General features: G+C 40.7%; 2 protein-coding genes across 2 annotated transcripts; one reads left to right on the top strand and one right to left on the bottom strand.

Annotated features, from left to right (window-relative positions):
• Nucleotides 1-21,885: 21,885 nt before the first annotated feature.
• On the bottom strand, nt 21,886-22,614 carry LOC105984713. Its single transcript, XM_013014991.1, has one exon. It carries the CDS (start codon nt 22,612-22,614, stop codon nt 21,886-21,888), a length of 729 nt encoding a protein of 242 aa, XP_012870445.1.
• Nucleotides 22,615-23,392: 778 nt separating this feature from the next.
• Nucleotides 23,393-61,280, top strand: Dusp10 (dual specificity phosphatase 10). The gene is made up of 4 exons (XM_013015116.1): nt 23,393-23,507; nt 25,840-26,691; nt 55,463-55,834; nt 60,070-61,280. The coding sequence occupies exons 2-4, from the start codon at nt 25,881-25,883 to the stop codon at nt 60,333-60,335; spliced, it is 1,449 nt and encodes a 482-aa protein (XP_012870570.1). The 5' UTR covers nt 23,393-23,507; nt 25,840-25,880; the 3' UTR covers nt 60,336-61,280.
• Nucleotides 61,281-72,089: the final 10,809 nt, after the last annotated feature.

Below are 72,089 nucleotides of genomic sequence, written 5' to 3'. Positions count from 1 at the left end.
ATGGCGGCACCAAGAAACACCCTGAGGCACCTGTTTAATTGATGGTTGTCCTCTTCATCTGACCCTCCATGCGCCAGTGAGTCTGAACCTAATGGAGTCTGAACCTAATGCTGGCTCTCCTCACCCTTCCTAAGGGAGCAGGAGCCACTGGCCCCCGCTTTGGAGCTTGTCAAACTTCCTATTTCTTTTCCTGTCTCAGTGATATCCCAGATAACAACAAAGTCTTGATAGAAAAACTATTACAGTTAACTCTTTATTTATATTATCTTTAAGTAGTCATACAAAGGGGTTTCAAGTCAACAGGTCGATCTGTGAGTACACTGCATTTCGATCAATGTCACCCCAATCTCTCCCCCATCTTTCCCAACACCATCCATTCCTCCTCAATTTCCCTGTTCCCATTTGCACATATGCACATTAATATTATGTCTGTATTGGTTCACCTTTCCTCACTCCATTCATTTGCTCCCCTCCCCTTGACTTCAAACTCTCCCTTGCCCATAACACATGTTCTAGTGTCCTGATATTCACTTTGTTAATCTGTAAATTGGTTGTTCAAAGGAGTCACACCACTGGAATCCTCCCCTGCAAAGCTCTATGACTGATGAATAGCTGAGCCAGCAGGATTGTCACTGATAAAGTCAAGTGAGCATTTCTGTCAAGACTGTAGTAAGGAGGTTTAAAAACAACTTTGACCTTAATTAATTCTATCTCACACTTACTGTATAAAATCTCTCCTCCAGCAGGGGAGACAAGCATACCTCATGCAATATACATGCATGTGTATGTGCTAGGTAAATTATTTCCAAGGTTCATTTGATGGATAGAGGCTATAAATCTACAATCAGGATGATGAACTCTTAATAATTACATCTACAGTACTGATAGTCACAAAGTGACTTGCAGTTATTTATTATGGAGTTCTTTTACATTGAATTATATTCTCCCTGGAGAAGGCAGAGCAGGGCATGAAGAATGGGCTGTGACAAAGCTGTGGAAAGATGTCTTTGCCACCTTCTATGTCATAGGCCCATGGAGATGCCCAGATCTCTTCTCTGGAAAAGCAGACCAGCAGCTCCCTTCTTGGTATCTCTGGTCAAGCATCTATGTATAAGCTAGAACGGATGAATTTGAAGTTATTGGGTTTTCTTAATCAATAAAGTCCCTTTTTGTTGTTGTTTAGGTAGTAATGGGGTTTCAACTTAGGATCTCACATTTGCTAGGCAAGTACTCTACCATTTGATCCATATCACCAACCCTTTTTGCTTTAATTACTGTTTTCAGATAGGATCTTAAGTTTTTAAGCTATGGCCCACCTTAGGCATAGCTGGGATTATAGGCCTGAACCACCCTCCAGCTCAAGGCCTTTTTTTTGGGAGGGGGATCAGGGGGCTTGAACTGAGGGCCTAGGCACTGTACCTGGACTCTTCTGCTCAAGGCTGGTGCTCTACCACTTTGAGCCACAGCCTCACTTCTAGTTTTCTGGTGGCTAATTGGATATGAGAGTTTCACAGACTTTTCTGCTCAGGAAGGCTTGAACCACTATCCTCAGATCTCAGCCTCCTTAGTAACTAGGATTACAGGCATGAGCCACCAGCATCCAGTCAAGGCCTATTTTTGACATAAAGCTCTAACTACTCTTTAGCCAACCCCCTCCCTGCCCTGCTTTTTTTCTTTTTTTGGTGGGGGGGTCCAGTTGTAGGGCCTGAACTCTGGGCTTGGGTGCTCCCTCAGCTCTTCAGTGCAAGGCTAGCGCTCTACCACTTGAGCCACAGCACCACTTCTGGCTTTTTTCTTTTTGCTTATGTGGTGCTGAGGAATCGAACCCAGGGCCTCTTGCATGCAAGGCAAGCGCTCTACCACTGAGCCACCTTCCCAGCCCCCCTGCTTTTTTCCTCTCTAAAGGCATTCTTAATGTGTGGGCAGTAGGACACAAGTAATAAAGGTTCTTCAATGAGACCTGGGTTTAGGTTTTACTCATTTACTGTATGATCATAGTGAAGCCATGTCACTATTCTTAGTCTCTGAGTGCTTTAGATATCATACAAGAGTAACAATATGTAATGTATGAGGTATAAATAAGTTTATTGTGAGAATAAAAGATTGGGTGCAAAGCACTCTGAAGATATGGGAAATGCCATAAACCAGTTCTATTGTTACTATTTCTCATACAAACAGACTCCTATCCAGTCTGAAAATTGAAATACCTTGGTCAGCACCCACAAACTACATTTTAACTATGATTTTTTCCATGCCTCTAATTTATTTATAGTTGTGCAACATTTTTTTTTTTTGCTGAGAGGCAAGATATCATAGTGAATGAGATCACTAATTCTGGGTTCAGATGAGCAAAGATTTAAGGCCTGACTTAATAAAACACCTACCTCTGGCTGTGATATAGCAATGATAACTGTACTCATCTTCCTGTCACTATATCTATTATATATAGTATATAATTCTATACAATATAGACATATGTATTATCTATATATACATATAGTATCTATATCTCTGTATAACATAAAACATAACTATAATAATGGATAATATATAGAGATATAGATAGATAATATATAGAGATATAGATAGATAATATATAGAGATATAGTTCAACTGAGACCTTTTTACACAACATTTGTGTACATGTTTGACATATTATTTTCTAAGGCTGGAATGTAATATAGTAGAACACTGATCTACCACTTATCTACTATGTACAAGGCACAGGGATGGGATATATATATATACATATATATATACATATATATACATATATATAATGTATACATATATTCCTTTATTTATTTATATATCTATATAGATATATGTCTATTTATCTATCTAAATAGATATCTAGATAGAGATATATGTATATACATCTCTATCTATATATAGATAGATGTATAGATGTATAAATATATAGTGACATATATCTATACCATATATAATAAAGATATCTATCTATATCTATCTACATATGTGACAGGAAGATTATGTATAATATTTATTATATATTATTATATATTATATATAACTGTACAATATGCAATATCTTTTCAGCTATTGAGCATTGCATAACCCTAGACTATAATCGGTGAGATAAAGGAAACCCATAAAATGAAAACTTCATCTGCTTCAGCTCTCTCCTTGTGGAAAATTTCTCTACTGTACAGAGAACTGGAGTAAACGCAGTGCACACAGATTTCTTTTAGCTGAATACTAACACTTGGGTCTGTGAAAGGGACTAGAATCTGTTGGGAAGCACTTAGGAGAAAAGGTAGCGTGAAGAGAGGCCATAACTCTATTGGGAGTTCCCTGTGTCCTTGAGTAAGGGCCAGGCTAGATGTGCACAGAGAAAGACAAAGGAGGCACATGGGATGGTGGTTACTGTAGAGTTGTAAACTTAAAAGATGCTTGAAGTCTCACAATGCAGGAGATGGAGCATCCATGTAAGTTTTAGGCCTAACTTAAGCCATACACTAGAAGTAAGTGGCAGTCCCTAAAGTAAGGTCTATTTTTCTATTCTCACAATCCCAAGCTATAAAACCAAGCCTAGGCAAGATCTGCAAAGATACAGTGATCAACTGCTGGAAACTTTACCAATAGAAACATTTTTGGCAACACTTAGGCTTTTTCACAAATCTTTACTATTATATTAAAATTAAGTTTAAATACCTTCCAAGGGTTCCAGGAAATAAACAGCCTGATAGGATTAAGTCCAATAGTCCAGAAAATATCAGAATCCAGTCTTTGTAATACATAATTGACAATGCCCAGTATACAATTAAGAAATACCCACCCCCCCACACACACCTCCAACACATTGAAAAAAATGTGACACGTGAACAAGAAAAAAAAAGTCAATATAATCTGACTTCTGGTCCTAATCTTGGATTTGGCAAAAAAATTATTTAAAACATCTACCTAAAATATATCTGATAATAAAAGGAACAATAATTAAAGGAACAAAAATTATTTAAAGCATCTACTTGACATATATCCAATAATTAAAGGAACAAATATATGTGTGTATATTCAAATATCTATATATACCTATATATATATATATCTCAATATCTATCTATCTATCTATCTATCTATCTATCTATCTATCTGTCTGTCTGTCTGTCTGTCTGTCTATATATTTATATATCAAATATCTCCCATCCTAGTGCCTTGTGCATGGTGGATAAGTTGTAGATCAGTGTTCTACTACATTACATCCCAGCCCTAGAAAATATTGTGTAAAACATATATATATATATAGTATAAAAAGTTTCAGTTTATCAGTTTATAAGTACAAAGTATCTTAATTAATGTGACCTCTTTCATCATTCTCTATCATATTTCCCAAACTTACCCATATCCTCAAGTTATATGGTTCCATTTTCACACATGTATATAGAATATTACAAGTCAGGATGCAGTAAATACAAACAGAAGAGTGAAGATAGAAAATCTTAGCAGAGGAGGATCTGGGAAGGTGGCTCAGTGGTAGAGTGCTTGCTTTGCATGCATGAGGCCCTGGGTTTGATTCCTCCGCACCACATAAGCAGAAAAAGCCAGAAGTGGTGCTGTGGCTCAAGTGGTAGGGCGCTAGCCTTGAGCTGAAGAGCTCAGGGACAGCGCCCAGGCCCAGAATTCAGGCCTCACAACCAACAACAACAAAAAAAAAAAAAAAGAGAAGAAAATCTTAGCAGAGGAGAAAAAAACTGTAAAATAGAATCAAATGAGTATCTTATAGTTAAGAGTAAAAATAATTAAAATGAATATTTTTATGAGGAGGCCTAAACAGGATATTAGAGATAACAGAATACAGAGATAACAAATTTGAAGGATTAGAGATAAATTACTTAATCAACAGAACAAAGTCTGTAAGGAAGAGGTAAAAGATAAAGAAACAGAGCCTCAGGACCTCGTCTATGGCAGCACTAAATAGATTAAAATGCATGTAATTGGAGTTGTAGAATGGGCTGGGGGGGATGGCCTGGTCTGTGCAAGGCCCCCTAAGTTTAATCCATAGTTATAAAACAAAAAGGAAAAATAAATTAAGAAATAGTAGCTGAAAAATTCTCATATTTGAAGGAAAACATAAATTTAAGAAATTTTGGGGATCCTGAGCAAAGTCAATACAAAGAAAACCACACCCAGTCACAAGAGTCCAATTGTGAACGCCAAAAAACTAAAGGGGAAAAATCTTTAAAACAAACAGGAAAAAGAATAAAATAACTCTGCAAACATCTGGAAGAATGTTAACTGTATATCGCTTAGGGTAAGTACACAATCCACAAAGACTACATGCTATATGATTCCAAATGTAGAACATTCAGAGAAAGGACAAAACTGTAAATAGTAGCAGACAGCAATGATTAGCAGGTGACTGAGGGGATGGTGGGGGGGAAGATGAGGATGACTTGGCAAAATCATACAGTTTTAGGACAATAAAACTATTCTGTATGATATTTAATGAGAAAGGCATAACTTAGGGTATTTAGAGCTGCACAGCACAAGCTCCTAGAAAAGCAAGACCTACTAAACCTCAAACTTGCAGACGGAAAAGAAATAACGATTAGAGTAGAAATCAATGAAATATAGAGTAAAATGCACATACTGAGAACCAATGAGACAAAAATGTTAGTTCTTAGAACAAGTAAATAAAGAGGCTGAGATCTGAGAATTGTAATTTGAAGCCAGCTAGGGCAGAAAAGTCTTGGGGAAAAAAAAGGTCAGATGATATGAAACAAATCCTTTTTAGTAGTTGATCAAATATGTACATGAAAATTCAGTAATTATGGAGAAGATGTGGAAAATACCAATTAATCAGTCACTATGACAAAATTGACCTTTTAAGATGCTTTGGCCAACATCATCAAAATGCACATTCTTTTCAAGTCCACACGGAACAATTACCAAGGTAGACAATGTGCTAGATGATTTTTTTTTTAAAGTCTGTAGATTTGATAGACTAAATTCTGGTTTAACTATTGCTGACCATATGACCTTGGACAAGTTAATAACCTCCTGTAATTCAGTTTCCCTCATGCAAAAATGAAAATAGTAATAGACTCTGGTTATCATGTTATTATGAGGATTCACTGAGTTAATTTACAAAGAATTACTTACAAAGTGCCTACTCAATTTTCTGTAAAGAACAAGATGATGATGATAATGGTGATGATAGTGATGATGGTAATGATGATGATGGTGGAGGTGGGGGAAGAGAATGAATAGGTGAAGGTAGAAGAAGGGAAAGGAGGATCCTAAATTTGAGATACATAGGTACTAGGAGGTGGAGAAAGAACAGCCCACATTAAACTTCAGTAGAGCACACTTACTACAGTTCATGACTCCATGTCAATATATGTTTAACTAAAGTGTGAATTTTACTAGGCTTGCTTAGATCTTATCGCACCATCCTCCATGGTCATGTCTCCTAAATTATTCTTGAGTACGATACTTTTCCAGATTCCCCTTGATTCTGAGGGCCAGCTTTGGGTAAAACTGGTCAGGTATTTATACCAGGTCCTTCGATTGTACTTTGTCTGACTTTTTTTTTTCTTATGAATCAGGTAGGATTCTGGACTTTGGGTAAGAAAACCACAGACCTGAAGTACCATTCTTATCATATCTTATCATCAGCACTTTTATCATCAACATGACTCATCACAGGTGCTATTGACCTCCTCAGTCAAACAACTCTGACGAATTGTTTGGTCAAGTTTCTCCACAGGGGAGATTATTCTGTCTGCCATGCTGTCATCTTTGGAAAGAGGTCATGTGTACAGCCTACACTAAAGAGGGGGCTTATATATGATCGATCTATCTTCTGAAGATCTATCTTGTACATAAGTGACTTGGACATTCAGCATAGCTTTGTCTTTTCTCTACTTAGTAACATACGCTGTCACTTACTGGTAGCATTATGAGCTTACAGATATGTATTTTATGCTTTGGGCTTTACTTTTTATTCTGCTGCTCAGATATTTCCTGCTATTCTTTTGGGGAGCTATTTCCTATTGGCTCCCATGTTCCTTTGGCACAGCTCTATGGCTGTAACATTAAAAACAATATTTCCTTACCCTCTGATAACACCAGATGCTCAAGTTCAACGCATATGTCCCAATCCCAGTCATTTATCCAAGAAGTTCTGTTCCTTTTATTGAAGGATGATTTTGTAAACTAAGGTGTTATACTAAATACATACATTGTGTCATGGTTTTTAGGCTGTTGCACTAGAAAACTAGAACTACAGCTGTGTGTGCGAACCAGTGTGTGTACACATGTACACACACATCAGTTTTAGAAACTGCTTTTCCTTAAAAAACTGAGTATTTGAGTCTTCAAATGTCTAGTAGGTATCTAGAAACAGAAGTTAGACATCTCTATGTCATTGTCTTCTTTGCTTTGAGTCATTCTTTCTTGTGCAGTCACATTGGATTCCAGGGACTGACAGACAAACCGGCTATCACAAGAGTCAAAAATGCCTCATGCCCTAGGCAGCAATGACTTCTCTAGAGTGACAAAGCTTCACCTAACTGATCCCAGGATAGTGACCCCCTGGACCACACCTCTGACCACCACACCTTTGACTGGGACTGCTAAAGTATGCATACCTCTCCCCCTGTAATCCAATTATTCCTCCAGCCAAACCTAAAACTCTGGTGTGTATCCTAAATATGGGATGAAATATTTATTCCCTCTTCCCACATGTGGTCAGCCAAGGCGTTCATAAATTTACATTTTGCTGACCTTTTCTACTACAGGTCTCTTCGGTTGTTTTTTGGTTGGGCGGTCGTGGGGCTTGAACCCTAGGCCTGGGTGGTGTCCCTCAGCTCTTTAGCTCAAGGCTAGCACTCTACCACTTGAACCACAGTACTACTTCTGGCCTTTTCTGCTTATGTGGTGCTGAGGAATCGAACCCAGGGCCCCATGCATGCAAGGCAAGCACTCTACCACTGAGCCACCTTCCCAGCCCCCACTACAGGTCTCTTTAAATGGTCTATTGGCCTGGGTAGCCACACATAGCTTGGGTTCCTGGCATAGGATTTTAATTGCATATCTATGACTGTATATACTTGTAATGTATAATATCATTACCACATACAGTCTAAAGATTTCTAAATAAAACCATCTATTTCCATATTAAAGCAACAAGGATGGGACACAGAGAGCCATAGCAAGAGGATTCTGCTCCTTTGGCTAGTGGGATAATTGCCTGGAGTCCAGGAGTAGGAGATGGCGGCAGTGGCTGTGGGTGCCAGGCCCGCTGGAAAGGGATCATCTGCAGTTGTTTAATCATAATCTTCACAGGAAGCAGTCTCAGGCAGAGAAATGTCTCTGAAGCTGGACTCTGGCAGCCGAAATGAGCCAGGGCCAGGAATTCCTTTCCTGAAAATCAATTAATGTATGTAGTCAACAAACACATATTGTGTATGTCCTACTTTAATGATCAGATATTCAGGTTTGGACAAAATAGATAACTATCATTGCCTTTGTGAAGGGTTCTGTGTGTGTACCTATCCTTGCAAAATAATTAATCAGCAACCAAAACAAGCCGATGACTATGCAATCTGAGTATGCCAGCTCCAAGATAAGCACAGTCAGAGCTGTCAAAAGAATTAATCAGGCAGTAAATAGTCTCTGTAACAAGCTTCTTTGCTTCACAATAAAAAGTTTATTCTGGAGTTCTTTCACAGATGCACCGGAGATTCCCCGAGTGCGTGTGAATTGCAATCTAAATAATCAAAAGTGTCTCATGCCTAACTTGTCAGAAATAGAGCAGGATGTTCTAGAGAGCAGGTACTAAGAAGCTGGCCTCATTTCTATGTCTGACACTATAATACCTGGTGGAGTTACTAGTTCCGCAAGTCCTTTGATCAGAAGGTTATTCCAAACTAATAATCACACAGAATAAGAAAGGTCTGGTAACAATAGTTAGAGACTAGTCTCTAGTATTTATTTTATCACTAAACTTTCTTGTCACCTTAAACAAGTTATTTAAAAAAGTTCCCCTTTCTTTTCTTGGAAAAAAAAGAGGGGTGCCTGAAAGAATTCTGTTGAAATAAAATCTTTCTGGAAGGTTCAATGGCAGAAATTTCTCTAGGATTGGAATGGATGAAAAATGGCTCAACACAAGTCAGATAACACAGGAATGGCCACTGAATTAATGAGTCCTCACTTTTTGTAAAGTCTGGATCTAAGCATCTATCTCTATATCACATTGGACAAACTGTACAGACTCTGGGTGTCATTCATGGTAGAGAGAATTTTCCTCCTTGTGGTCCATTCATGTGCTTGTTTATACGTAATGACTTGGGGTGTTTTGCAAGAAGATACATCTGTACTTGGGTCCAGGTATCCTAGAACATAGTGTCCCGCACAAGTGAATGCTAAGAAAATCCAAGTTTGTTTTGGTCAACATTAGCACTCCTTTCAAACAACTTGCTATGTATGTTACTCAGAGCCAGCAGGAGAGCACCCTTGGCTGCTCCATGCTGTACTACAGTAATAGCTGTGGATTGTTTAGAATGTCGATGTGACCCCCAGATAACTGGTCTCTTCTGTGTCCACGTGCTTGTTTGTGTGTTTCTCTCTGATCAACTCTTTGCTTATTTTGTTTTGTGTTTATTTTACTTGTCCTAGATGGGATTAGAAGACAATGCCACGTAGTGCCTGAGTTTGGGAGAATTTGTTTCACTGAATGAGTCTTGAAAAAGTTTTTTTAATTGTTGGAGTGATAGGGCGACAAGGATGAGTTTTTAAATCTGACAATACTCAAGATGAGTTTTATCTGCGTTTATACTCAGGTTTTATACCTGGGTGTAAAGCCTTGCACTTAGAAAGCAAGAATTAAATTATGAAATAAACAACTATTTTAATGAATCTGCCTTTTTAAAAAAAAATAGAGAGGCTATGGGTGCTATCGGATAAGCTCTGAAGGGGAACCAGATATTGACAAATCAGGACAAGGTCTTACACCATGAAATGTGAGATGGCTTTCCTTCTTCAACTTCATGCTCCCTTATCTGCAAGATGAGAATAGAGTCATGCACTATAGAGTTGTTGAGAGGCTCCATTGAGATAAAAGTGTCTGAAAGCATTTTGCAAAACAATTGTGACACAGCATTGCGTCATAGTTATTTGTGAGCAGATCTCATCCTTTAAATTACAACTCATTTAGGCTTTATCTGCTGTCAGACTGTACCCTAGTCTATTCAAAGCAGAAACTCACTCTTAATAGCCAGAAGGTCTAACGTAGTGTTTACAGCATCCCTGCTACTGCAGTGCCTTACACGTAAAGAATACTCACTGAGTGAATATAAATCACTATCTGTTTTGGGAAGTCTTAGTCTATACACAATGTTTTTGGTGGAACTTCCAATGTAAAATAATCTCAATCTCTCTTTCTTTCTCCTTCTCTCTTTCACTGTTCCTCTCTCCTGCTCTCCCTCTCTCCCTCCTCACGATTTCTTAGGGGCATGTGATCCAGCCCTGTCCTACTTGACTCCCCAGTAGAATATCTTTTTCCAAGCATAGTTCCAGGAACTAGTCCCTAAACACTTGAAGCCTCTTTTTTTTTCTACCCAAGTTACAGATTCATTAACCCAGACTTTTTAGAAATGTTATTATTAGAACTTTAATCACCCATGTCCTCCTTTTAAGTTCTTCCTAAAATTACTTTCTGGCAATAATAATTATGTCAGTCAAGGGCCAGCCAAATATATCTGTGGCCCCTGGGCTAAATGGAGTTGGGAGTTTCCAGCCATCATCTGGTATTTGGCCCCAAAGGATTATGCCAGTTTCCCCCATCTCCACTCCCTTTCTTGTCCTATAGCGAGGGGGCTCCTAAAGAGCACACAGGATGCTACAATCACATCTAATTTGTCATTTTCATTGTGTTGGCTTCTGTGGCCAGATTCTATGTTTGGTATCTTAGGGGTATGCAAAAGCAAAAAATGAGATGGTGAGGAAATTGGATCAAAATCAAGAAGAGAAGGCAAAAGAGAGGTGGCTTGACAGAGACGCTGGGAAGATGGTAATGTTACCATTGAAAGTGAGAAAAAGCAATGAAGCTTAAGAATGAAGAGTAGCTGACAAGGTGTACAAAAGGCAGGCAGGATCTTATTTGGAAAGATGATCCCAGTCATGGCTCTTTGTGATATGATCCAAGAGAAGTTGGATAAATGTCCTAGATACTATCCACAAGTGAAGTCAAGCATGATGATTGTATAGCTAGTTGGGAGGCTGTGAATGGGAGGACTGCAGTTTGAAGACATCCTAGATTCCCCCTCCCCCAAAATATCCAACTTCCCATCTCATTCAATTAAAAGCTAAGCATTGAGTCCTGTGTCTATCACCACAACTATTCAGGAAGCAAAAATAGCAAGATTATAGTCTATGTTGTCCTGGACAAAAAAAAATAACTAAAGCAAAAAGGATAGAGGCATGGCTCAAGTTGTAGAGTACCTGCCTGGCAAGCGAGAGGTCCTGAGTTCAAACTCCAGTACCTTAAAACAAAGTCGTAAGTGATGGAGTCAGTTCAATAATGGTCTGTATATCTTCTAGCTTCCATAAGCTCCTCCTCTATTGCTGGAGTTCTGTGATTCCATCTACAGGAGTAATCTAGCTCTAAGGTTCTGACCTGACTTCTTTGTCGTCAGCATTTTAGTAGTTCCACTTTTCTTAGCTCTGGTCAATATGAAGTTAACTGAATTGTCTTTTTCTGCCTTGACTTCATTTATGAATCCAATAAATGTATAATGGGGTTTGCCCACTGTTTTCCAACTACTATGATGGGTGTTGGGATAACCACTATTTTAGTGTTAAGAATAAAGAACCGAGGCAATCAAATTGTAAAGTAAAACTTACATGTGAAGGGAGTCATGAAAATGCAAAGGAATCAAGGAGAGGGCAAAGCTGAGTAAAATCCCTAATGCAGGCTTGTGGGAGGTGGAATGCAAGCCCTCCCCGGTGATTACAGCAACCGTGAGAGGCCTTGAACAGGGTTGTCAAATACTCATTTGATTTGGACTTTCAACAGTTCACTGGGCCAGCAGTGTGGAACTTGTCTTGCCTGTGGCCTGTGGAAATATCCAGGTAAGATCTCAAAGTAGCTTAGATTAAAATGGTAAAATGAGGATAGAGAAAAGAAGGGGGGCTTGAGGCTAGATGGAGATGAGTATCAACCCTGATGGGAAGCAATTGGTAAAGACAGGTGAAGGAGAAAATATAGGACAAATTCTCCTCCTCCACATTTCTGGCTTGTTGCTGAAGTGGGAAGGGGCAAGAAATCATCTAAGAAGAAGTGAAGAAGCAGAAGCCCGTGGGCAGTAAGAGAATGAGCTCAGGTTAGTAAGGAAGATCTACAGGATATTGAGGTAGATATGACAACAAGAAATGGTATAGATTAGTGTTACCCCCAAAAGTACCTGCTCTGAATACTGTGACAGAAGGTAAATTGATGTTCTACTTGTCTCAGAAAGGAACAAACTCAGCTGAATGAAAAGCATGCATTCAAACACAATCTATGGTCCTACATGGATCCTAGGACTGCAACGGAAGGACCTTGAGTCTTGGTTAGAAATCCAGAGATTTGAGACCAGAATTACCGATAGCTACTCAACACATGGCACTCTTCTAGATGGTCTTGCTTCCTTCTTCATTTCTTCAACTGCCTTTCTTTCCTCAGCATGTAATTGAATGCATACCCACCTTTCCTTTCCATCTTGAAGTGAAAGCAATCTCTCTTTCCAAGGCTAATACACCCCACAGTCCTGTTATGCATCTGTTTAGCCTCTCCCTTCCTTTGGGTATTTCCTCTCACCTCACTTCGACTAGCTCCTTGACACCCTCCAATAAGCTCAAGACTTGGATTCTGAAACAACACCGAACACACAAAAGATCTCGTGGGCTCTTCTCTATCGAACTCTCTTCATCATCATCACACCACCTCTTGAAGGAAGAATCTGTCACTCGGTTTCTATGTCTTCACTGCTTGTTTCTGTGTGGCTGCCTCCTTCCTGCCACTTTCCAGCTTGCTCTGGGCAAGATTCCCACGTGCCATTCTTAAGTCTTTCATTACTTATCATCCAACTACAATTCTCTTAACCAATGGACACTTCCTTAGTCAAATATCTAGCACTCTGTCTTCTAGTAGATTGCCCAGTCTTTTCCCCACAGTCCTCCTCATGTTTCTCTGAACCACAAATTCTTCTTCCACAAGTACCTGGTAGACATGGCAAGGGTGTATCTTTTCTGGAACTATCATTAAAACTATGTTCCTGGGTAAAGCACTTCAGCAAATCTTTTCTTTGGAAAAATGATGAGGCTTGTTTTAGGCCCCTTCCAAATTCTATTCCAGATATGGTCTGATTAAAAGAATAGAATGGATAGAATGCTTTATAGGTGCTAAAAGTAGTGCTAGGAAATGTAGGCAAGGTCTGAATTACATAACAATTAAAGAGATAATAACCTAAAGGGCCACTGTAAACACTTGGTAGAGTGAGGCAGTATGTAAATAGCCACACAAATATCATTAGGGTTCTTTTTTCTTATTAAACATATAGAAATTATATGTTTCATTTTTCTACTAGATTTTATTTCATTAGCTACAACATTGGTGCTTGATTGGCCACAGGTGGCTGCTGACTACCTAACTGAACAGTATAGATTTAGATAGGCCAAGTGTGGTATATAGATCAGCTGCATCAAAATGTAAAATCTTTGGTTCATTCACCCTTGCACCTACTTGGTCGATCCTCAGATGATCTGTGTGTTTACAATGGAGAAACGCCAGTCCAGGTAGCAGGCAAGGAGTTTCCACTTTACCAGAAGCAAGGAAGAAGTATAACAGAGAGTTGTATTTTCCTAGTTAAGCATATCACTTCTTTTTAACAGAGAGGCAGAGAAACCAAAGACATCATCTACAAAAGTGGAATGAATTCATGTTTTATCTTTCTAATCTTCAGACTGCTTTAAACTCCCCAAAGCCAGAAAACTCACTTTGGTTTTCTACTTTCCCCTAATAAATGGAAGAGGAAAATTTGGTTTTCTTTTGCACTAGCAATCCTGTTTTAAGTTTATTAAATGTGTTTTCATCACTAGGGTAGTTTTAAAATTCCTAGAAATTAAGATACTTAGAAATGATGATAAACTCATCTTTATGAATGCAGGGCCAGGATGTAGGACACTCAGAACAACACTATCCTTCAGGGCTTTGCTTTGTTCTGCCCCACAAAGGGGAAGAAGTACAAATTCATCAGTCTTGTCCAGAGAAAAGAGCAATGCTGCTGTTGATGTTCAAAGGTCATCCAACAGAATTTCTTCTTGGTAAGGATCTTAAGTTTGTTTGGTTCAGACATTCAGCTGAGAGGGGGAAACCCGCCACTTTAGGGAGACCATCACTCTATTCAAAGTGCTCAAATATGAAAGTTAATCTTATCTCCCAAACATTCACAGACTCAACCAGAATAATCTCATATCAAGGTCCTGCAGTTCATCAAGTGACTCATGAGATTGACCTTCCCAGGTGAAGATTGCACCGCCTTAGGGATGATTTAGGGATGAGATAGGCACTCTCCCTTCCAGTTACAAATTCTGAGGAGTTTGACCTTGGAGTTGTCCGGGAGTTGAACCTGTGCTTGAACGAGGCCAAACGTCACCCCACTGAGTTTTGCTAAAGGGCTGGGTTTGGTTTCTTTAAACTTTGAAGCCCTCAGGACTGCCTACTAGAGCTGTATTTCTCTGAGTCTGAGCAACTCTCCTTACCAGCTCATCAAGAATGACAGCCCTGTCCCTTCCTTCCTATCCTGGGGGCAGGGTCTAGTTCTGCTAAGGATAATCAGACTGAGCTTCTGAAACCACAGTTTCTGACAGCAAAGTATTTAACAATCCCTTTCTGAGCACGGACCTGGTTCTAGTCTATTAGCTTATGAAATTAGAAATTTCTAGATTTGGCAACATTTCCTCTATTTGTTTATTCCATGCCTGTTCTCTGTTCAAACATACTCTATCCCAGCCCCAATGTCAAAAATAGAAACAGAAACGAAATAACAGCAACAACTCTGTGATTGTTCACTTTCTACAGCTGTGACAGAATACCTATCCACATAAAGTTGAAGGAGAAAAAGGATATTGGGTTCCTAGTTTTGAAGGTTTCTATCCATGGCCAGTTGGCTCCAGTATTTCCAGAGCCCTGTGATGTGGTAAATGATGGTGGTGTTAGCAAAATGAGTTCCCTTCCCATAGCTTAGTAAACTCATTCCCCTCTCCACACCTTAGCATGCTCCCTTCCTAGGCAACACTAGGCCCACTTAGCAAAGGCAGTAAATAATCAGCCTCCAACCCCCTCTACTTTTGGATGGCACTTCTCTGGGGTAGCTACCACCATATAAGGCAACAAGAGCCCCTTGGAGTGATCTTCAGGTCTGGGCAGCTGCAGGACCCCTTATCTACTATTTCGACAGCAGCCATAAATCCTAATCTGCCATGATGAAGCCCCTGGTCCTCACGTCCACACCAGGGTCTCCGCCTCCTTAGCCCCTTCTAGCCCTTCCTAAACCTCCTAGATTATATAGGTCACCCCAGACAATAGCCGGGCTTCTCACTTCTCCCATGTGAGAAGGGGTCTTGCCGGCCCCTTTCTTGGCAATAAACCTTTCTTTGTTCTCTGTACCTGGATGTCTGTGTGGTTCTCTGGCAAAGTCCAATTTATACCCTATCAGATGGGGAAGAAAGCTTCTTAACTCGTGGTGACCAGGGAGCAAAAATAGGTAGAGGAAGAGGGTATAATTAGACACTATCTCTTAAGATGTCCATTACCTCCCCAATTGCCCATTAATCTACAAATCAATAAGTGAACTAATCTATTCATAAGGTCACAGCCTGCATGATTCATCATCTTCCAAAGGCTCAACCTCTGAATTCTTCTTCCTTGGGGACCGAGCTTTCACCGCGTGAGCCTTTAGGAGACATTTAAGATCCAAAGCAAAACAGCTTCAGTCATCCCAATTGTCCCTTTGCTTTCCTGCTTCCTGTCTTTCAGCTTTTGCTTTCTTTAACAATTGTGATGGTTGGAAAGAGGGACAGAAGAAGTGTAAAGTTAAAGGACAGTAATCCCACCTGGTAGAAAAGCTAGAAGAAGTCCTCAGTGGAAATGCTTACTGACCTCGACAATAAAGTGTCCAAGTCCCTAATTCTCCTAGTCCATAAGCTGGAGGACTCAGTTATTTCATAAGAGTAGAAACTGCATTGAAATGGAAGCCCAAATCCATTGGCATTTCTCTTCTGCACATAAAGCAGAGGAAGTCACTTCAATGGACTAGTTATTGCTAGGAATCTAATTTCAAGTTCAGAATAGCAGCTCCCAGAGGTGCATCCATTTTTCTTTTATATCCCCCTCTCCACCCACAGTGCATAGGTTTAAGACCTAAGGATGATGGTAATTTATTATTAAAAGATGGGCTCTTTGGGGGGTGATCAACTCATAAGAGCAGAGCCCTCATGAATGGAAAGAGGGCTCGTAGAAAAGAAGCCTGCGAGTGGGTCTGGAACCTTCCTTCACATAAAGACGCAAGAAGTTGTCAGTCCACAACTAGGAAAAGGTCCCTCAGCAAAACTCCAACATGTTGGCATCTGCATCTTGGATTTCCAGTCTCCAGAACTGTGAAAAATACAAATACAAAGTGCATTTATGATTTATATGCATACTATACACAGAGCATGAAGGTAACTGTGTACCACGTCTTTGACTGTGACCTTTCACATCAGGACAGATATGGAATTTTCCACTGTGACATCATTTTGGTCTACAAGGAACTTTGGATTTTGGAATGTTTTGGACTCTTAGATTAAGAATACTTGATTTTCTTAGTCCTGAATCAGGATTTGAAGGGGTCTGGGAATATTTAAAGTACATGTTTGCTTTCCTTGACACATTTAGGCAACCCATTAGATTCAGAGGGTTCAAAGACTATAGTTCTGATGATTTTCATGATGATAACAAATAATGGCTTAGCTAAATATGATAACAGTAAAATATTAAAAAAACCTTCTTATGTGGTAATCCATACTAAATGATAATAGGCCATCCATCATGTAGAAGAATGTTGCTACAAACCCATGGCCAGTAAGTTAGTTATAACCATAAGATAAATAGGCTTGTCAATGGTCTACATATGAGTTGTGCCAGACCCTTCTCTTGACAAAAGCTAGCAGGTATTTGTGAGGTCACAAATGGGTGGTCAGTGGAGAAGGGAAAAAAAACTGCTCAGGAAAGGGATCTGCCAACATAAGCAAAGACAAGCAATTCATTAATTCCTTATCCAGGCAGTTACCTCTAGATAGCTGGTGGAGGCTAGGCCAGACTTCAAAAATGACTGTGAGGGCCAAGTTCTGAAGTTATGCATGGTTTTGCCTGTGTCAGCTCTGTTCTCTGGGCTGCAAACTGCCTTATAGCTCAAATGATTGACAATGACCATAAAATGAAGCAGAACAGGAAGAATAATCAAAATCCTTCCTTCAAAAAAAAAGCCACTCCAGAGTCTCATGAATACACCATCATGTCTATATATCTGCATGTCTCCATACATACATCAAATATGAAGGAAAGGGGAGGGGTGTAGACACAGAGTTCTACCAGAATAGCCCTGCTGTGTTGTTTCCTGCTCTCAGTATCCATGATGACTGAAGGTGTAGTGGGCATGCCTCCTAGCAAGTTCAGGGCCCTGAGTTCAAGCCCCAGCACCAAAAAAAAAAAAAAGAGGAAGCTTTATTTTTTATTTATTTATTTTTTTTTGTCGGTCATGGGGCTTGAACTCTGGGCTTGGGCACTGTCCCTCAGCAATTCAGCTCAAGGCGAGCGCTCTACCACTTGAGCCACAGCGCCACTTTCGGTTTTCTGGTGGTTTATTGGAGATAGGAGTCTCACGGTCTTTCCTGCCCGGACTGGCTTTGAACCGCGATCCTCAGATCTCAGCCTCCTGAGTAGCTAGGATTACAGGCGTGAGCCACCAGCGCCTGGCAAGAGGAAGCTTTATAATAGCCCAATACTAAGTAAACAGAAAACATAAACATCCCACTTATGAACTTATAATGAAGCTATTTTATATTTTTCCATGATGTTTTCTAAATCTGGTGTACAACACATTTCATGTCAGGCTAGCCACCTTGTAAGTGTACAATAGCCATATGTGGTATGTGACCGCCTTACTGAAACATACAGGCATAGAAACTTAAATGGCCCAGAGCCCTTTACTGAGTCACAAATGCTTCTCCTCATTCAATCCCCAGGGAAGAACTTCAGACACCTTGTGTCCAGACTTGTAGACAATGATAGAAACACATGACTGCTTATTTCCATTTCTGAAAAGTAGTCATCTAAGCCCATTCATAATGCTATCACCAAATATGTAAGCCTGGGTAATCTACAAAGAATAGAAATCTATTTCCCATATTTCCCAGAGGCTGAAAACTCCAACACAAAGACATTGGCTGTTTTCTCTACTGTGGAAGATTTGAATGTTGAGTCCTCACATGGCAGAAGGAACAGAGGGGAAGCAATCTACTTTCCAGCTTCATCCATGCAAGCTCTATCTTAATGACTCAATTATCTCAGAAAGGTTCTACTTTTTTTCATTGTTATGTTTTTGAGAGATTCTTACATTGTGGCCTACGCTGGCCTCAAATTTGTTTTTTGTTTTTTTATTATCTTTAAGTAGTTGTACAAAGAAGTTCTCATTTTACAGTATATGAGTACAAAGTGTCTGACATTTCTCCTAACCCATCCCTTCTCTCTGGCCTCAAATTTGTAATCTTCCTGTCTTAGCCTCTGAGTGCTGGAATTATAGGCACGCGCTACCACCCATGCACCACAACATTGGATTATCCATCCACTTCCTTCAGGGAACCCTCCTCTTGAGTCCTGACTGAGGCCTGGAAGTTGCTATGGGATGTTTTCCCAGGTGGGTCTCATTGACCTCAGTTGCTCACCACCTCACTTCTCTATTCTTCCACTTATCTTCACATCTATCTTCATTCTGGGATTTATTATTACTAAAATTCTACTAAACCTTCTTCTGTCTCCATTCTAGATTTCCCCCAAATATTCCTTGAACTTGGATTAGTTTGAAGACCTCACATTCTGCCAAAACTTAACCAGTTGAGTGAATATAAACAATTTTATCACTACTTAAAAGTATTCCATTTTTAGGGCTGGGAAGGTGGCTCAGTGGTAGAGTGCTTGCCTTGAGTGCCTGAGGCCCTGGGTTCGATTCTTCAGCACCACATAAGCAGAAAAAGCCGGAAGTGGGGCTGAGGCTCAAGTGGTAGAGCACTAGCTTTCAGCTAAAGAGCTGAGGGATAGCTCCCAGGCCCAGAGTTCAGGCCTCATGACTGACAAAAAGAGGGGAAAAAAAGAAAGAAAAAAAGATTTCATTTTAAAGGTATTAAGTATTTTCAAATCTTTTGTTTCAACAAAATAAAACAAGGAAAACTCTTGGATCTATATGTCTTTAAACACTATCCATATGCTATCTTATATCTTGGCTTATGCTATCCTCAACTTTTTTGGCTTTACCACATAGAATTTTGCACTGAAAGATACATTTTCTTACAGTGCTTGTCAGAACAATGCCAGGACATTTGTAAGGATAATGCCAGGACTTGGTACAATCACATTTGAATATCCCTAAACAATGAAGATGCTTCTCCTTCTCTCTCTGAGAATTAAAGTTCTGCTGGTTCTTTGTATACAGATTAAATTCATAGCTATTGGCTGATGAATTTTACAAATTCAAGTTAGGTACTATGTCCACTTAACAACTCAGAAACAGGAACAAAATCATCTCTTCTGGTGCAAAAGAAGAAGTATAGTGACTGGAAAAAGAACCTAAAAAACTCTTGCCTGATTTTTGCTTTCTACGACTCAGTAATCTGAGTAGAAGATATACACCTCACAGATGTTTAATTCAAAAATTACATCTTTGTATATGCTAACAATCTGGTACTTATTCGGTGTTTTGGGGCTGGTAAACGATGAAGAATGTTGCCATCATTCCCAATTTTTCAGCCTGGATGACTTAGATGCTTAGTCGACTGAATTATAATAATTCATGAGTATAAAGCTATAATAAAATAATCATCTTGTTAAGTGAGTTACATTTCTTTTTTTTTTCTTCTCCCAGTTACTTTCCCCACTGGAGCTTTGTGAGAAGAACAGGTCTCTTCTGCAATTGCATTAAATTCCTACTGTGTCTGTGCTTAGGTATTGAGGTGTTAGTGTAAAGGCTCTCCATTCCTGAAGCAAGGACAATGATTTCTTACTGAAGGTCTTATTCTCAACAGAGATTCCCCCCATTTCCCTACCATCTGCTCCCTTCCCTCCATCACTTGCATAATCCTTTTTCCTTTGTCCTTCTGAACTGGGGTATTAGCATTTTACAGATACATAGTGTAAGGTCTGCACAGGGACACCTCCCCTACCTCTTGGCTAAGTTTCCGCCCAATATCTGTGACCTAGGTAACTGGCAGACATGACAGCATTCACCTTCCCCTCCTGCTAGGTCACTCCCTGGTACCACCTCTGGTCACATGCCTCCCATCTGACCTTAGGAGGGTCCTAGACCCTGAGGTCACATCCAGATCCAGTGTGGCCACACCTTTCCCCCCATCGGGCCACATCTCTTCCTGTCCCTGGCCTAGAGAAGTCCTGGCCCAGGAGTGGGTCGCTCCCCCCCCCACCTTTCCTTTTCAGCCATGCTTCTCCACCATGCATGGTTGGGGGGCAGCAGTTCGGTAAATAAACTTCTTCTCCTGCCTGAATAGCGTGTGGTGTTTTCTTCACCTACCTATTTAATATACCTTACACATAGATATACTCAATGTATATTGATGACTCTGGCTGTACAGATGGATAGACTAAGAATCAAAACTCTCAAACCCTGAGTGAAAAAAAACAAAACAAACAGAAAAACCTGAAACAGTTCAACCCACCCCTAACAATTTTCTGTACATAGGGAAAGGCTTGTAACTTTTCAGCTCCAAATAGATGTGGAATAAACCCTCCAAGAACTTCTTTCCTGATTTATAATGACGTGTCCTAGAACCTGATTTTACTGGCCATGACTTGCTTTGATTATTAAAGGTGTAAGGACAAAATATTGTGTTCAGAATATTATTAGTTGTCATTAAGGGGGCAAATGTATGTGAAAGGTATGTGAGTGAAATGGAGAGGGTTACACAAAATTTTAAGACACTATGTGCGTCTGAGGTGTGATCAAATATGGATGTGAATATGTATGTATTGAGAGATTTCTTACTTTTTTTCTTTGTGTCCATCCTGATACTTAAACGCAGGGCCTAGTATCTGTTCCTTAGATTTTCCCCTCAAAGTGGGGGCTTTTCCTACTGAGCTCCAGCTCTACTTCTAGCTTTTTGGTGGTTAACTGAAGAGTCTCATGGACTTTCCTGCATCTGCTGGTGAAAACGGTGATCTTTAGATCTCAGCCTCCTGGGTAGCTAAAGATTAATGGTGTGAGCCATCAGAACAAGACTTAGGATTTCTTTCAACAGTTTAATTGCAAGGAGTTGGCCAGCTATCTTTTGGCCCCTTTGGATTTTGGATCTACACTTGAAAGTAATTACATGAAGATATCTCTGTCACTTAGTGTATTTATTAGGCCTTGGTCCTATCCGATAAGAAAAAAAAATAGCCAAGCATACCATAATACTGATTTAATCCATTGTAATTACTTCATATTTTCCCTTCCTCTCTGAGGTGGGAGTTTATGGGAGTATAAAATGCTCTATTTATTTTATTGTTATTATGTTGGAATTCTCTCATGTTGACTCTCCACCGTTCTTCTGGGGTTTTCCACTCCTTTGTGTATTCTAATTTTTTGTAGAGTAATTTTCTTTATATTTGTCTTTTGAGCCACTGGGCAGCTTGACCAACTTCCTGCACTTCTTCCTAGGACTTGTGCAGTGGCCAGAGAACCCTCTACTGGCCAGATGCAGAGGGACTGGGGTAGGGGTCGCCCTGCGCCCGTTGCTCCTACAGGTCCATTCAATCCGGCTATTTTGCCTGGGCTGTGGCTCTCTTCCGCCCGAGGAGACTGTTTTAGAAAGGACTGGCTGGCGTTCCTCGACTTGCCTGTGGCCCAGCGGGACGGAGGGGCGCCGGCTGAGCAGCGCAGGACCCATGGGCTGCGGGATGCGGGCGGTGCACTGGGACACGGCGCGCGGGGCCGAGCCCGCGATGGCGGGCGGGATGCGGGCGGTGCATTGGGACACTGCGCGCGGGGCCAAGCCCGCGATGGCGGGCGGGCATCCGGGAGGCCCGGCCCGGGGCCAGGAGCTGGGGACGTAGCAGGTTCCCGAAGGCCTCGCGGGCGCCCAGCCTTGGACAGTGGTGCGGGCGCTGCAGCTCAGGTCGCGCCTCAGGGCACCGACCCAAGTCTCTTCCCCCACCTCCTCCTCCAAGCAGCCCTCGGAGGAGTCTCGTTTGTGCCTGGCGTCTGAGATTGCAACTGGGGATGATGGAGGCGTGACCGGGGCACGGAGGACCTCGCGCACCCGCGGCGCGGGAGAGCTGTTGGGAAGCCAGAGGGGCAGCGACATCTGCGGGCGAAGGCGGCGCCGTCGACCGACCGGGGCCGGGGGTGAAGGCGGGTGGGGGAGTGCTGCAGGGTCGCGGGGGCCGAGGCTGGAGGTCCGCAGCTGGGCTGAAGGGCCTAGAGGCCGGGGGACTGCCGGCCGGAGGATCAGTGACGCCCCTTGCTTGCACACTCACGTCCGGCCTAGCGCTAGAGACCCGGCAAGATCCGCGAACCTTGGGTTCGGATTCATCCAAGTCACCTGGAGCATATTCGGAGGGACGGGGATTTTCTGGTCGTCCCTAGTATTTATAAAGTTAGCCCAATGCTTTTGATCATCTATCCTGAGTAAGAAGGAAAAATAAAAGTCACAGTGTAGTCAGTCCCACGGGGCGTTGTGGAGGAGAATAGCAGAGGAAAACCCAGAGTTAGCCCGCCGGCGAGCGCAGCCCATTGACAATTCAGCCCCGGAAAGGGTTAAGTGCATCCTGCTGGCTCGGTTTACAAGTAAATAGAGAGCAGCTGCTCCGCGCGGGCTCCGGCTGGCTCTTTTAAGTTTTTGATTGGTTGCCAATGACATCACCGCCCGTGTTATAACACTGAGAGCCCAAAGCCGCGTCAGATAGACCCTCCTTTAAAGAGACGAGACCACGCCTTCGGCTCCGCCCTCCAAGCCGCTGATTGGCTGCGGGCCTCTGTGAGGTAGCGGTCTTCTTCCTTCGCATTTTTATTGGTCTCAAGAGCCGTCGGTCGTCATGTGCCCCGCCCCCTCAGAACCTTACATTTACAGTGTAGCAAAAGAGAAAGTAACTATGTTGCTGCTGGAGATCAATGAAGCTAAGTGAATGGGGGCTGGACGTGGCGAGTTCAAAGCTGAAGCGGAGCTCCGGGTGGTGGAAGATTACACTTCTTCATGAAGTAAGTGGAAGTCCTCACGGCTACTCCTAAGAGCCCAGGAGTGTGGTGCGCGCGCGCGCGCGCGCGTGTGTGTTGTGTGTGTGTGTGTGTGTGTGTGAGAGAGAGAGAGAGAGAGAGAGAGAGATAGGGAGAGATGAGAGAGGAGAGTGAGGAGACGGGGGAAAGAGGAAGAGGGAAAGAGGAGAAGGGGAAAGAGGGAGAGAGAAGAAACGAACGGTGAGAGGGGAAGAGTGAGAGGAGAGAGGGAGAGAGGGGGGGAGAGAGAGAGAGAGAGAGAGGAGAGAGAGAAAGAGAGAGATGCTGACGGAAGAGCTACAGCAGGTAAGGTTATAAGGTTCCTCCCGTTGGCTGGGGTTGCCCAGTGCGTTTACTCTCACTGCAGTCAACTTGGGTTAAGGTTGAACGGGAAAATAAGGTTTGATGGGATGCTTTGCGGCAGTTTTGGATGCCCAGGGCTTGTTAGTACGCTGTGTGACGAGGAAGAGGCTTGTTGACTGCCCCAGGAGTAGGGAAAGAACATTCTCTACACACTTCATTTTCTCTCTAGACCTTGCCTAATGGTGGAAGGGAGACTAAGGAGGAAAGCGGGGGGGGGGGCGGAGGGAGGGTAGGTAGCTGAAGATTTCTCTGGGAGATTTACTGGGCTGGGCTGAATGGTTTCACGGACACTTTGCACGCCCGACCCTCACTGCTGCAGGAATGCAGATCTGGGTACTCTGAGCGTGTGCGTGTGAGCCGCGCACCCTGTGTGGAGGTTTGCGGGGCGCGCGGGGGAGGGGGGGTCCCAGCATGAGTCTTTGGGAGCACGGTTGTTACAGTCTTCCCTCCGATGAAGTGCACTGCTGATCCCGACATACCCTGCCAGGTAACAACACTAGCAAGATCTTTTACCGCCTAGTCCGGGCTGGGGAGCAGTTATAGCTTGTGGAATAGTACTCGCTCTAAAAAAAATACTACGCAAGGGAAAGAGAGAGGGAGGGAGAGAAGCAAGAGGTTGGATCCTTCCGTTGCATCCAAACGTGGGTGAGAGAAATCCGAGTCGATCTGATGGGTAGGTGCCCCTGTGTGTGCGTGTGTGTCTTCTGCCTTGTCAGAGAGTGGTGCCAGTCACCTGTGTAGATGGATGGTACATGACAGTCTCTTCCCCCCGACCCAAAGTTCCTTTAGGTCTGGAAGGCTCTTGCCTGACGTTTGATTTCTTTGCTATAGCATGTCTAGTAGAGAGCATGTCTAGGGCCATGTAGAATGGCCCATACTTACAATGGAGAAGAAAGGAATCCTGCCTTTGCCCTCACCAGAGCAAGCCCTGGTGGGCAGCACTTCTCAACTAACCTGTCCTGTTGAATGGGGGCAGTGGAGTCCTCTTTATGGGAGCCATGCTCTCTCTGAAAGGGAGGAGGTCTCCATATGTGATGAACATCTTCTATGCAGCCCAAGGATGTAAAGTCTGTGCTTTGTATCAGATAAAGGGAGGAGAGTACAAGTCCATTCCTTAGAGGCGGGAATGGAAACGCGTCTCTTAGGGATGAACTGCCAGGGTAGGGATGACCAGACCTGGTTCCTTGAAGATTACCTTGTGAGCCAGCCACAAGAGGAATGCAGGTTGATTTGTAAGAAGCTAGCAGAAAATATGAAAGGTTTTAATATGACTATGTTGTGTTTTTCTAAGGACCCAGTAGAAAGGAGAAGCAAAAATAGCTCAAAGTTAAAGAGATTCACTTAGGAGGCTACTTTCATTCTGATTTGGAAGAAAAATGTTGACATTACCCCTGATATATATATATATATATATATATATATATATATATATATATATATATATATATATATATATATCCCAGTTGTATATTTCCGTGAGCCATGCCAGTGTTCTTGATCATATCTGCCTTTGTGGTGAAGGAATTAAGTGAAAAGTATACAGGAGTGGGCAAATGGGTCTTTCTAAGTGATGATATTCTTCTGTCATAAGGAGACCCAGAATAGATATCTACAGGACATTCATGTCTATCTTCAGATTTTTCTCACTCATTGTGCCTGTGTCTTTCTCCAAAGATGAACTTTGATGTAGGTCCATGTTGATTTTTGCATTAATATTTCCAACAGCAACTCTAGATGTAACCCCAGACTTAGAAGTCAAATAGATGGGACGCTTAGGTTTGCACTCATCTCATACATCTGAAGGAGTTTCAAGCTTTGGTGGCAGAATAATAAAGGGTTCCTAGGATGACTTTGTACAGAGCTAAACAAAGGCCTTTCCTAGGGATGGGGTGAGACTGCTGACTTTCGTGCCATGTGACTTTATTCTTTCTTTCCCCCCTCCCCTTCTTTACAGACTCTTGAGTTCTTCTTGAATTGCCAGTTTTCAGCCTCCTCATGCCTCCATCTCCTTTAGACGACAGGGTAGTAGTGGCATTGTCTAGGCCCGTCCGACCTCAGGATCTCAACCTCTGTTTAGACTCTAGCTACCTTGACTCTGCCACCCCAGGCAGTAGTAACTACCCTCCTGTCATCGCCACTACCGTTGTGACCCTCAAGGCTGCGAATCTGACGTATATGCCCTCATCCAGCGGCTCTGCCCGCTCTCTGAATTGTGGATGCAGCAGTGCCAGCTGCTGCACTGTGGCAACCTACGACAAGGACAATCAGGGCCAGACCCAAGCCATTGCTGCTGGCACTGCCACCACCACCATCGGAACCTCTACCACCTGTCCTGCTAACCAGATGGTCAACAACAATGAGAATACAGGCTCTTTAAGTCCATCAGGTGGGGTGGGCAGTCCTGTGTCAGGGACCCCCAAGCAGCTAGCCAGCATCAAAATCATATACCCCAATGACTTGGCAAAGAAGATGACCAAATGCAGTAAGAGTCACCTGCCCAGCCAGGGCCCGGTCATCATTGACTGCCGGCCCTTCATGGAGTACAACAAGAGTCACATCCAAGGAGCTGTCCACATTAACTGTGCCGATAAGATCAGCCGGCGGAGACTACAGCAGGGCAAGATCACTGTCCTAGACTTGATTTCCTGTAGAGAAGGCAAAGACTCCTTCAAGAGGATCTTTTCCAAAGAAATTATAGTTTATGATGAGAATACCAATGAGCCGAGTCGAGTGATGCCCTCCCAGCCTCTTCATATAGTCCTCGAGTCACTGAAGAGAGAAGGCAAAGAACCGCTGGTATTAAAAGGTAATGGTCCCTGCTTCTTTGCCAAACACAGTCTCCACTGATTGGGCTCACTTTGGGTTTTTCTTAGAAACCACAGCCTTTTCTTTAACCCTGGCTACCAAAGACCAGAATAAACCATCTTCTTGTCTTCTCTTCTATAATCTTTATTTTGGTATGGTTTGTTTGGAAATCAGAAGATCTGGGTTCTAACCTTGACTTGGCTTCTAATACTTTTCTTACCTTTCCAGAGAGAGGCTTCATACATCTAAGTGGGATGTTGGGTCATGCCTGCTGTGGTAGCTTTATTCAAATCCATAAATACTTGGGAAGTTATTGTCTCTTAAACAATGCATAAGTACTAGAGGAAGCAGTACTGTGAATTCTAAGTAAATCCCTAGGTGCCATTTCTCTGTGTGGGTAATTCTTTTTCTTTCTTGCCTTCTGACCATCTTGACTTTGATGGGGTCTAGAAAGTAACCTTCAAGAATGGCAGAGATTTTTATTTTTAAGGTGCTATGAAAAGTAGTTTCACTAAATACATCAATTTCCTCTACCGGAATTTCGAAGCCAGAGTGAAATTTGTGTGAAACACTCTCCAACCCATTGTTCTTTGTGGTTTCACTTGAAAAATGTTTGACATCCTGACTCTGCCCAAGAAACAGCAGTCTAATGAATGCACACACAGTAACTCTGAGGTTATTGGAGCTGGCCCCCAGTGACACCAATAATAGTATTGCTAACCTGGCAAGGATGCCCTTGATCCTGTACCAAGCTCACTTCTATCTCTCTGCCTCTTGACACTGGCCTTGGAGACATTACATACCACATCCTCTACTAGGTGGTGGTAGTGAGATCTGGTCCTCTATCTCCTCTTTTCTTGTGCTTTGAGCACAAGAAAATGTTTATGTATGTTTAGCCAGTCTCCTAAAATGTGTTGATCAAAAGTATTGTTGGGTTCCTTTGAACACACTGCACATTTAAATTGCAGTGGACTATTTAAGTGGACAAATTAGTTATTTATCTTTATGGGACAGGTCTGCCATTCACCATGTCTTCCAAAGTGTGCATTTGGCCTTTCATTAAGCATGTTCTCAGAAATATGTTTGATTCCTGTGCTGTTGCCTCTTTCCCATTCTCCCATCTATCCTCATTGGTTTGTTCTCATTGGTTTCAGCCTTCACAATAGCATATCTTTGCTTATGGGTTGTAGGCTCTGAGGGGAAGGAGAACATCACAGAACTGGATGCAGAATGTTCTGGAAGCTCCAGAACATTCTCCCTCTCCCCCCTTTTTTGAGGTGGGGTGGATGGCAGTGGGTTTTCTTGGAGTGACAGATAAATTCAGGTCTTTTTCCTGTGTTTTATATCTGTACTTGTATTTGGTTGACTTTTGAGTATTTCCCAATAGGTTTACCCAGCTGTTGGCTCTCCATGCTCTTGGCTTGGCCTTTTCCAGATGAGAAAATACCACCTACAAATTTTGCATTTGTCATAATAGTTTGTCTTGGGGAACAAAGACTGATGTTCTTGCTGCTGTCTTTTTTTCGGTAGAGTAGATATTCTCGATGAAAAACAGTCCTTATTTTTTTTTTTTTTTGTTTCTGCGTGATGGAAGAGAGGTATCAAGAGACACAAAACCAGAAACTTGAATATAAGTAGAGCTGAAGGCCCTGCTTTCGCGATGGGCCTTGTGGAGTCGAAGATTGGCTTCTCAATTACTGAGAAAAATGAATCTCCCGAGTGCTACTGATGTAGACGAGGTGCCCTCTTCCCCTTTCCTGTGGATGCAGCTGAGGGTAGTGCTGGCTGGACTGGCTCCTCAATGTCAGAATAAGATTGCCTCAGTGGGGCGGGGCCGGACGTGCTACTGACCTCACCCCGCCAGGGGCCCTGGGAGGCCGCACTGAGCGCTCCTCATTTCGGGTTGGTGAGACACCGCGGCGGTTGACTTGGAAGACTCTCTGTGATAGAGGTTGGATTCATTGTAGTTGCGGGGTGTTGGTGGTAATTTTTCTTCATGTATTTGAGCATTTGGTTGAGAATAGGTTGTTCGGGATCTGAAGGGTTTGTCATCTACTTTATTTATGATTATCATGATGAATTTGGTATCTTTGGTGAGGGGAGGGAGAGGATGGCCTAAAATCTCAGAATGATTCTAAGATAGAGAAGAAGAAAGAAAGGATAGGTCATTATTGGGACACGCCTTGTTATTACATCTGCTCAAACCAGTGGTTAATTCCATAGTACCATTGACACAAAGAATGGAGTCGGCCTGTCTCAACAGGCTTGGTCAGCAACTTTTCCTAAGTTCTTCAGTGAGTCCAGCAGACCCATCCTGGTCTGGCTTGTCTTCTGAGTTTATTTTAGGAGTCCCCTCCCTTGATGATCTGAGATTATATTTCAGCAAGAAGTAGTGGTGGTGCCATTTTGGAATGAGTCAATTTTGCAGGGAAGATAAGGCAATGAATGTGTGTGTGTGTGTGTGTGTGTGTGTGTGTGTGTGGCAGGGCTTAGAATGTGTGGTAGGAACATCTAAGGCCTTGCTGATTTATTTTCAGATTTCAGTACAATCGTTTGTAATTTATGCCTGGTCCCTCTGAGTCCCTAGTTCCTGTTTGTAAACACTGGTTGCTACCCTCCCTGTCCAAGTTTTACATTCCCCTGTTTCATTGCCATGGTCTCCATTTTTGGTACTGCCTGTCATCTAGAGCTGCTGCTTGGTTGCCATTTTCATAATGCTGTGTCAGGTTGGGGGAAAAAAAACTGATGAGAGGCATGGAAGCCCCTGAGATTATGTTACTGTTCTAGTTTACAGTCCCCCCCCCTTGTGACCTATGTCTGAATCCACATTTTCTTCTCATCTTCTGAAGAATAAATAGTACCCTTCCGCATGCTTTTTTTGTTCAATCCAATGTAAAGGATTCCAGAAAATTACAGATTTAGGTGTATGAAAAGTCTTTGGTAAAATGACAATCTCTTTTTGCCTAAAGGTGATTTTTAAATCAACTGTAACTTGATTTCTTAGGCAAATGAAATAAAAAAAAATATTAGGTAGTCCTTGACATTCTGCAATGAAAGCCACTCTGTTTTGCTATAATGTTTAAAAGGCCTCTTCTCTCTTCAACCAAGTTGGATTCAGGAAAATAATTTTGCTTTACCCCTGACTTATCCCCATGTAGGAGGAGAAAAGTTGATTGCTACAGCTTCTTTAAAGGTAACCGTGTCCTTAAAACCTGATGATAAAAATGTTCAGACACTTGGGGACAAGTACAAAAGTATATGACTACCCTTATACTTGTTAGATAAAAAAATTACTAGTATTCTATTTTTTATATCTTTTGTTTTGGTTGAAATATCTTACCGTATTGACTATTCTGATGCATTTAAGTATGTTTAATGTTTAAAGTTAGTATTCAAAATTTTACAAACAGGATTATTTTTAGGATGGTATAGACATTTCCACTGCTAAATACTTCAGATCATGAACAAATCTGAATTTTTTTATTTTTACAACTTAGAATCCCACTGTGGTGGACTTATGATCTGAGAAGACACTTTTCTTTCCTCAGGGTGGGAAAGCTCCAAGGGCCACATTGAAGCAACCTTGGGCCTCCTGTCTCTCCCTTTCTTCAGCGAGAGATCAGAGCTTGTTAAGTGCTATTAGGAAATGGACACACTGACTGACTGCTACAGGTCTCTCACAGCCATACTCTGTACCAGAGGCTTTGGGGAATTGGGGGAACAAGGGAAAGACATGGAAATAGTTTATAAGACCAATACACAGGTAGGAGTCAAATACAGGAGCCACATGGTAAAGCTTTCTCTTATAACTCCTGAGAAATGAATAGCATCAGTTGCATACTATTCCCCCAAACAAACAGGCTTCTGAAATAGACAACTTAAGGTTAGGTGACAATTGAATGGCTCTACCCAGAACTAGACATGCTGTGAAAATATTCTTTCTTTCTTGGCTTTTTTTTTTTTTTTGGAAGGAGGAGATAAAAATATCTTCTACTTTCATCTTTCAAGATTATGTTGAGGAGTTTTAAAAAGTAGCTGGAGTAAAGACATATCTACTTGACAAATTACTATAATTATTCAGAGCCTTTGATTAATTCCTAAGGCTAAACATCAGACTTTAGCTCTGTTCCCCAAAATGGAGAAATGAAGGCAGAACTCTAGATCTAGCCAGCCTGAGTTCTAGTCTTCATTCTCCCTTTCCAGGGACCTTGGACAAATTGAACACTTAGTTCTTCACTTTCCTCATTTACAGAAAGATGATACAAGTATACTTGCTATCTATAGTGTTCATTTTGGAATTAAGTAAATGAATGCTTGCTTCAGATAGCTTGTCTATGGTAAACACTATAAATGTAGATCAATAGAATTATTACTACTGATTGAACAGAAGTGATAGGGTCAATAAAAATGTGGTTTGGGCTTTTTTTTTCCCAAGGAGTTCAAATAGTATAACTGTGTGTGTGTGTGTGTGTGTGTATGTGTGTGTGTGTGTGTGTGTGTGTGTGTTGCTATGGTCCCAAAATAACTTGGTGACTATTACCTAATTTAAGTAGTATACAGTTGGAGAGCCAAGTAATTGCAAAAACATGTTGGGTCAAGAGGCCAGAGTAATTTGGGCATAGCCTAGAATTATTTATTTATAAAGGAATTTATAAAAACTTGATGATAAATCTGTCCAACTAATGTCCCATAACTGAATAATGAAAGTACAAAACTTTGAGGCTTTGCTTTTCCTGGCCTCTCCTCAGTCGGATTTATTTTTAGAAGAAGGGTTGTAGTCTGACTATAAAAGGGTAGATGGATGGGAGGGGGTGTGGGCTCCTGAAGCCTTGGGTTGTGAGGAGGAGGTGCAGTGTGGAGGAAGAGGGGGAGAGCTGCATGCCCGCTCCTTCCTTCCACTAAATCCGGGCCGTGTCCACTAAAAGAGTGCCCAGTGCTTCTCTCTGAGCACCCACATCTACTCTCCTGCTTTCTAATTAAAATGTATGTGGAAAAACAATGGGTGTGAATCCCCACTCCCACCTACCCCAGACCTGATCTAGCTGTTCTTCTTCACTGTGTGCTCAACAGAGTGGAATTCACTCTCTTACCCCTGGCTTCAAATCTACAGTTCTTTCCAGATTCTGGTAACATCTTGGAGGCCCAAGTTTTCTCTATGGTAAGATGGGGTTAATTTCAACATCATAGGATCAAGTGAGAAGATGTATATAAAGTGCTTGGCACATTAGACAACTCTATAAATCACACTCCTGGACTCCATTCATGTGCCTGTGTCCTTTAAGATCCTCTTACATTAGAGAAAGAGGGAAATGACATGTTGATTTTGACAGAGGACTAAGGGAGCATGTTAATTATGAATATTCTTATCCTTTCTAATTCAGATGAGTGAGTTAGCCATCTGGCTTGTCAAGGACAAGTTTAAGAAACTCTTCTCTCAGTAGTGGTAGATAATGACTATAGAATAGGAAAAAAAAACCCCACAAGACTAGGGGAAAAAAACTAAATGAGCAAAACAGTTTGCCTAATCCCATTTCTAAAACATGTTATACAGGAAGGGGAGGGGAAAATGGTGCATATGTACACTTTTCTACTTGATCCTTCCTCCAGAAAGAAGTGTACAAAATCTCAGAAAAATCTTCCTGCCAGGGTCGTCTTTAGCATTATACCCCCAGGACCTTGCTGATGAGGCTTTTGTAGCAGATTCTGCTTTCATAGATCCTGTATTATCAGCAACCAGAATTCTTTACATAGCCCCTGTCTCTAGGGAGTGGTTGGGACATGAAAATGAATCTAATTGCACTTTTTAGGCAATGTAATCCAGGCTAGAAGAAACAGATACTTTATATATTAAGGTTGGACATTCTAATCCTCAGATTTTGCTTTGTCTGAATCTAAAGTTCCAGTTCTTTTAGTGGGAGGAACTTTGGGGATTGGAAATGAGGGTTAATCCCATAGTTATTACTGCTGGTTTAGCCATACTCTGACATTCCCATCTCCAGAGATTTTGGCTAAATTGGTCTGGGGTGTACATAGCCTGCATGCACATCAAGATTTTAGAAGACTAATGTGTAGAAAGATTTGAGAGCGGTTAACCTAGTCCATTCTTGGCATTATGCATTTATGGAAATGCTCCCTTAGAGAGGTTTGCATCTTGTCCAAGGTCACATGCGTTATTAAGTTTAGAGCTTTGGTCCATTGTGCTCAAGTAGGTTGCCAGGTTGATGGATGTGTGTGTGTGTGTGTGTGTGTGTGATCTATTAATAATCTAATATCTAATAAAATATAAGATATTTAATCAATAATTTGAAGTACTACTACCTATTTTGTTGTTGTTTGTGTCAGTTCTGGAGTTTGAACTCAAGGCTTCTCACTCTCTCTTGGCTGTTTTGCTCAAAACTTGAACCATGTCCCCAGTTCCAGCCTTTTGCTGATGAATTGGAGGTAAGGGTCTCATGAATTTCTCTGAACCAGCTGGCTTTGAGCTGGGATCCTCAGATCTCAGCCTTCCAAGTAGCTAGGATTACAGATGTAATTCACCAGTCTGGCTTGTTTTTGTTTGTTATTGTGGTTGTTTAATTTTAATTGTGAGCCAAAAAGATCTGTAAGTCTAAAGACTTTGGAAACTAGCAGGCCATGGTTTAGAAATACAAACCAAGTATTAACACTAATTTAACCCCATTTTCAAGGTATGGTCTAAGGAATTACTAAAAAGCACATATCAAAATGCACCTAGTCATTTCAGGCTGTTAGTGACTTATGAATTGGTGGCCTTGTGGCTGAATAATCTGGTAGGTACAAGTGAATTTATTCAATTCTTCCATAACTATAACTGAATGCTTTCTATACTCCAGGTGGTAATATGAACTGAGGCACCTGCCATCATGACAGCCTAAATACCAGCTTGAGTGTGCATGAGGATAAAGACAGCTTCCTAATTCTCCATCTTCCTGCCACAGTCTTGTTTACAAAGCATCATCTTCAGGAAATGTGTTCTCCTGGGAATTACACTTGTTCTTTTCTCTCATTTCTATTTTTAAAGAACGAAAGAGAAAGGAAGAAAGAAAAAAAGAAAGAAAAAGAAAAAGAGAGAGAGAAAGAAAGAGAGAGAGAAAGAAAGAAAGAGAGAAAGAAAGAAAGAAAAAGGAAGGAAGGAAGGAAGGAAAGAAAAAGAGGGAAGGAAGAAAGACAGGGAAGGGAGGAAGGAGGAACAAAAGATGGAAAGAAAAAGACAAAGGAAGGAAGGACAAAGAGGGGAAAAAAAGGAAAGAGATAGGAAAGAGAAAGAATTGGAGAAGGAAACAAAGAGGAAAAGGAAAGGAAAAGAAAGGAAAGGAAAAAGGAAGAAAGAACCTAGCCTTTACTGAGTACAGAATGATCCAGCAGAATATTTTCCCAGTGTCTTGATCTGAAAAGAAATGATTGGCTGGTTTCTAATGAAAAGGGAAATGTGCATGGTGTCCCTGTCTCTGAAGCTCAGGGATGACCGGCCTCCTCTGAGCATCAGAGTAGAACTTTGTCATTTGGACTCGCCTAATTTTGGACGTGTTTCTGATAGGAACAAGGCCTGTGTTTATTTTTCCTGCATGTTCCTTGTGAAAAGAGGGCATGCTGAGCAAACAAGCCTGGTAAATATTTCAGAGACAAGGCATTAGTCTGCTTAAACTTTTTTTTTTCAGTGTCCCTTCTGAGGGGTTAGGGTTAGGCTAGAATTAATGCCTATATTATTTCCCCTAAATGGTGAAGCTGTCTTTTTGGCAAGCTTTCCTTGGTGATGTTTCTATATACCATATACTCCCTATTCATAGAGTATAATCTTACTAATTCAGAAAAATTGAGAAGAAAACAGTGAGTATGCATTTTATTTCAAAATTTCATTTTATTCAAGTGGATATCATTTTTTAATTATGAAGTACTTGGCTGTTCAGATGCTTTCATTCATAACTCATCATTTTTGTTTCCAGAGTATGTCTGTATCATCTATTAAAAGTTGGAAATCTTAATTAATCCCCTCCCTCCAACAGGACTTACATTTCATATGACTTAAAGGAAAAGGAAGGTTGAGCCTTCTTTGTATAGAACTGGGCAGGCCTGTTGCTTTCATATAAAATAGCATTTACCCAATCAATGTTCTCCTAGCAAAGTGGAAGTTTATTTGTAGGAAGAAAAGGAATGTTTTTGTTTTTGTTTTGTCAGTTTTGGGGTTTGAACTCAGTGCCTGGGCGCTGTCTCTGGACCTCTTTGTGCTCAAGACTAGGGCTCTACCACTTGAGCTACAGCAACACTTCTGGTTTTTGAGTGGTTAATTGGAGATAAAAGCCTCATGGGGACTTTTCTGCCTGGGCTGGCTTTGAACCGAAATCCTCAGATTGCAACCTCCTGAGTACCTAGGATTACAGGCATGAGCCACCGTGGTACCCAGCCAAATGTAATGTTTTATTTGTGATTGGAGCCTGCTTATACTCTTCCAACCTCAGATTTGAGTTTCACAAAAGCCAAAGCAAAGACCAATTCTTCCTTGTGTCTCTGCAAGATGTTTTGCCTTCTTGCCTTATACTGCAGGGCATCTTCTGTCTACTTCTATAGCAAATCAGTCAATGAAACTCCTCATCCAGGGGTTAGTGTTGGACTTTTTCTGTCTGTTGAGAAATGTGACTTTTTCCTTTTAAAATAATTCCTTAGCTGATTGTATTGTGTGTCCTGAATGAGAAATCAATCACTGCCACAAATCCCAGGATCATCACTATCCAATTCTTCAATAACTTACATTCCATACATGGAAGAAATAAATCTCACATTCTTCAGACTAAATATGGTGATTGGGAAATATGAAGAACAAGCAAATGGAAGGAGAGGAGATGGAGCAGGAGGAATAGGGAAGAAAGTACCTTGGATGGCAGAGATTATTGCCAGAGTAATAGACACACAATTTTTTTTATTTATTTTTTATTTTTATTTTTTTTGTCAGTCATGGGGCTTGAACTCTGGGCCTGGGCACTGTCCCTCAGCTCTTCAGCTCTAGGCGAGCGCTCTACCACTTGAGCTACAGCGCCACTTCCGGTTTTCTGGTGGTTTATTGGAGATAGGAGTCTCACGGTCTCTCCTGCCCGGGCTGGCTTTGAACCGCTATCCTCAGATCTCAGCCTCCTGAGTAGCTAGGATTACAGGCGTGAGCCACCAGCGCCCGGCTAGACACACAATTTTCAGTCCTGGACTTGAATGCTGAGTTCCAGGGTTCAAGACAGTGTGATTACCTTTAATCATTACAGATTCTTTGCATCTATCTTTTCTTCTGTCTTCAAATAGTAAGACACCAACTTCTAAGAGGGCCTTTCTTTGAGGAATAGAAGACATTTTTCTTGACTCTTGAATATTTCTATTTGTATCAAACTATTACACTTTTATAATCTTGCTTTGAAAGGCTAGGTCTTATGGTTTTCATGGAGTGATAGTTTAATCTCTAGCAAGGCATCATTTAATCAGATGTAACTACTCTAGGCCTGAAGCTTAAAAGAAATATTTTCCAGATAATTTGGAAGAAAAAAATGTCATAGCTATTGAATGCTACTACTGAATGCCATCTAGTTACTTGCCATTGTGCAATCATTTTGTGTCTTATTTAGTTCCCAGGGAATTTGTTAAAGAGGGTGCATATTTTACCTTGGAGATAATGACATTTGTGGAACAAATTCAACATTTTCACTCCTATTTTTTATTGAATGGGAGAACAAAAATTAAATCCCAAACCAGGTGCTGGTTGCTTACTCTTGTAATCCTAGCTACTCAGGAGGCTGAGGTCTAAGGATCACAGTTGGAAGCCAGGAAAATCCATGAGACTCTTATTTCCAATTAACCACCAGAAAACTGGAAATGTTATGGCCCAAGTGGTAGAGCACTAGCCTTGAGTAAAAGAGCTCAGGGACAGTGCCCAGGCCCTGAGTTCAAGTCTCACAACTGACACACACACACACACACACACACACACACACAAATCTCAGTTTTTGGGAAAGAGTTGTAGGCCATTGGTAGTATTTAGATTGTACTAGCCTCTTGATTGAGGCCCCTAGAACTACCAAATAAAGATAAATGAGCAAGAAAGTATGGAGAATATACACTTCAGTGCATGAACACTTGCCATGCACATGTGAGGTCCTAGGTTTTGTCCCTGGCACCACAAAAGAAAGAGAAAGAGTCAGATGAAGGGAATGAAGGAAAGAAGGAAGGCAGGTAGGCAGGCAGATAGGTAAGCAAGAAGTTATTATTTCAAAGTCAAAGTTCTTTTTTAGGCTGACACATGTCTATTTACAAGTGAACTATATATCTCATTCTTGTGTGTGTGTGTGTGTGAGAGAGAGAGAAAGAGAGAGAGAAAGAAAGAGAGAGAGTGAGTGTGTATGTGTGGTACTTGGGATTGAACTCAGGGCTTCATGCTTGCTAGGCAAGTACTCTACTACTTGAACCATGCCTCTAGTCCATGTGACATGTTTTACTCTAAGCTGCTTTAGGTCTCATGCCTCCTTCCTTTCCCCCATTTCTTATATATCCTCAAGAGAAAATTCTAGTGCTAAGACTAGCCTATTCTATTTGTAGAGTAGAACAGGCTTTTCAAGGACGCTTACCAAAATTTCGACCCAGCCCTTGGAAACTTTAAATTTGGTCACAACAGAGCTTTTTTTTTTTTTAAATGACAATCCAATCAAAATAACTTTTAAGAATTGTAGTTGTTTCTAGCGTTCATGAAGTATTTCTTATATACCAGACTATATTGTCAGTGTCATATCAAGAGAGTACTACTTTACATATTTAGAGACTGGGACTCTAAGAGATCCAGGTACTTATCTAAGGTTGCTCAGTTGATATATGGAGGAGTCTGAACATAGCATGCTGATAGTTCTACTTGGAGAATTTCCTTTTGTGTATGCCAGTCCTGGGACTTGGGAGCTTTCCCTGAGCCTTAGAACTCAAGACTAGCATTCTACCACTTGAGCCACAGCTCCACTTCTGGCTTCTGTGGTGTGTGTGTGTGTGTGTGTGTGTGTGTGTGTGTGTGTGTTTAATTGCAGATAAGAGTCTCATGGACTTTCCTGCCCAGGATGGCTTCAAACCATTATCTTAAGATCTCAGCCTCCTGAAGATTAAGGTATAAGCAACTGACACCCAATTACTTGATGTATGTTTAATGCCTGGAACCTTACTTACTGCACATTTTATTAGTGGCCTATAAATACAAGAATGATGTTCCCTTCTTTGGCATGTATTAAGATATTTACTCACTTTCCAGAGTGGGCAGTAGATGAGTGAGAAGAAAATCAGATGCAAAGTTCAATATAATGAATAAGACTCTATCCCAAAGACCTGAATATCTTGTTCCTTCACTTGTGCTTTGTGTCATTCTCCTGATAGTGGGAGGATAACATTAACTATAGAATCCTTTATAGAATTCGGTGAAGAAAGAATAACTCCTAGATTATTATTTTCCTTTGAGAAAATGAATTCTCCTGGATGAGTTAGCAGAGTTCTCACCAAATTGTGGACTATGTTTTGAGTTTGGTTTCTCCTTTCCTCACTGTTCTGATCGCTGCGTTTTTCCATGGTGCAGTCTAAGGCTTACAGACACAGTTGGAGAGATGTGATGGAAAAGAAAAGATGGTAGAGTGGCCTCATAAGCCCTGGGTTGAAAGCGGCATTATTTCCCAGCAGACTGCTGTCTCTGGACAGCTGGACAGGGTGCCCAGCCTCCCACACTGGACTATGTGATTGTGCTATTAGGTGTCAACTATAAAGTTTCATCTCTCTACTCACCAAACTCCTTCAGGTCTTCCAGTGTTAGGGTAAAGAAAGGTGAGTGGATGTGATCAATGGGGTAGAATTAACCCATGGAGAAGAAAATCTAAAACTTAGCATGCTTGGGTCTGAAAAATAGAAGTAGTCAATTTTAAGTTCATTTCCTACAAATCAAGGATATTAATTTCATCAATGGTGGACTCTCACGTTGACACAATAAGGATAATTTTCTGAATCACAACCAAAGGACAACTTCAGAGGAGTTAAAGGATTGTGTTGATTAAATATCATCATATGCTTAGCAGGCATTCACTCACGACATGTTAAACATTTTTTTTAAAGGGGTTGATTTTCTTTTTATGAAGCATGGTATCATACAGTTAGAAGAAACCTTAATGAGTATTTGGTTCAACATTCCCATTTTATAGACATGGAAAAGGATACCTTCCCCATGAAGATGTAAGTAAGTGGTAGCAGATCTGGCAAAGGATTCATACCCTAATTCTTAAGAATTTTCTTCTGGTCTCTGGTGTGTGTCCAAGTTGGTATTAAATAGACAAGTCTGGTGGTTTCATATGTTTGACTGTGTCACTTCATGATTCCTTTCTCTTTTTCTTGTGGGATTCTGACCTAGCTTCTCACAGAATGAGTGCTATGGTGCCCCACACATTACATTCAGCTTTCTTGCTATGAGTTTACCTATTTTCCCAAAGAGGAAGTAGAGTTGGGTGGTTAATAGAGTTGGGTGGAGCATATTGCTGAGTTGGTATTCTGCTTTTGCCACTTATAGTAATTACAAACATGGACCAAATAGATCTTCTATGCCTCAGTTACCTTGTCTGTGAAATGGGGACAATCATGACCTCTTTTTTATAGGATCAATGAAAGATTCAATTAGCTAATGCTTGTATAAGGGCTATAAACATAGGAACAATAGAGCTGACATTTATTAAAAGTTTTCCATACTTATAATTTCAAAAATTATACTAATAATAAGAATTCATCATCTACTAAATAATATCCAAGGGAAATTTGAGTATTATTTCTGTAAAATGAATTCATGTCACCACTAATAAGGAAAGATGTTTTGATGTGCTGTAAATCCTTATGTTCCCAGACTTTGGGAAAACAAAGTCCAATATTCATAATGAGATAGATGGATAACTGTACAGGTATTTCTTTTTTCCTGAATTGGTGCCATACTGGAAATAATAAGCTGTTTCTATGTAAGAAAATCTTATACAATGAAGTCTTAGCAAATGTACCATTTATCATTGTTGGGATACTAAGAAAACTTAATAAGGAAAAACAAAAAGTACACTAATCCTGTCCTGAGCAACCCAGTTTCATTTTTATATGTCTCTTAATTCTTTACCATATATGTACATATTTTGCAGTTTCTCATATAGAAACTGAACTTTATTTTCACTTTATGCTGCCTGTACTTTTGCTGCCTGTACTGCCAGCATAGCCTTTTTCTCTCTAATGCTCTAATTTCTTGTATTACCACATTCTATTTAACTAACTTGCCTATTAAAGGAAACTGAGATCATTTTTTTTACTTTTAATATAAGAAATTTATTGAGAGAATGAAAACCTCCTCATCTACCCCATCCACTCCTAGGAGAGGATGCTAGCTGCTGGCCAGTCGGCTAGTTTGGATATATCTTTTTGATTCTTCCGATTCACTATTTCATTTCATTCCTAGTTTTCTCTCCAAATGCCTGCCCAAGTGAGTTTTAAGGGAATTCTTTCACCTTGACCTTAGGTCCTTGCGCAGGTCTTTTGAGACAGGGTGATCTTGGGCTTCTCCTTTGGTGGGTTTGGAATGGATGAAGGCCACAACACACAGCACATTGAGCACTAAGAACCTGTGATGGAAAGGAAAGATCTGGCAGGGCCAAACAGCTTGTTCTATAAATATGAGTCACCTCTTGCTTTACAATGTTGATAAAGTACTTTAAAGGGACAATAAAAACAGAAAGAGTTAGATGCAGAGTATAAATATTTGTTTTCCTGTTTTTTATTTTTATCTTTTTGAAACCTTAGAATTTTAATGCAAACCCTCTCATGCAAACCCCAGGCAGCAAGAACACAATCAGAATGGAAAGATAATTCCCATTAGTTCTTTTTTTTTTTGCCAAATTGAGGTAAAATGCCCTTTAAACAGAAGATAATTCCTTGGCAGTTAATTAGCTTGTCTTCCTTGATAAAGCATGTGAATTGGATTGAATTTATTGTAATTAATTTTGCCTGTCATGTAAAATGTGTTTGTCTGCCTTTATTAGGTGAATTTCTTCATTCCCACCAGATAGGAGGCTAAGAATCCCAGCTCACTCTAATGACAATCAGAAAACTAGACTAATGCTGGTACAATGGTGTCCACAGCTTGCTCTCTCCAACACACAGAGGGATGGGTTATAGTACTATGTTCAACACCCTCCCCAGACTTACTCTTTTATCTCATCATTAGAATGGTTATGACTTCTAGCATTAGAATAAAACTATAATCAAACTGTAGTGCTTTTCTGCGCATTATCCTAGTGAATTCATGAACCTGAGGTAACCTCAGCATTTGTAACCAGTTAGTTAGAAATGTGGGTGAGCAGAAGAGCCTGGAGATTGCAGCTAGCGTGTGGAAAGGAAGACAAGATTATTGGGAATCATGGTTTAAAGCAAGGAGCATGTGCTGAATCAAGTTAGTGTCAGGTTGTATTGTGGTATTGAGAGACTAGACGGCCTTTCCTCCGGATGTCTGTTATAAGTGCTAGGTGTTGGGAGTGTACCGTGTCCCTTGGTAGCTTTGCTTGCTTATCTCTCTAACAATGTACTCTACACTCATAAAATGGTCCAGTCTTTTGGCCACGGGGCTCAACCTGGAGGCAGCATACCTGTGTCCCTTCCACACAGGACCCTCTGGGCTACAACCTATGGTGCTTCTGCTAGTTCATTGTCCAGATAGCATCCTTCTATCGGTGGTAACCTGTGTGTGTGTGTGTGTGCATGTGCCTGTTGGCTCCTCTCTGATACCAGAGATTCCTAGCTCCTGGGGTCTTGTTTTTGCTGCTGTTGTTTAGCTGCATTTCTGAGGAAACATGCTTTTGTTGGGGTCCTACACCTCTCATAAAGATGTTCAAATTAAATATTGTCTTTTCTTTGGGTGCTTTTGTTTGGATTTTTTTTTTTAGCCATGATCCTATCTGGTTTTTTTTTTTCTCCCCATTTCTACTTTTGTTTTCTCCTTCCTTGCCTAAAATAGATACTGTCTCTTGTCATGGTCCTGCTACCCATTACCGTTGAACTTAGGATCAGGCCTAGCCCTTGAACAGCCTGCTTAGGGTCACCAGGTCTTAGAAAGTTGACTCTCTATGAGTACAATATGAGGCTTCCCTGGAAGGGAGAAAAGAAATACAAAGCCTGTGTTTGCTTCAAGGAAAGTTTTCATCATCCATGGAAAGTAGGAATAACACATAAAGCTTCAGAGCTGTCAAAGATAACACCCCACGGTGGCTTGGTTTTCTAGTTTGGGCCAAGCTTGGGCACTGTGTAATCTGGCACCATGCCAGGCTTGTTCATTATGGGGGGTCAGGTATAAGGTAGAGACAGTTCAACCAGATACCTTCTGCCACACACAGCCGTGGTGACAGTGTTTGGACCAGTTGCTAAGAGAGGTGGAGCAGATTCATCAGAACCACTTAGAGAGGCTTGCGCATGCTGTACTTTCCTTCCTGAATGTCTTCCCTTCCTGGGGAATCTCAGGCTTCATTTCTACATTCTAAGAGCAAAATGTCCTGTAGTGCTGAGAGATCTAAGGCTAAAACAGAACTTTTGGGGAAAAGAAGAAAATTTCTCATGATATGATCATGTGTTTTAAAGTGATCTCAAGTAACTTGCCCCCAGGTGCACAGTGAAGAAGGAAGGATAAGAAGAACCCAGAAATCCTGGTTTCAGCTGCAGTGTTGTGTCCTTCAAATGGAAGGCAGGAGCAACAAGGGCTGCTGGGATCGTGGAACTCTTTCTTGTCTTCTATCTTTTTGGTTACTGCTGGCCCTGTCTAAGTGGGAGGGTCCACCAAGCTCTGAGGGCTAAGCCAGACCTTTTTCTGTTTCTTACACCCAGCATGGAGCTGTGGGTCCCCAGCTCACAGGGAGCACTTCACAGTTGCATGCAGAACTGAACCCAGGGCCCTTTCCTTCTCATTTGCATCCTACCAACCCTATGCCCTCTTCTAAGCTTCCATCTTCCATGACTGCTTCCCATCTATCACTGCCATTCATCACTCATAGATTAGATTATCCAAAGAGGTGAGACCAGACAGAGGGAAAGGGTTAGAGGCCACTGAGGGTGATTTATCTTGGCTCTCAGCCTTCCCTGAAGGGTGCCCATTTGTCACATTTAAGGCCTGGCACTCTTGTACTTGCCTCTTCCTTAGCCCTCCTTTCCTAGTCTGGAGAGTGGCAGGATTTCTCAGTCCTCACACTGACTTCACCTGGCCTGGCCTGCACCTGTTTGCATGAGTCACAGCCAGATGGTCCCATTCAGGGCAGGCTCACTGTGTGCCTGAATCAGTTCTGCCACCAGTCTTTCTGCTGAATTCGTTCTAATGTTCCTCATCCCTTCATTTTTCTCCAATTAGATTTATCGTTGAGCACTATTTTTAATCTCTGAGTCTCTCACAGAATGCTGAACAACACATAATTAATGGCCCTTTCCATCTGATTCCAATGTTTATCTAATCTAAAAATATGTAATGAGCGCTCGCTGTACAAATCAGATGCCAAGCAGTGAATGCTTACAATCGCTATGAATAACTACTTTGTAGTAGCTCATTTAATTCCTGCAGCGCCTCTGCCTCTGGTACTGTTGGTAGCCCCATTGCCCCATTGAGGAAACTGAGATACAAAGAACTGAGCAAATTTTCCAAGATTCTCTCTCACCAAAGTAAACAGCCATGCTATGTTCTATAAGACAACACCTCAGCTTTGTTGGGATCCACATTTTATTAATAATGAACAAGGAGGAAGTAATCTCAGATAATGGTAAGCATTCTGAAGATAGGAAGATGCCAATGTTTCATGATAGGAGTAAAGGCAGAGAAGGGAGAGGAGTTGGAGTTCATTGTTAGAGATAAAACTTGGTATTGGTTCTGAGTTCTGAACCACCTCTGCAGGTCTAAAGGTACAGTTGGGTTTTTTTTTTGTTTGTTTTCCCCTACTATCCCACTTGCTGTGGTTCAGGTACAATGGTTAGAGTGTGGTTGGACAGTCTTCCCTGAGGATTCATGAGCTGGAAATTTCCTCCCCAGTGTGGTAATGTTGGCAAGTGGTAGGACTTTTCACATTTGGAACTTTGTGAGGAGTCAGCTGAGGGTTCTTCCCTTAGAAAGACTTGATGGTCTCATAGGACCCCCGAGTTCATTTTTGAGAATTATTTTTTAAAGGTAAGGCTGGCCTCTTCCTCTTCCTCTGTCGTCTCTGATTCCTTCCTCCTCTCCTGTGCCACTTAATTGTGATGCTGTCTGCCATGATAGGACATAGCCAGGGTGACTCTCACCAGATCTGCCATCATGTTATTTGGGTCTTCAGCCCCCCAAATTGGAAGCTCTCTAAGTACTCAGCCTCTGGTATTTTGTTATAGTAATGGATGATTACTAGACTCTCACCACATAGAGGGGAGGGTTTCTTCTACCTGTTAATTCTCCAGCTGATACCAAGTGAATGCCCCAACATTTAACTCTATTCTGATGTCACCTACTTGGCGATAGTGTTATATGTCACAGACAAAAGACTCAGTCCCACAAAATTGTCCTTACTTTGGATGCTGGTCGTAGCTCTCTTGGTAAGTTTTCTGTGCCTTGGACCAACTGGTTGTAAATCAAGGTTCTCATTCCTTGGCTTTGATTCATTTTCTAGCACAGTCACAGAACTCAGGGACAGACTTTCTTTGCTTTTACTAACCTTTTTATAAAGAGTATTATGTAGAGCTAGGTGGCAGGGACGTAGAGCTTTTGATTGGATACAGTCTTGTGCTTTGTTCCCTTGAGGTGGTCGGAGGTAAGGCTTCAGGGGCAGCTGGCCTCTTCTGTTTCTGACTGTTGATCAGTTATGCTCAGCCTGATTGGTATTCTTGCCCAAATATGGAATTCAGCTGGAGGAAGTTGTCACAATGCTTTTTATGAACAGAAAACATTGGTTTGGAGACTCTCGATTTTGATACTGGCATTGATTATTTTCCCTTCCACTTCCTGAAGTCTGTATGCCGCAGGGATCTGATTTCCATATGGCACCTGGTTCCTAAGCGGCTTGCTGGATATGGGGGTTTGATGCAAAGCAAACTAGGATGCACACAGCATGTTTGGCTGCACCTCCATAGGTAAAGAGAGCAATAGAAGTCAACCCAAGCTTCACCTGTGGAAGTTACCTTGCCTTGTGGCTTGCTTTTCCTCCTTTCCTATCACAGATAATTTGATGATGACCTTTGTGAATCTAATTTCCAGTGGGGAATGTTTCACGGTAGAAGAATGCTCTCCCTGGAGGCTCCCTCTTGACATTTCTAGAGATTTATTTAATTGGACTTTACTTAGAACCCATTGGGAAACATATTTTTGTTGTGAAGTTGTGACGTGTTTAATTTGGATCTAAGATAAATGTCCATCCTGGGGCAGGGGAGGGGGAGGGGTGTAGATTGTGAAGCAACAATTTTCCTTTTGTACTGTGGGCTGGCTTAGTGAATAGCTTGAGCAGGGCTTTCCTCTGTTTGTTTGTTTAGCAATTGCTGGATTATTTAAACTTCTTCTGTACTGAAAATCAAACAAGGTTTTTCATCTCTTTAGAGAATTAAACAGTAATGCAGAGAATCTGGTTAGCTTTGAGGGAAAAACATGGCTTTGTATTCTACAAGCATCCTCCTTCACCTCTTAACATATCTTCACAGCTTTCCAGATGATCTAATGGACTTTTTTTCCCTTTCCACCAGTATTGAGCATTTCAGTGAGCACTGAAAGTGGAGCTTTGTCATGGGGTAGAGTAGCCTTCCTAACACATAGAAAATCTATAACTAGGATAGAAACCCTTGGGCCCAGAAAGATGGCTCAAGCCATCCCTAATGAGGAATTGAAGAGGAATGTGTCATTGGGAAAGGATGAACTCCTGTGCTTGTTCCAGCTCATGGAACTAAGGTTCTGGAAAGTTCCATGAGTTTACCATCAATGCATGGTACAAGCTTGGGTTGACTCCCAGGGGCTTTGTTGTTGAGAAGCCCACAGTATAATTCTTTAAAAGCATGTATTATAATTTATATAATTATAAAATTATAATTTTAAAATATCAATTCATTAGTCTGCTTCATCCATGCATTAGTCTATTTCAGTTGCTAAAACAAAATATCTGAGGCTGGTAAAGGAAAAGATCTTTATTTATTTCATGGTGCTAGAATCCCCAAGCCCAAGATTAGATGGCTCCATCCATTGGGTCCCTAGAGAAGGCCTCACGGTAGATGGATGACATCACTTTGGCGGGGAACTGGTGCAAAGGAGATCACGTGACAAGACAGGAACTCAGAAATTCAGAGCCTACATTTGTGGGTATTAATGGGTGTCTCTGGAGAGCTACATTCATCCCTTCCAAAGGCAGTCCCTCCCTCCCCCCAATTAATCTGATTTAGTCTCATCTCTTTAAGTCACCAGACTGAGGATCAGGCTTCTAGTGTAGGAAACTTTGGGGCCACACTCAAACCATATCCAGACTAGAGCAGACAGTAATGTCACCTGAGGGTCTAGTGTCTGTGGTGGGCCTTTTGCCAGAAATAGATATAACTAGGATAAGTGGACACACAGAGGATCAGAGAAGCCAGAGTGGGCAGGTCTTCCTTTAGACCCTAAGCCCTCACTCCTCACAAACCCAGCTTGTTTTCATAGGTGTACATGGTAGGCAGCTGCTTCCTTGTTGAACCTCAAAAGCTCTTTCCAAAAGGCAAAAATGAATACTTTGACAAAGCATTGTTTCATTAGTGAGTACAATGCTCAGTTTGGAAGTGGGTGAACTCTTTGTTAGAATGAGACTCCACAGGTTTGCGCCTCTGGGAACTGGGGGTAAAGCTTGAAAGGGACAGGTGAACCTTCTAGAACCCTCTTCTCTGATTCCTCTTCTCCAGAGAAGACTAAAGGAGAGCAGCACACTACCTTGGGCCCCTCTGGCAAGGGTAGTACCTACCTTCATCCTCATAAGGTTTTTCCTAAAATCTGTTTGAGACAGGACTGGGAAGGGTAGATGTAGAGGGACTCAACAACACAAAGTGGGCCTTCAGTTTGTGTGATTATGTGGTGGTGATGGTTGTGTGTGTGTGTGTGTGTGTGTGTGTGTTTTTCAAGATTCTTCCCATTTCAGGAGCCCTCCATTTAAGAAAAATAGGTCCATCTTGTTAGGCCTATTTTTGGACTAATAGAAAAGACAAAATATCAAATGTATTTCAGGTTAGCATCTCTCCTGTTCTTATTTTCTTCCTGTCTTCTCCTGGTTGGGCTTCTGGGAGGAGGAGGTAGAAAGAAGAGAAGAGCAAAGGAGAAGGGAAAATGAGGCAGAGCCGAGTTGAGAGAAGGTAAGGAGACCATACCCCAGCTCTCCTGGGAAGGAGACTGAGCTGTTCCTGTGTAAGAGTCACATTGACTTCTGGAAACTGAGATCTTACAGTTTGAATCCCACTCACATAAAAGTCATCTGCTCATTAAAGTAGCACAAAGCTGTTTAATTGTTGTCTTTGTGGAAGATGACTTGACTGTCATCAGCTGTTGCTGCTGGCTGTGCTTTCTGTTCTAATGTAAATAAGTGAGGTAACCAATTTAAAGGAGCAGGCTGTATTTGCATACTAGTGAAATGTCCCCTCCCACCCACCATCTGTCTGGGTTATTCAAATACACACAAATTAAATGTGTGGTTTCCCAAACTGGTGAAAGCCTTCAAGTAGACCCCATAGGAAGGGGCATTAGAAGTGCACCCTCTTTTCTGGGGTCCTGATTGGAGGCTGTCTTTCTTGTAAGGCCTGGGCCTCTTAGCAGGCTGAGATTTAATCCCCAGCCATTTTCTACAGGCACCAGTACTGAGGAGAAAGGAATCTGAAAAGCCAGAGGCAACTTCTGAGCTAGGAGGCTTGTAGTGGTGGGCCCCAGAGGGAATCTTTTAAGGTCTGACAAAAGATTCCGGGAAGGTTTTCAATTATAGCTTTATTTTCAAATTTTATACATCATTCTTCTCAAGTCACTGGATCTTTCTGACATAGATCTTTATTTGGAGGTCAGTATTGAAGGTTTTACAAAGATTCTATTAAAAGAGGAGCAAAGCATAGGAAAAATTACAAGAGATTTTCCAGCTAACGATTAGAAATAGTTATAGAAGCAAATAGAACCAAACATTTACAAGAAACACGCTGCTACTTATGGAAAGATTGAGGGCTAAAAGTTTTTACTAAGTGTATTTCTAGTCAGCTATTAGCTTATTTCTAGAATGCTAGATTTTATGATGTAACAAATTATTGATACAGAGAGATGGCCTATATTGTATGGAAAATGAAGACAACAAATATAAAATGAAAAATATGCAAGAGCAGGCAGGATTATACAAGCAACATCTCTTTCCTACATCAAAAGTCTACATTCAGCTCTACCCTACAGAAAATTTTTTAAGAGTTTAACCTTTAAGCAAATGCTTTATATCTTTTACAGAGCATTTCTTTTTATACTTTCAACAACTTGAAATACAACTCAGATGAACCAATATTAAGTATGAAGAGTAATCTTTAGTCTAATAAGAGAAGATCATTTTGTGAGGGGTATTTTTAAACTGTAATCTGTCACTAAAGTAGATGCCAGAAACAGCATCCTGTAGCTTTTGTAAATTATTTCCATACAGCAGTTGCCCAGGTTAGCTCAAAACCTTTTTCTAGAGCTCATGTTGGTATTTACCATATCAGCAAGTCACCTGTCTTCCTGGGACAGATGGTCAGAGTCTGTGTACAAAGGGACTTAAATAAACTAGTCCTGTTCTCCTAGAACATAGGTTCTTTTAAAGGTCAGCATGTACAGAAAGGAAAATATATTTAAAAAAATTAAGTCACAAACAGCAAGAGTTTTCCTTGTAGAGCAAGTCTGTGTGCCTTCATATACCTTCATGGTAAAACAAAAATTTTGAGCACCTCAACTTATTGTATTTTATATGTAAAATTTTTTGTTTCTTCAGTAGCTCGAGGTACTCACAGATATATATTGCATGTCGATTCCTAGCTTCTGCTGACCATCCTTCCTCTTGGATGCTATTGGTGGGCACTGGAATCTGGTAGAAGGCTTTTTGCTGCCCACTTCTCTGAAACATATGCACCAACCTTCCAGGTCTCTCCATTGCAAAGCCTGCTTTGATCATATTAGTCTGTGATAGTGCTCCCTTGGCTGACCACCCCCAGTGCTTGTCAGCTATGCAACTGGATAGCTCCAAGGTCTGAATGTTTTCCAAAAGATACCAGGACAGGTGTTTTGTCCACCATCTCATTAAATCTTACAATAGACCTGAGGAGTACCATGCCTATTCTATAGTTAAAAAGAAGCTAAAGCTAGCCCAGAACATTCACTTTCAGAAAGGCCCAGAGTGGGTATGGCAGACCTACAACTGTAGTCCAAGTCAAAATTCTCTCCTCAATCCCTTTTATATCACAGATTGCCTTCTAGGGTTAGCTTTTCTTTTTTCTTTCTTCTTTTTCTTTCTTTTTTGTCAGTCATGGGGCTTGAACTCTGGGCCTGGGCGCTGTCCCTCAGCTCTTCAGCTCAAGGCTAGCGCTCTACCACTTAAACCACAGCGTCACTTCCAGCTTTTTCTGCTTATGTTGGCGCTGAGCAATCGAACCCAGGGCCTCATGAAAGCAAGACAATCACTCTACCACTGAGCCACCTTCCCAGCCCCATAGAGTTAGCTTCTTAAATACTCTGTAAATAACTTGTTTCTTCTAATGGAGAGGCTAGACAGGCAAAACTCATAAGGTGAAAGACTGACCTATCTCTAGTACTATCTTCCCAGAAGCTGTAACAAATATGCCATGCTAAATAATCATCAGTAACTGTTGGATTCAATATTCTGAGATGATTTTTTTTTTCCTTATGTGATGCTGAGGAATCGAACCCAGGGCCTCATGCATGCAAGGCAAGCTCTCTACCACTGAGCCACCTTCCCAGCCCCTCTGAGATTGTTTTTAAACAGGTTTTAAGTTTGTGGCACTTCCTCACTTAGCTCTTTTCACACATTGGACATGTTAGCGATGAGCCAGGCCACACTGGTTGAGGTGACAATCTGAGAGCCTGTGTATAATAAAATTCTACTCTGACTCATAGTTCCCTTCAACAGACTTGCCAACTTGCCCCCTAAATTCCTCCCTTACCTGGTTAATAGAAATGTTTCTTTACCCCTTTCTTTCATCCCTTACTCATTGTGGGGCAGGAATCTCATACTCTATTTCATGCAGCCTCTCTCCCTGTAAAAGAAAAATAAGGTCCTTAGGAACAGGATCATAAGACAATTTAATTGACACTTCCTAGTATTGGACTTGAAATCATTGGTACTGTAAGATACTCAATGACATCTACAGAATAACACAACTTCTTAGGAAACCAAAAAAATGGGAATACTTTTTATTTATTTATTTATTTATATTTATTTATTTATTTATTTTTTTGTCGGTTGTGGGGCTTGAACTCTGGGCCTGGGCGCTGTCCCTCAGCTCTTCAGCTCAAGGCAAGCGCTCTACCACTTGAGCTACAGCGCCACTTCCGGTTTTCTGGTGGTTTATTGGAGATAGGAGTCTCACAGTCTCTCCTGCCCAGGCTGGCTTTGAACCATGATCCTCAGATCTCACCCTCCTGAGTAGCTAGGATTACAGGCGTGAGCCACCAGTGCCCAGCTGGGAATACTTTTTATTGATCTAGCAGGAATCCAAATATTGCTCCTGTGAAGGTAGATAATATTCTGCCTTGTGAATTTTTGAGTTGCTCTGATCTCCTTTTCTGATGGTTTCAGCCTTAGAAACCTGACATCAGCTACAATAACTTCCCCCCCCCCCTTTTTTTGGTCTTATACCAGGATCCTTGTGAATGTAAGACTTTGGGATCCACAAATAATATCCATTTTATACCAATATTTCTCCCAATTGTAATATCCAGTATGTGGTCTTATGTTCATAGTAATACCACTATGAAACAGTATTATATTCAAACTATAGATGTAAAAGCTGAGGTACAAAGTTGTTAAATAGCTAGTCAAAGTAACTGACAGGAACCAGGATTTTAATTCAATGTCTCCAGTCTGTGTCCTTTGACATTATCTTGAATGTACTTTTTTACTTTAAAAGATGGATAACCCACTAGGAAAAACAAAGCAACAAATGGATGATCAATACACTTGCTTGCCAGTTCAGAATACCTACCACCACCTTGAATATTAATTGTTTGCTGACTTTTAGGGAACATTTTTTCCCCTTTAATGCCTGGGGATTGGTCGTTTCCCATCATAGCATAAAGCCACAAATTTCTGTGTGGGACTGTGGTCCATCTTTAGAATATGGAAATCTCCTGCTTAAAGATTTTGCATGTAGATGTGGGACCTTTTTAGCTTCCTTCCCATCCAAAACATGGCTTCTGGGTTTCCTCATAGATTCCGTGTTTACGATTACAGTAGGCCAGAGGTGAAATGCATGTACAGAAAGTTTCCCCACTAAAACCGAACTCCATTGCTTCCCTTCCCTGTCACTGGATGGACCTGTTAGAACTAGTTGGCTAAGTGGTGTTCATACTTCCTCCTCCTTCGTGGGGGCTGGGCATTCTTCCTTGTGGCCATTCAGAGTCAATGTGCTGAACACACTCATTCGTTCTGAAATAAAGTTTGAAAATGTTGGCCCCCATCCCCAGCCTGTTGCCCCAAAATACTTACATTATCAAAAATAATTTGCTTTGACAAATTGGTAAGCCCTTGGTGTGCTCAGGAAGCTGGGCCAGTTTGGTCAGGATTAAGGAGAGGAGAGAGAAAGAGAAAGAACAGTTCTATTTTAAAATTTCAGTCCTCCTCTAGCAAACTCAGGCATTCCAAGTCTTTGTTGGGAAAGCTAAGCCAAATAAAATGAGATCAGATGTATTTGTACAGGAAGGATAAGGGACTGTTGTTTCCTTTGTGACAAAATTGTATTATTCAAACGTTGAAACTGTTCAACTAAGTGTGTCCCTTGTTTTTTTTTTAATAAAAATTTTAAACTACCAGTGCTGAAACATGAATTTAATTATCATCTAGCGTTTTGATTATTGAGTAATATTTTAGGTCTTTAAAATAACTTTCCATAATAATGAAAAAAGTGCTTTCTATGTGCTAGGTATCATTTCAGCATACTTTGTATTATTAACCAGCGTATTGCTTACAACAGTACGTTGAGGTATGTCCTGCTATAATCCTTGCTTTATGTATGGGGAAATGGAGGGAGGAAGAGATGGGACTGCTGCCCAGGATCTCACAGGGGTGAGATTTGTCAGGGCTAGGGGTGGATCACTGCCCCTGCTCTGGATTGCTGCTGTCCTGCCCTGCCCTGCTTGTAAGGCATGCATGTATACATAGGTTAATTGTAGGCAAGGGCAATGGTGATGATATTGGAATAATGTGATTCTATAGCCTATCCAACCCTTTCTAAGGGAATCCTCTTCCAGAACCATATGCGTGGTTGATACTATGCCCACTTTGTAGATGGGCACACTGAGGCTTCACAAGGAAAGGTAGTCTCATATCCTACAAAGCAGAAAGTCTGCCTGCCTCTGCTTTCAGCCATCATTAACCACATCATTAAACCACATTTAACCACACTGTGCGCCATGTTCTTAATAAGTTAATAACAAACATAAAGCTTTTCATTAAGCCGCCAGTGTGAAATGTGGTGGTATTTGATAGGGTAGGTTGGACAAAAGTAGTTGTAAGAAGCAATCATATTAACTGTACTCTTCTCCCTTCTCTCTTACTGTAAATTCCAACCCTCCCTCGTCCAACCAGGAGTGAGAAAGCATTCTTCCTCAAAAGTTCTCTTAAAAACAAGCAACAAACCTCACCACTGTGAGCTACCGCTGCTTCATTTTGCTATTTACCACATTGTCATATAGAGACACATGACCCTGAAGTGACATTCATATTGATGAGAAACTGGAAATGGGACAGGCCATTGTTTCTTCCTGCCCTCCATGAGAATTTCCTCATTGAGTTTGGATGATAATATCCCCTTTTCTATCTGCCCTCCTCCAAATCTTGTATAAGCAGAGCTTCCCACATAGCTCAGACACAGTATACACATAATTCTGCACATGAGCACACACCCTGTGATTTGAAGCATTCTGTGTCTGTCTCAGATTCCCTCCACTCCCCCTGCCCCCCCCCAGCAATCCCCCATGGGATTTTTTCCCCCATTAGGCAAATGGAAGGCTCATGCCACCTGTTAGCATTACGTCATTGACTCCCCAGAACACAGTTGCACCAAAGGCCTTAAACAAAGTAGTTCTTCTTGCATTGTTTGCACTCAAAGAGCTGATATCATGCCAACTGATGTCATTGTGTGTCTTTGTGTAACTGCTATGGTAACTGGGCAGGTGGGGAGCCTCCAGCTGACGTCATTGGGAAAGGAGGTGTGGAGACAGAATTTTAAAAAGCTCTGTGATGGGGGTTTTGTGTGTGTGTGTGTGTTGTGTGGCTTTCCTTACATACTTTTTTTTTTGCTTTTTTAATAATTTTTTTTAAAACCCTAGGCTTTTAAGATAAATTACAGCTTTTGTACCCTAAGTAAGAACAGAAAAACTGTCCCCCGTCCTCCTTTAGTCCCTTATTTTGAGTTTGTCATTTTTTCCTCTCAACGTATAGGGGGAAAAGAGTCACAATGGATTTTTTAAAAGAAAAGAATGAATTAGGTTCCTATCATCAAATCAGTGTGAAACTGTTTACTGGGGCTTTTGTGGAGGGAAGACTGAGCATATTTTAAAATAATTCCTTTGAGTCCGTTTGTGGAGCTTATGTTCATGACAATAGATAGTTTTTACTTTAATGTCTTCCAAGTATTCACTGGGGAAGTTTTTCTGCTGTTTCTTTTCCTCCTCCTCTTTCTCTTGTCTCCTCATTCTCTCTCCTCTTCCTGTTTTCTCCTCTTCCTCTTTTCATTTCTTTACAAATTCTCTCTGGTCCCAAACCTTCTTATTGTTATTTTATGACATAATAAAATAGCAATATGTAAGGAATCAAGCTCTATTGTAGAAATTAGTCAAAGTTAGATGTTGCCTTTTGTTTTGCAAAGGGTACAGGATTTGAGTTTACTTTTTTTTTTAATGAGGAAATTGATAATAGCATTGACCTTTTGAATTTTCTGTGGCTCCTTAACATGAAAAGATGGCTTACCTGCTCTGCCCCACTGGTGCTATGTCAGTTAAGTGTGAACAAAGTCATGAGACTCTATGTTGGTTTCAGTCTGGGGCTTCCTATGATGGCTGCCAAAGAGGAGCCTTGAAATGGAGAAGGACATGTGTTAGGTTGAGAAGCTGGCAGTCAGGTTGACTTCCTGTTCGTCTTTCAGTAGAACTATATCCTGTTCCCACATAGTATTTCCTCTCTTATCTCTAGGGATATCCAACAGATGTGAGGCAGCTATCTATCTAGGCAAATGTTGTGGTGGCTTTCAGCTAATAGCTGTTGCTTATACCTCCTTTATTACAAAGAGTAGGCCTGAGTGTATATAGTTCAGCTTGATTAGAAGTAGAGCTCATTTCCTGGCAAGAATATCAGCCCAGATTTCATAGCCCTTTCCCATAGAAGTGGAACCTCATAATAATCTGTCCAGGGCATCCATGTGGGAGTAACAAATATTAAAGAAAAAAAGGAACAATAAACTTCATAAATTTTCTAGCTTAAACATTAAACAAATTACTAAACAAATTCCTTTTTCATTTAATGTTAAATAGAAACATTTGGCTTTCATTTTACTTTCCACAACTATTCTTTTAAAGTCCACGTAGTACTCCATGGAATAAAGGTAATATAGCTTTCTCTTTTTTTTATTTGTTATTAACATTTTCCATCAGTCAGATATTCTTATATACATCTTTATGTATATAACTGAATGTCTTTGGGTAAATGCTTTTCCTAAGATTCATTCTCATGAATGAGACTGCCCTTATCAGGGGGGACACTTAGCTTTTGAAAATGAAATAGGCAACACATAAACATTTTAATGTTTTAGACCCATAAATTTGGGAGGCAGTACAGGGCTTTGGGCTCAGAGTGTATATTCAGGAGTCCATTAGGGTCTTAGAGGGTTAACATACCCACAACCTTCTAAACATCAAATGCCAAGGACTAGCTGTCTTTCGATTTCCTTCTACTGGAAGTCAAGCTCTATAGGCCAGAATCTACATGGAGACCCTAAGGATTTCCTATTCCATCTGACCCTAGCTTGTATTTCTCAAGTATTTCTCTGCTAATTTTTAAAGTCTGTACAATCATAGAAGTAACAGTAACAACACTAACATTAACACTGCAGCTAATGAAATGGCCTGATGCCTGGCACTTGTTCCTCAGACATGTACTCATTACCTTGCTCATGTAATTGTAACCCCTCTGTATGGTATTTTCACAATAAAATAAACTTATAAAAATATAATGGAAGATTAAAAAAACAAAAACAACAAAATGCCCTCTTTTGTCTAAGGAGCACGCCATGGAGTAACTTGTGAAGCTGGTCCTGGTCTCTAAATGGACTTCCAGTTTTTATTTTGGGGAAAAAATGTGTGTATACACAACACACACATACACACACACACACACACACACACACACACACACACACACACATCACCAGCAAACAATGCATATTCATTGCAACTGGGAAGTTGTTCTTCTGTGCTAGCTCCGATTAGAGGCAGTCAACTCTGGCTTTCTGTGTTTGTGCTCCAGGTGGACTCAGTAGTTTTAAGCAGAACCATGAAAACCTCTGTGACAACTCCCTCCAGCTCCAAGAGTGCCGCGAGGTGGGAGGCGGAGCGTCTGCCATCTCGAGCATGCTACCTCAGTCTGTCCCCACCACCCCTGACATTGAGAACGCAGAGCTGACACCCATCCTGCCCTTCCTGTTCCTTGGCAATGAGCAGGATGCTCAGGACCTAGACACCATGCAACGGTTGAACATTGGCTACATCATCAACGTCACCACGCACCTTCCCCTGTACCACTATGAGAAAGGCCTGTTCAACTACAAGAGGCTGCCTGCCACCGACAGCAACAAACAGAACCTGCGGCAGTACTTTGAAGAGGCTTTTGAGTTCATTGGTAACTATCTTTGTCTCCTTTTCTCTCTAGCTTTTGCTTTGATAGCAAGTCTAAGTTTAGTCCTATGTTTTTTTTTTAAATGCAGCTACTTAAGTGGCTGAGATCTGAGAATTATGTTTGAAGCCAGCCTGAGTAGGAAAGTCTGAGATTCTTATCACATTAACCAGCAAAAACTGGAAGTGGAGGTGTGCTTCAGGCAGTAAAGCACCAGTCTTCAGCACAAAGCTAAGGGTCAGTGTCTAGGCCCTGAGTTCAAGCCCCAATCTGGTACAAAACAACAACAACAACAAAAACCCAAAGCCAACAACAATAACAAAACACAACCCAAAGGCTGCTCCTGAGGTGGTCTGGTCTCTGCTACCTCATGTAACATAAGTGTTTTCCTAATTCATAGCCCATGGAGACACAGAGTATCTTGGAACCATCAGGACAGACATAAAAATCCAGTTGTGTTAGCTTTCCCAGTCTGTGACTGAGAGAACAACTGAAGGCAGGTATGATGTACTTTAGCTCATGGTGTTAGTGGTTTCAACCTGGTGTCTTCAACTCTTGATTCTGGGCTTGTGGTGAAACAGCACACCATGATGTTGGGAATATGTCACAGAGGCTACTCATCTCATGGTAGACAGGAAGCAGAGACAAAGAAACAGCAATAGGGATTCCAACCCCAAGTACTCTCTCCTGGTAATCTACTTCAGCTGTAGACCTCACCTCCTAAAGTATCCAGAACCTTCCAAAATAGCAGCACCATTTGGGGCCAAGTGTTCCACACATGAGCCTGTGTGGGGCATTTCATATTCAAACCAGAACAATAGTCATTGAGTTTTGTTGTTCAACTAGACAATTGTCATCCCTCAAGTTCTCAATGAAAGAATGACAGATACTTATATGCATAGAGAACACTTACATGTTCTGTGACCAGAAGAATCAAGGGGGCACTAAGAAATGGAAGCAGAGTTGCTACTGCTGCTATATTATTAGTGGGAAAGAAAATGTAGTCAATATGAAAATCTCACCTGCAGCTGGGCCTGTAATCCTGAGAATTATGGTTCAAAGTCAGCCCACGCATTAAAGTCCATGAAACTAGTTAACCAGCAAAAAGCCAGAAGTGAAGATGTGGCATTAGGGGTAGAGTGCCAACCTTGAGTGAAAAAGCCAAGCACAAGTATGAAGCCCTGAGTTCAAGCCCCAGTAATGAGCACAAGAAAACAAAAAGAAAGAAAGGGGAAAGAAAAGAAAATTCTACTTGGAATTGCTGTCATGCTGCTTAACCTTCATGCAGGCTATGACAGGATTTCATTTTCCTACTTTAAGTTACACTGATTAGTAATTGGAAGGTAGCATAGGATAAAGGGTTGGTTCTGACAACGACTTTAACACTCAGGCCATGGCTGCAGTGAACCTCTTTCTGTATTGCATAATCACGGCTGAGAAGGAGAAGGGTATAGAGAATTGTTTTCCCAATCTGCTTCCTTTTTCTCAGTTGCTAAAGATTGGGTAACAATAGGAGTGAATATCACTGCTGGTAAGATGGTGCCCTTCAACAGTTTGCCTCAAACTTACCAAAGTAGGAAAGGTCACCATTGTAAGCTTACCCTGTCATTTCTGTAGAGCAAAATCTCACAGTAGCAAGCTCTAACCTCAAGAACAGAGCAGCATTCTAATAATAATGATTATCTATCTATCTATCTATCTATCTATCTATCTATCTATCTATCTATCTATCTATCTATCTATCTATCTATCTATCTATCTATCTATTCTTTACCATTGCTGTAGCTTTAAATTGTTGTAACTCTCAAGTGATCATTTGGAGAACACTAGCATATAACAGATACTAAACATTTCTTTTTTCAAGTGATTTTAGCCTTATTTCCAGCAAGAGATGACCCAGTATTTTTCCTTATTAATGGCCATGCCTCAGGAAGAATATGCTCTTTCATTTTTTTTTTTGATGCTCCTTTGTCAGAAAAATGCCTTAGGTTTGATTGCCATCTGCTCTGGTGGATTTGCTGGCAAGTTGGCAGCTGTGGTTACCTTGCCCAGCCATTTTCCTTGCCAATTGTACTTTCAACATACAACCATGGAGGATTCAATCTGGAAGGAAGTTCTGAGTGGTCACTAGACTAAAAATTAAACTGACTTTTCTAAGGTCATAGGAATGGTAATATCAGAGAGAGTTCCTTGTTTTCCAGGTGAGGGGTTCCCCCCCATTTTTGTCTTAAAAAATAGGATACTGGGAATATGTTTACAATGCCCTATTAATTGGTCCACACTGGCAATCCTGGGTACAACGATGCCTGAGGTCCTTTGTTAATAAAATCTGAGCCAAGCCCTGAGCCCTGAGGAAGAAATCATTGTCAGTAAGTAGATGAGAAACTCCCTAGTTCATATATGATATTAGAACTGTGATTCCACTTGACTTAATTCCAGATGGAGGAAGTTGAGAAATCATTTTCCATTTCATGAATGGCATTAGATACGTTGGTTCTAAGAGGATTTCAACTAAAGTGCTCACATTCCTTGTAGATTATTCAGGCTTACCTGATTTTGTACAAGGAAAACAAAACCAATAACAAACAGCATTTGGTCTGAAGGACAATTTGGAATCACACAACAGTACATAGGCACACTTTTGTTTTCATTGTTATTTTATTGAATGAGCTGAAATCTTATAGTATTGTTTGAGGGGAAACATAGCAGAGCTTATAAACATCCACTTAACATTCAATATAAACTGAGTCCAAGCTTAGGGTTTAACTACTTCAGTTAAACCTGAATCAAGTGTTATTATTCCCACATTTCCTGAGACTGGTTAGATACTAACATTCGCATTTTTCAGACAGAATGATTAAGGCTCTAAGAAGTTATACACAGGATTCACAATCACTCATGTGCTAGAGTTAGTCAGACTTCGCATTTAGAATCTCGTTCTCAATAGCATGCTTTCAGATCCATTTATGGGGTGTACTAAAGAGAATAAATTATAAAAGTACTATAATCTTAAAATACTATGATCTCTCATAATTAAGTCTCATCCATAGATGCTTAAGATAAAAATTTACATCCAACTTCTTGGTTCACTGGTTAGTAGCTAGTAATAAAGGTGGAACTAACTCACTGCCACTTTACCCTCCCCCTTTCTGACCTTTTCATCTGATTGGTATGCCTTCAGGGTGACTTTCTCAGGATGCCTTCTAGTCTAAAAATGTCATTAAGTTTTGTTCAACGCTCACGGGCTAGTCTCCTGAGCTTTTCAGCATTGAACATGAGAATTTGGGAAGTGTTGATTCTGTCCTTTGCTCTGGACTTGGCCATTATAGAAATCCCCTTGTCTGCCAATCATAGCCACAAGGGGGCCTCTTCGTGGCCACAGAGGAGGCTGAACACTTAGGTGAGGGACGATGCTTGGCTCAGAACACCCCACATCTTTGGTTAACTTTGCAACATTTGGCTTTTCTGGTAGAAGCTGAATCTCATAGCTCTCTAGTTGATGTTTATTCCTTAATTTTGCTCAGGGTTTAGTAAACCCTGGTGACATTTCCTATATAGAGCTATTTTGTAATATAAAGAGCAATTGTGTTGGTTCTTTTTTCTTTTCTTTTTCCATATTACAGGTAAGAGAGACCTTGTTAGTGACACAAGAACACAAGTGATATTAACATCTCTAATTAGAAGAAGGATTATACAGATCCACATATACACACTTACATCTTTGTGTGTGCATACTTTTTTCTTCTTTCCTCATTCCCTCTTTTTTTAACTTCCTCTCCTTTCATTAATCTCTCTCTGTTTCTCTCTCTTTTCTTTTTGCAGTAGTATTGTTTTAGAAAAATAGAGTAGGAACCAGATATTTAAGTGAGAGCTCCAATGCTTTAGGAGTCTACTTAAATGGTACCTTACTTAGCACACAAGTTCTTCATGCTGAATGTAGGTCTAGCTTCTGTCCAGTGCTACCAGGAATAGAGTCTACTGCTCCTGTGCCTGATTTCCTTTATTCTCTCTTTAAATGTAGACATATAGCTACTTGCTCATGCAAATACTGATGGCAGCCAATTCTGGGAGTTGTAACTTAAGCATACAGAACTTACTAATATATGTATGACACTTGATTTTGAAACCATTTTAATCCATTCTGAACCACACAAGGCATTGTCAACCTCAGCTACAAGTTAAACCTGTTCATGTCTCTTTCTCCTTCTCTTCACCTCCTATCTCTCTCTCTCTCTTTCCAGAGGAAGCTCACCAGTGTGGGAAGGGACTGCTCATCCACTGCCAGGCTGGCGTGTCTCGCTCTGCCACCATCGTCATTGCCTACTTGATGAAACACACTCGAATGACCATGACTGATGCTTACAAATTTGTCAAGGGCAAACGACCAATTATTTCCCCAAACCTTAACTTTATGGGGCAATTGCTGGAGTTTGAGGAGGACCTAAACAATGGTGTAACACCACGAATCCTTACCCCAAAGCTGATGGGTGTGGAGACTGTTGTGTGACCATGATTAGTGAGGAAAGGATTGCCGCTAGGAGACAAACGGAGGAAGATTGAGTCTGCTTTTTTTTTTTCCTTCTTCTATTTTCCTTTTCCTTTTTGTTTGTTTCTTTTTTTTTTTTAGTTGGGGGGATGAAGTTTGTGAATAGCAACAAACTTGTTTAAAGACTTTTTATTTTTAACCAGTGTGAGAAGACTATAAACCTTTTGATGCCATTGAGATTCACTCCCTGTAAACTGATAAAAGCAGGGAGACTGAAGAGCTCACTTTTCTAAGCCAACAATAAAAATGTAATCAAACTTGTTTCTCCCCATTTTCCTTTTAAGCTATTTGTAGAGTTTATGATTATAAGACTATAGTCTGTGCAGGTTCATAGACAGAAGATATCATCCTTTAAACAAATTAAAGAACCAAAAGTAATAGAAGGCCTGGGACACACCTGGACCATCCATACAGGAAACAAAATCCACTAAACCAAGCCCTGTTGTGCTCGTGGATATAAAGAGAAGATCAGGGCAGTAAGTGGTCTAAGAATACATTTCTCAGAAGACAGAGGATACTCTTGATTTGATGTGTTTCATGTTCTGGATTTTCTTTTTCCTCTGTGTTTAAGAGATACTTGTTTTTGTCTTTGTTTTCATTTTGGTAATAGCAAGGAACTGACCATTATACCATATGCCTTCACTGGCTCTTTGTGCAATAATATGGTGTTTTGAGTGTGCAAAAGTTAGAGCTGGCAACTCAATGATAGAAAAATAGTTCAAATTTGCCAGCTTGGAGAGAGAAAGGAATTCAACAATATCAATTACTTTCCTTCCCACCTTTTCCTTTTTGGATTTGATTCTAGTTACAGTGCCATAAACCTTGTTACATATGTATATCAGAATGTAAAAAAAAAAAAAAGACAAAAATTTATTTAAAAATATTTTTCGCAAAGAAAAAAAACAAACCTTGCTGTGTTTCTGTTGATTGTGTAAAAATTTATTTTCATTATATAAATGAAACTCATTTGGGGATGTGTCTTTTTTGCTCCCTCTTTTACCTCAACTCTCAAGATTAAGCTTCTCTTAAACTCTGGTAATATCTACATGTCACATAATTAGAACACATTTTTATGGAAGGAAATGGAGAGGAGATAGGAAAGCACAATGCAAGAAAGCAAAAAAGAGCTCCAGGATTCAACTGCCCATTTGTCTTTCTCTCTTCCCAGGGAAAGTGACCTCACAGATAGGAAGGGTTCATGTTCGCCTTTGAGCTTTCCCAATCAAATCATTGTCAGATTGAGCCATTAGAATTTGGTAGGCTCCCCCATGACTATTTAATAAACATTTGCCATTATGGGTCTTTGGGTATTCATAGTCCTCATTCACCTTCATTATCACCTGTTCTTTTGACATCCTTGATGACTCAGCATTGCAGTACATTATAACAACTTACTCTGCCCTCTTTGTTTTTATGGCCTCAGCAAGCCAGACTCCCACCTAGAACAACACATTGTTAATACCTAGCTAGGTCCCCAAGCAACATATTTGGGGATAGGGAAAGAATACAATCCAATAATGTTTCTATGTTTCATTAAAATACATGCCTAGAGGGAATTGGCTGCCAGGAAATTTTGCAGCATGGTGAACTTTGCCTGGTGTGAATAAGAGCTGAAGAATTCAGGCATGTCTAGTTCTACGTGACTACATTTGACATAAATATGTTTGTGAACACTTGCTTATAAATGTTAAAACAAAATATTTTTACTTCACTGGCTTGTCTGGCAAAAATGATTAAACTTTTTTTCTTTTGTTAGAAAAGTAAGCAAATTAACTGAGGGCTTTTAGAAGTAGCACATTTAAGGAGTCAGGTTCTGAAATGTAATTTGATATAAAATAATAATTTGTCAGATTTTTTTCTATTTTTCCATATCTTAAATTTCTAATCGTAAATTTCCTTCCTCTCTTCCTTTCATCTGTCCTCCCTCCCTCCCTCCCTCCCTCCCTCTCTTCCTTCCCACCCTCCCTCCCTCCCTCCTTCTCTCTCTCCCTCCCTCCCTTCTTTCTTTCTTTCTTTCCTTCCTTCTTTGCAAGGCCAGGAAAAGACTCAATTTAGTTTCTACTCTTTAGCTACAAGGAAGTTGTTTATGTTTTTGGAAGTTTATGATGTTAAGAGAAAGTTTGTCCTCTGGCAGACAGGAATCCAGGCAACCAGCATACCAAGAATTCTGCAAATGGACTCAAATCTTTTCTCCTAATCTGCTTGGAATCATTAGCCTCCATTTCTTCATGAGGAAAGTTAACTATTTCCTGACAACACTATGGATTAGCTAAGCCATTGTTCTAGAAACCAGATCCCCCAGGTTCCTAGCCTTCACTAGTTGCCTGACAGCTTTAAGGCTGGGCTAGGAAATAATTGTGTTCCTGAGAAAGCAGAATTTCTGACTAATATATGCATTGTCCTCAGAACCCAACAAAGGTTTCATGCTTAGTAATTTAATAAAATGAATCTGTAATATATCTAATAATTTTTTAAAAGATACAGTAAGTATTGTTGCCTTAATTTAATCCAAGCAGCAACTCCAGCTCCTCTATATACACCCATTTCAGTTGCTGACACTTTTCTAATCATTGAATATTAATTAGGATTGGAAGACCACATGTCAAGGAAGAGAGCATACCAGCTACTTTTGGACAAAGATGGTCAGTAATAGTAGGGTACTCATTTGACTTAGTGTATACTTTCCGAAATTACTTGAGGCCATCTATTGTTGGCATGTATTGGCATTTCTTTTAACTGTGTGTAACATCCAAATAGAAATATTAGCAAAGTGAAGCTTTGCTAATCGCTTACAGATAAAACATACTTAAGTCCCCCCAAAGAATAGACTACATAGCCCCCTTTTTACTTTATGTATTTGAGAGTGATGTTAACTTTTTCTCTAACTAAGATCACTATTTGATGTATTTTAAATACTGAGATAAAAATGGTAGTTAAATTGTGTCTGCTGAAAAGCTATGTTGAAACCCAAATGCTGTTCTAGTATAAATAGGATCTTATTTGTAAATAGGGTCATTACAGATGTAGTAAAGAACAGGTCATATTGGATGAAGATGGGCTTAATCCAATAGCTATCATCATGAATAATCAACATGGTATGCCCAGAAAGGTCTGGTCAGCAACACAAAGAAAAAAATGTCATGTGATCATGGGGAAACAGTGGAGTGAATGATATATCTATAAACCAAAGAGCACCAAAGAGTACCAGCAAATACCAAAAACTAGGAGAGAAGTGCAAGGGCCAGGCTTTCCTGTAAAGCCTCCAAAACAGAATAAGTAACTCAAGGATGGAGGTATGGCTCCTGTGGTAAGTGCTTCCCTAGCAAGTACTGAAGACAAAATCCAATATGGCCCCAAAGAGAAGTGACCTACTTGGTACATTGATTTTGAACTTCTAATTTCCATGCTGTGGGAGAGTATCAGTATCTGTGTTATAAGCCTCACAGTTTGTGGTATTATTTTTATAGTAACCCCAGGAAGCTAAAATAAAGGAGTGAGGGTGTGAGGGGGGAAAAAAGAATTGGAAAATATATAAAGAAATGTGTTTATATCAAAATAAGAAATATGTATTCCTAGCTACTAGGGAGGCTGAAATCTGGAGAACTGCAGATTCAAGGTCAGCCCGGGCAAAAAAGTCCATGAGACTTCACCAAATAACTATCAAAGAGCTAGGCTGTAGGCATGGATTGAGTAGAAATGCACCAGCTAAGCAAACAAGCATGAGGTCTTGAGGTAAGTCCTGAGTTCAAACTTAGTGGCTGGCAAAAGAAAAAAAAATGTATTCATAATACTCACCATCTTCATTTCTATAACTGATTTTGTGGTCATAGCCTGTTAGTACTAATCACTTTCTTTAGCATGTCAGGTGATGAGGCTTTTGTGGTTGTTTGGGTGACATGAATCTTCATTGGTGAGCAAACCCAGACTTGGAAAATGAGCTTATTTTGAGTTATTTCCCATTTACTTGTTAAAGGAACAAAGTATTTACAGTACACGACAGTATAAGGGATAGCCAAATATTCCAGACACACTTTTTAGTCTATAATGTAATAGTAGTCACCTAATTTCCTTTAGATAGTCGCAGTCAGTTCAGCTAGCATAGTAAAATTCTACTTTGCTCACTGACTCTAGTCTCAACTTGGGGCCAGCAGGTAGTATCAACTATGGGACCATGGTTACATCTTAGCTAAAGAATCTCTCCTAAGGATGAAGATTTCTAGACTAGCAGAACCTAAATTTGAGTAGAAAGAATAAATTTTGCAAGTTGAACATTAGGGATAAAAGTGGAGGATTATCTCCCATTCCATCCTTTGATTCTTGGACCTAGGAATCCTAGGTACTAGAGAAAGAACGACATGTGTGTGTGTGTGTGTGTGTGTTTGTGTGTGTGTGTGTGTAATATAGAGAACTTGCTGCATCTTACAGAACATTATACTACCATTACATTTTCATTCATCTGACAGTAAATTGTCAAAAGCAGCATTCTACCTTGCTACTGCTTCAGGGTGGTGAATAATATGGTAAGACCATTGAGTTTTATGAACATAAACCTGTTCCCACTCTTAATTTATTGCACACCATTTCTTAGAAGTAATGTCAAATACTATGATGATACAAGAAAAATGCCAGAAGTTTACAAATCCCAATTTTAGAAATAGCACTGTAGGTAGAAAAGGCAAGTGGTACACCTCGCCAACAGAGAGCAACCTGATTCTTAAGAATCTAGCATGATATTTCAGGGTCTCATTTTTGGCCTCACTTTGGGTTGGTTGAACTTAAAATTGCTGTAGCTGGACTAGGCTTGGTAAGTAGGAGTTCGTGTTGGTGAATTGATGAACACTCTCCATATCTACCACCTTGACTATCTTGATCATGAACTCATTGTGGAAAGGAGAAAGACCTTGACAGGATGTATCATGTTGCCCTTTATTAAGATCCTTTTATGTGGAGGTTGGGTGTTGATGGACATTCACATGGGACATTCTGTGCCTATTCAAGGAAGTGTATCTTGTTACTTCTTCCTCAGGCTTTCCTGTAAACCAATATTCCTTCCATGTTCCTTCTAAGCTTCTGATTAGCCACACAAACCTTAAATGCTGTCCATGAAGCAATGTAGATCCATGTCTCTAGCTGTCTCAGAAAAAAAATCACTAGCTGTGCTGTTGGAAGTTGTGCCCACTGGAAAAATTTTCCCTTCACTGATTTCTCTGGTCACTCTAGAGAATGATTGCAATTTTATGTAGCCACATAGTTGAGGATGATACCAAGGTATTAGGTAAACCTTTCCTTAAATAAAACCCAATACTATTTTAGACCATTCGTCACTGGAAATATCCCGTGAGTCCATAGATGTTTTGTAGCAGATCATGGGCCTCTGAGTCACTTGCTTGTTCATTGTGCTAGTGCTTGTTCTCCTAATCCATTTCCTCTTGCAATGAAATGCCGTCCTTCATGCATATTGTGGACCCTTGCTGGGCTGACAAGGTTTCATTATGTGACAGTCTACCATCCAATTGCTAGGTTCAATCTGCTATCAAAAAGAAGAAAAAAAAAATTTCTGAAGAAGTCATAGCCTTTGCTCCTGATAGTGTGTTCTTCTATATGCCATTTAGTAGATCAGTGGCTACATACAGGATCCCTGTATAATCTAGATAGTCTTAGTACCATGAGATCAACCGATCCAAACATCAAAACAGTTGCTGTGAGGCTTGAGTTACTGTGGAGACTTTCCTTATTCTGGACCTCACTCAAAAGTAATATTTCATCTTGCCTGGTAAGTACATCGAAGCAATGTGCGCAAGACTATATGCATTCTTCCCTACACCCCAAAATGCTCCTGTGTCTCTTAGTGATAAGGGGTTTCAGATGTAACAACTTGTTACTATTTCTATAATAGGAAATAGCATCTTATCATGCTTCAAATCACAAAGCCTCTGAAAATTGCACTAGTTGTAACCCCCTACATTTTGGAGATTTTTTTAAAAATTGTTATTTTAAAGGTGATATGCAGAGGGGTTACAGTTACATAAGTAGTATATCTCTTTTTGAAGTTTTCTCACAGTTTTTCCCTCCTGATCCCCTTCCCCTATACATTTAATAGTCTATTTTCAACCTGTCTAGTGAGTATCTCTGCTGCATTTGTTCACCCTTTGCTCCACCACTTCTGTGCCTCCCCTTCCCTTACCATCTCCCAATTAAGAGGATTTATTTCCTTCTTTTCCATCATCAGATATGATGACAGAATGTATGAGATCATGCACACATGTATGGTGAACAAGCAAATGACTCAGATGTCCATAGTCTGCTACAATGCATGGTGTCTCTTAGCAATGTATCTGTATTAGTTTCATGGTGTCCACCAGGTACAGTCAGCATGGTATCATTCACATAATGAACCTTTATGATGTCTGGGGGAATGGGCTAGATTATGATATAGGTAAAGCTGAAATAGCCCTGAGGCAGGAGAGAAGGTGAACAAACTAGTGGTGTTGCCAGCTGAATGCAGATTGTTTCTAGTGGCCTTTCCTGGAGGAGGAGGGTCAGGAAAGATTTTCCATAAAGAGCCAGAGAATCAATAGCTCAGGCTTTACAGGAGAGGTCTCTATCATATTTACTCAACTGTGGCACAAAAAACAATCATAGAGTTTTACTAACTTCTAATAAAACTTTACTTTTTAAAAAAATCCAGTCATGTATATTTGGTCCACCAGCTATCCTTTACCTAGTCTTGGTCTTCATAACAGGCACAGAGAAAAACATTTGCCAGATCAATAGCTACTTACCAGGTTGCAGGAGTAATATTGATTTGATCCATCAAGCAAGCCACATCTGGAACAGCAGCTGCATTTGGAACCAACAACTGAGATCTTCCTTCAGAATTCCCAAGTGTTCTACATAGGACAAATGAGTGAACGAAAAGGGTAATGAGGATATTATCCTGTCCTTGTGTTTTGGTTCAGTCCCCATTAGTAGCACTAATCCTCACAAATTTTTAGGTGCTCAATATCACTTTATTGACTATTTTGGCCCGTGGCTTGTTGCTGTATACCAAACTACAGAATTTAGTAGCTTAAAACAACAAAAAAATTATTAGCTTCACTCATTAGTTTGTTTCAAGCACATTAATAGAAGCAAGTCATGATAAGTCATAGACCCACTGTAAAAAGAAATATTTTTCTTTTCTCTCTCTCTCTCTCTTTGTTGTTGTTGTTGGTCATGGGGCTTGAACTCTGGTCTTGGGTGCTGTCCCTGCGCTCTTCAGCTCAAGGCGAGTGCTCTACCACTTGAGCCACAGTGCCACTTCCAGTTTTCTAGTGGTTTATTGGAGATAAGAGTCTCATAGACTTTCCTGCCCAGGTTGACTTCAAACAGTGATCCTCAGATCTCAGCCTCCTGAATAGCTAGGATTACAGGCATGAGCCACTGGGTCCTGGCAGAAATATTTTCTTAGACCTCTTTTTTTTGGGGGAGGGGGTCCGGTCGTGGGTCCTGAACTCTGGGCCTGGGCGCTGTCCCTCAGCTCTTCAGCTCAAGGCTAGCGCTCTACCACTTGAGCCACAGCGCCACTTCCGGCTTTTTTCTTTTTCTTTTTTTTTGTCCGGTCGTGGGGCCTGAACTCTGGGCCTGGGCGCTGTCCCTCAGCTCTTCAGCTCAAGGCTAGCACTCTGCCACTTGAGCCACAGTGCCACTTCTGGCTTTTTTTCTTTTTTGCTTATGTGGTGCTGAGGAATCGAACCCAGGGCCTCTGGCATGCAAGGCAAGTGCTCTACCACTGAGCCACCTTCCGAGCCCGAGACCTCTTTTTTTTTGTTGTTTGTTTTTTTAGGGTTTGAACTCGGGGCCTGGGCACTGTCCCTGGGCTCTTTTTGGTGAAGGCTAGTGGTCTACCACTTTTAGCCACAGAGCCACTTCCAGTTTTCTGGTGTTTATTTGGAGATGGGTCTCATGCACTTTCCTGCCCATGCTGGTTTGAGCTCAGATCTCAGCTTCCTGAGTAGCTAGTGCTCCAGGCATAAGCCACCAGTGCCTGGCTATAGACATCTTGTGACTGGGGCTGGAGAACACACTACTAAGATATCTTGCTAAAGTGACTGGTAAGTATTTCTTATCATTGCCTTGGAAGTCACCTGAAGGTGGTGGAAACTGCAGCTCCTCACCATGTAGACCATTCTATGGAGGAGCGTGGGCTTCCTCAAGACATGAAAACTAATTTCCAAAAGCAAGTATTCCAAGGAGCCTGGATAAAAGCTTCACGTCTTCTAAATCATGTAACCTCTAATGTTCTATATCACTTCTCGAATACTCTGTGTATTAAGTGAATCACACATATAAGCTCAGATCCAATGGGAAAAAGAATTAGATTTCACCACAGTTCACTTTCCACAACAAAGTCAATACATGGAAAATAACCCCTGGGAGACAGTCATGTTGGAGTGACTGGAAGAAACAATGACATATACTTCCTGCAAATATTGCTTCAAATATTGTGTAATGGAAGACTCACATTTGAACTGTTCTCTGGCCTCCAAACCAAGCCTATGGAAAGGGAGAAAAGAATCTGAGGGGAATACTATGCAATGACTGCCTGCATTCTCTGTCTTGAGGAAGTGTTGGTTTTCTGATAACTTACACAGTATGTCCATCTATGTCACCCAGCTCAGACTTCAATAATGTAGATTTTTAAAAAATGTTTTTGCTATCATAAGTATTTGTACAAAGCAATTGTGATTCAACAAAGCAATTTATGAATACAATGCATTTTGATCAATATCACCTCCAACATTCTCACCCATCCTCCCCAACCCACCCCCTTTCCCTTACTTTTCTTACTTTTGTAGAATATGCATTGATTTTTAGGTGACTGATGTCTGATAAATGTTTTATATTCCATAACTCATCATTACTTTTGGGGACCTCTTTTTCTCAGTTTGGCTTAATATATTTTAAAAACAAACCCGAGTGCTCCTGAAGGAAAGAACATCCCACAAATCTGCCTGTTTCTATGTGCCATGCTGCAATAGCTCAAGAACCAGTGATCAAAATGTGAGTCTGACATCAGTGTCTGGGACAAACTCTACCACTGAGAGGATGGAGGTCCCATTTGTTTAGATTTGTGCTTTCTAGGGGGACTTCTTATTCAACAGTGGGTCTCTTGTCTTTGGTTTTCTCAGCATCAGGTCTTCATAGAAGGCTCCTTGGTTGATGAGTTGATAACACTGATTACGGAGAGGAAGACTCAAATGGAAGTTCAGGAAAAGAAGTCAATAAACAATGAGTTATCAAAAAGTTGAAAATCAAGTTTAATTCCAGTGAAAATATATAAATCAGAAGTATCTTCCCAAAGGGTCAAGGCACTACATGTCTGTGAAGTATCACTAACCATCAGATGAGGGACAGCAGTAGAGGGGTTGATCTCCTGGCACTCCCAATCTTAAGAGAGGGCAAAAGTCACTTGTCTTTGCTGACAGAATAAGGTTATGGTTTGTTATCATGAAGCTGCTAAGCATTCCACATGCATATCAGACACATGTTTATGTTAAGAAATGATTATAATCATTCAAATTCAAGTTCAAAGTGCAGGAGTAGTTGAATCAATTAGCATTATTTTTTGTATTATTATGTTCATACTGTGGTGGGTAAGATTTCTCCTCTGGATGAATGTCAACTGAAATATCCTGTTCATTTTCTTTTCTTTTTTCTCTTTTATGTATCCCAGACTAAACTTAAGCTCAATTATCTTCCTATTTCATTCTCCTGATGGCAATGTATCAGAATGCCCAACTTTAAGGGTTCTCCTAACATGAAAAGCCATAGCCAGGATGTCCTGTGTGACACTGATTAAGTCATTTAACTTCCATGCATCTTATTTGACATCAAAAAGTTGTAGTGAGGATTGAAGGAGCTAATGTGGGCAAATCACCTATTATGTGACTATACAAAACAAGGAGTCTGGCAATATCATTTCTCCCAGGTAAGTGGTTTTTGTTTTGTTTTTTGGGTCTGGTCCTGGGGCCTGAACTCTGGGCCTGGGTGCTGTCCCTCAGCTCTTCAGCTCAAGGCTAGCACTCTACCACTTGAGCCACAGCGCCACTTCCAGCTTTTTCTGCTTATGTGGTGCTGAGGAATCGAACCCAGGGCCTCATGCATGCAAGGCAAGCTCTCTACCACTGAGCCACCTTCCCAGCCCCATAAGTGTTTTTTTCTAATGTGAAAACATTATCAAATTTTACAGACCTAATGAGTCATTGGATTCCAGTGAATAATATTTTATGTAGCTGAGAGTCTATTGAGCCAGGTGAAGTAGCTAAAGATACAGAAGATATTTAAAGAAAAGACCTCAAGTGTTTGTCACTTAGTTTAACTCCTTACATCTGCCTATTCCAAGCAGGTCATCAGAAAGACATTTCCTTTCTCTTAATCTAGGCACAAGTGGCTGGATGTCTCTTGAAAGTGACTTTTACAATGCCAGGTATCACTGTGCCTCAATCTCCATTCATTACTTATTCAACACACATTTCATTTATACCTTGCAATGGTCCGATGCATATCAAGTCTGTAGCCTTAAGGCAGCCCCCACAATTTCCTATAAAGAGTGTTCAGATTATATTTCTGCTGCAGAAACATTTGCTCTTCCATTTAGAATCATTTGCTCTTCTATACAAACACCCTGTTTGTAGGGTTGCTCACTGTTTTATTATGGTTTGTTTAAAGCATTTTATACTATTAGTTTCTAATATCTGAAAGTTAGCTTAGAGAACTCCAGAATATTTAACAACTAGTTCTCAGGAGTTTTAATGAGCCAATGTACGTATGTGTAAGGTATTAGAAAAAAAGCTATAATAAGTCTCATAAGGCTACTGGAGCAGACAATACCCCCAGAGGTCTATTTTTTTGTTGCTATTCATCTAACTTAAAGTTGTCCCTCCTTGTTTTAGATGGAAGTGTTGGGAATGAGAAGAAGGACAATGCTGGGATTGATGCCAGACGAGCAGTAAAATAATTGTTATCAAAATTATAATATTGTGTATTTCAATGGCAATTTCTCTTCAAAGATCTTATAGCACTTTTCTGAATCCCCTTGTAAATTCAAAAGTATTTATAAAGAAGGCAGAGTAAGTATATTAGGATTTTACTTAGAAATATAATTTACTACATGAGAAATGATTTAAGAAAGTGAGTTAGTAAAAGACAGGTGGATATTTTAATGGCATATTTTTTGAAAAAGTATCACCAGTGCATGGGTCTTTGAGGAAAACTCTAAAATGTCATGCTAATAGATTTTCAGATATTGTATTGGGACACACAACAAAGTTGGCAAGCATCAGGATAATGAAAATCATCTCCTGACTTTAGCCAACCAACTTACTGGAAGTATTTTAAATGACCTGGTCTCAGGACCCTGGCAACACACAAAATATTCTGTTCCTGCAATTGCAAGGGAAGCTTGAAATTGCAATCTAGTAAGATGATCAAGTCAGTAAGAACTACATCCAGGAAAGTATCTAAGTAGGCAAAACACAGGTGAAGGTAGCCCATAGAGGCTCCTTTCCTGTGATCTTTGAAGCACAAAGGAGAATACAAATGGATGTCAAGGTTTCTGTGAACTTTCGGATACCACACATAAATTTGTGTCCATTTTTAAGCACATTCATGATGATGAGATTGTCTATACTTTTCATCAATTTACCCACTGTTATCTTAGTAAAATGGCATAGG

This window comes from Dipodomys ordii, unplaced genomic scaffold, assembly GCF_000151885.1.
Source record: "Dipodomys ordii isolate 6190 unplaced genomic scaffold, Dord_2.0 Scaffold26, whole genome shotgun sequence".
NCBI classification, from domain to species: domain Eukaryota; kingdom Metazoa; phylum Chordata; class Mammalia; order Rodentia; family Heteromyidae; genus Dipodomys; species Dipodomys ordii.
Note: the sequence above shows the minus strand (reverse complement) of the source record. Positions and strands in the feature narration are given on the sequence as shown.

Coding starts and splice junctions, on each gene's coding strand:
- LOC105984713 (XM_013014991.1), bottom strand. CDS start 22,614: ATGTCGCTGCCCCTCTGGCTTCCCAACAGCTCTCCCGCGCCGCGGGTG.
- Dusp10 (XM_013015116.1), top strand. CDS start 25,881: ATGCCTCCATCTCCTTTAGACGACAGGGTAGTAGTGGCATTGTCTAGG. Junction 26,692..55,462: donor AGAACCGCTGGTATTAAAAG/GTAATGGTCCCT, acceptor TTTGTGCTCCAG/GTGGACTCAGTAGTTTTAAG. Junction 55,835..60,069: donor AGAGGCTTTTGAGTTCATTG/GTAACTATCTTT, acceptor CTCTCTTTCCAG/AGGAAGCTCACCAGTGTGGG.